Source organism: Sparassis crispa, assembly GCF_003851025.1.
Source record: "Sparassis crispa DNA, contig_000002F, whole genome shotgun sequence".
In the NCBI taxonomy this organism is placed as follows: Eukaryota; Fungi; Basidiomycota; class Agaricomycetes; order Polyporales; family Sparassidaceae; genus Sparassis; species Sparassis crispa.
This window is the reverse complement of record NW_020939749.1, coordinates 206025-264995: the sequence shown is the minus strand read 5'-3', so window position 1 is coordinate 264995 and position 58971 is coordinate 206025. Positions and strand designations below refer to the sequence as shown.

The window sequence follows — 58971 nt, the reverse complement described above, 5'->3', positions numbered from 1 at the left end:
AGTGATGGGGAGATTACGGTAATAGTGTCATCGATTATCAGGAAAACCCAACTTTCTCTTATAGACTTATTTAGACTTTGGGGTCTGAGAACCCTTATTTAAGGCCATAAGTGTTCAAATAAGTCGAATTCCAGACACTCAGAGAATATGCCTTAGGCCCTCTTTGTCCTTATGCCCTTAAATAAGGACCATAAGTCCATTTAAGTTATTTAAGTGTCCTTTTAAGGAAAAGTGGGGTTTTCCTGATGATGGCAGTCGACAATGGGGTCTGTTGTTCTAAATGTGCCGGGCTTTGAGTCCTCAAGGAGACCAAAATTGTCAGAAGATGATTTGTCAGAAGATGATGACTTGATGGAACAACGAGAACAGTAAAGACACGGTGGTGATCCATGTCATAGGAGAAAGATGTTCTCTTTCAGTGTTCAAAAAAAAGTGGAACCCGATGCAGGTCGAGAACACTGAGCGGCTGCAGCAAAAGGCAATGGAATGGAAAAAAGACTTTGTTGCATATAAGTAGAAGTAAGGAATGCTACATGGATCAGATGTACCTTCATTGCATATAAGTAGAAGTAAGGAACACAACGAAGGACAGTCGAACACAAGTGTTGTCAGGGAGCAAACAGATACAAATAGTGCAAACCATGTCATGTGATCACGACGCGTTGTAAGTACACGTGGCGTGCTTACACTGAGACCGTGGATGAAGGTGAGCGGGAAGCAACCATCAACTGTGATGGATATTTACTAGTACTTACGAGGCAAGGTAGCTTTCTACTATGCTACTCCATTGCATGCACATAAGCGGGTGTACATGAACATAAAAACAAACTGGACATATCATCTGGTTTCGTTCTGGTCCCTGTAAACCACATTAATAGAGAATCAATGGCGTACCTGAGCCCTGGTGGCTCAGATCACATCTGGAAAAAGAACAATGCCTATATAGTGCTATATAGTTCACGTAGGCCTGAGAGGCCTGTAGCAATGTCCCAAATTATGTAGAGGTCTGTAGATGAGCCGTTCCTACAGGAGTATCGGCTAGTATCGGCTAGTATTGGCTAGAACTGTAGTCGCGTAGTCTCTGAGGCTCTGTAGGATGCTGTACAGTTATGGACAATCAAACGCGGTAAATTTGATAGCGCCTGAACCGGATTTTTCTGAGACAAATGAACTTCAGATTCAGACTCAGGGAGGTCTAAAACCCCCAAAAATGCACTCAGATAGTTTTTCCCATGAGGTTTTTGGATGGCCAAATTTTTGGGCGATTTTTTTGACACTTATAGGCCACTTTGTGATCGTACTGAGCACTATTGGCCACAAAAGTCGACTTTTAAGTCTTTAAGGAAATATGACTTATGGACTTTTTGTCCTTGTTTATCTTATTTAAGGCTCATAAGTGCATTTAAGTCACATAAGGACACCTTTAGGTAAAAGTTGGGTTTTCCTGATGCTGTGAAGGATGGAAAGCGAAAGCTCACTGCCACTGTCGTACAGGATGTCACGAATAAACCAGCTTATGTCGCCACTGTTTTCTCTGCAGCCCAATCTTTGTCTCTTGGAGATGGCTCGGACTCTGATAAGAATGAGTACATGCCCACATTCTCTGAACCCAACCTATACTGGTCCTGTCTTATCGATGGACCTAACCTTGATTGTCCACTTCCTATCTGTGCCCTCATTGACGATGGCTCTCATGCAGTGTTAATTAGCAAAACCCTTGTCGACAAACTTGGGCTTCTCACCGCATGCCTCTCAAACTGTTCTCATCAGGTTGAGCTTTTTGCGCTGCTGGTGATGGAAGTAACACAGTCTCATCATCGTCTCATTGGATGAAATTGAAGTTGGACTCTCCCGATCACTTGTTCTGCTCTCTTGTTATGCCCGCTCTTGTCATGCCCGGACTAGAAATGCCTATACTCTTAGGGTTACCCTTTATGGCTACCAACAAGCTTGTCATTGATGCACATGAGAGTTCAGTGACTCATAAGGTGTCCGGTTATGATCTACTCCATTCTCCCAGCCCTACATGAAAGACCACTCCACTGGCAGGCTGTTCACGTGCCCAGTCTGCTTCTCGTGTGGTGGCAGCCACATGTAGCATAATTGATGAACTATGTGACCACCTGCAAGCTCAACGACAACATGTTGATTGTCGGTGTGACCCTGTTGCACCCACCGACCTGCTTCCATTCATTCATGCATGCATTGAGGAACTCACATCGCAACAGCGTCTGTTAGAATTTGATCTCAAGTATAAATAACAATTTGCAGACCTTTTCCCCATCAACACCCCACCCTTCGCTGACCTACCTACCGATGTCTACCAAAGGTTCTTGCTTAGGGCCCGTTCAGCATCGAAACATTTGCGTCACGCAAACGCTTTCACAACGCAAACACTCAGAAGCCATAAACTCCTGAAAGCTCCGGTGAACCCGAGGTTGTGATGGCCTGTGACTGATGAGTTGGGTTTTCCCCCCACTGCCGACGTTCCCGCCTTGCTGCCCTCAACAATGGCAATGGGCATGAGTATCTGAGAGTGCAGTTGCATTGGTAGAACTCAGCAATACCTGAAGAGAGCATGTGGTATTCTATCATGCCAAATTCATATCTAATCATCTAGTCAAGTCTTATTTGATGCATCCTAATCCACCTGCTCATCATTGGCAACGACGAGCAAAGGCAGACGCATGATGAGCAGCGATTCCTGGTGTTGGTCAACATGGCCGCCTGGAAGTGGGGCGTGACAGCAGCAAGATCAGCCCATTGTGTGCATCTATTTGGACGTATGCGTGAAATAAACACAAACCTTTGCGTGACGCAAATGTTTTGATGCCAAATGGGCCCTTAAGGACTCGGGGAAGGTCATTGTGATGCAGTCATATGCCTGCCCATGCAAGTACTGTGATGCATGGCACACCCTCCTGCAACAGCACCTTGATTCCGGTCATATGCACCCATCCTTGAGTGAATATGCCGCTCCAGCATTTATCATCCCTAAATCAGATCCTATTGCATTGCCCCGCTGGGTCAATGATTACTGTCATCTCAACCAGAACATGGTTCCTGACCACTGCCTCGCATCGATGATATCCTTGCTGATTGTGCAAAGGGAAGAATCTGAGGCAAGCTGGACATGACCAATGCATTCTATCAAACCTGTATACACCCTGATGACATCAAATACACTGCAGTACACATACCATTCAGCCTCTACGAGTGGCGTGTAATGCCCCAAGGCTGTCACAATGCACCTTCCACCCACCAGCGCTGCATGACAGCCATGCTATGTCCACTCATTGGCAAGACCTGCCATGTGTACCTAGATGACATTATAATCTGGATGCAATCTCTAGACCAACATGAACAGAATGTCATGACCATACTGGAGGCACTTCATGTCTCACACCTGTTCTGTTTGATCAGAAAGACTGCACTCTTCTGCCCAGAGATTAATTTCTGTGGACATCACATCTCTGCACATGGCATCGAAGCAGACCTATCCAAGGTCGCTCATATTATCAACTGGCCTGTCCCACATTGCACGAAGAATGTACATGCATTCCTTGGGCTCGTACACTATATCTCCATTTTCCTTCTGCAACTGACCACCCACACTTCGATCCTGACACCATTGACCCTGAAATTGGCTGATAAGATTTTTCCAGGGTGGGAACAGAAACATCAGGTCGCATTTCAGGTGATAAAAGAACTCATTTTGGGATGTGAATGCCTCACAATAATTGACCATGACAATATTGGGAATGACAACATCTACGTGACTACAGATGCCAATGAATGGGGTACTGGTACTGTCCTGTTTGTATGTCCCTCTTGGGAGTCATTCTGACCTGTCACGTTCAAGTCGCAACAAATTTATGTGCTACCCAACTCATGAGAAAGGAATGCTCGCTATCATTTGTGCTCTTAAGAAGTGGCAAAGTGATCTTCTTGGTGCACCGTTCATCATTTATACAGATCACAAAACACTGGAAAACTTCGAATCACAGTGAGATCTCAGCTGATGACAAGCGCGTTGGCAAGAGTTTCTCGCCAATTATGAATGCCACATATTCCAGGTGATGAAAACACTATTGCTGATGCACTGTCTTGCCTCCCTCCAGTATCAGATGAGGAGATTGCATGCATCAAATTGGGCATCCTCATGGCAGTCTTCCACATTGATACAGATCAATTCATCCTTGATGACATTCACCAGAGCTATACAACAGACGCCTTCTGTCAAAAGCTCCTTTATAACACTGAATCCAAACCTGGTGTTCATCTACAGGATGAGTTGCTTTATATTGGTGAGTAACTTGTCATCCCTCACCACAATGAGCTTCGCGAATCACTGTTCCGGCTGATGCATGACTCCCTCAGCCATTTCAGTGCTGAGAAGTCATACGCAATGCTTCGTGATGCACATTACTGGCCAAATATGAGGCATGACCTCGAGCAGGCATACGTCCCCACATGCGCAGAGTGTTAACACAACAAAGGATGCACACATAAGCCCTCGGGTCCCCTGCATCCACTCCCCATTCCCGATGGCCGCTGTAACTCTATCACAATTGACTTCACAGGCCCCCTCCCAGAGGAAGATGAATTCAATGCCATTGCGACTGTCTTCGACTGCCTTGGCTCCAACATGCATCTAATCCCCATGTGTACTAATGTCACTGCACCTGAATTCACAGCGCTTTTCTTCAATGCATGGTACTGCAAAAATGGACTTCCAGTCGACATCATTTCCGATTGTGACATCAAATTTATATCCGCAGTCTAGAAATCATTGTGTCGCTTGACTGGTGTGAAACACAAGATGTCCACATTATTCCACCCACAGACGGATGGACTATCAGAGCGCACTAACAAAATAATGATCTAATGCCTACATTTCCATGTGCAGTTGAATCCGATGAGTTGGGCCAGAGCCTTACCATATATTCAGTTTTGCATCATAAACATGGTTAATGCATCCATTGGTCTCACCCCATTCCAACTCTACATTGGATGTTCACCCCGTATCATTCCCCTGCTCTTCCAGTCCGATGTCTCTGCCATTGTGGCAAAAATGTCCAATTTAGATGCAAACACCACTGCTAAACTCCTACAACACATCGAGACTGACTCACTCGAAGTGCAGGACAATTTACTCGCAGCAAAGGTTGCCCAAGCCAACACCATGAATGCACATCGTGATCCTGACCCTCGTTTCGGTGTGGGGGATAGTATTCTATTATCCACATTACACTGGCGATGTGACTACATCCAACACAGAGACACCCATGTCACCAAGTTCATGCTCCACATTTTGATGGTCCTTACAAGGTCATTGCAGCATTCCCTGACACCTGGCACTACACATTGTCCCTACCAGAGACAATGAACATTGTCCTCACATTCCACTACTCACAATTAGAGTGTTATCATCTCAACAACCCGCTTCTTTTCCCCCTGCACCAACCAGATCATTCAGGACCCATCATTACTGAGGCCGATGTCACGCACCAAAAGTGTTTGGCTTGTGAACACATGACCACCGGTGTAGCGCTCGATGAAGAAATCACGTGACTAAGACAGAATCACAGAATGTTGGCCGAGCGTGTCACCTGATGCTCACATTATGCTATTGGACAGGAAAAACTCGGAAAGTGCTTTCTCCCTACTTCTCCCTGCTCGCTTTATGCTATTGGACATGGAGGTCCCAAGAATTTTATCTTCCCTGTTTCTCCCTGCTCACTTTATGCTATTGGACATGAAGGTTCTAAGAGATTTCTCCTTCCTACTTTCTCCTTTGTATAGTTTCTTTTGGGTAGTCTAGCACACGGTTGCTAGATACTCAAACTGTTCTCAGAAAGTTCTCGGAAAGCACGTAGGAAAGTTATTGGCCAGGCACATCATTTACGACACACGCACTCAGTAAGCCCTGCGCACAGTTGTAGGCACACGGATAGGAAGATGACAAAGACTCGGTAATCCCTGCACAGGTTGTAGGCACTCAGATAAGAAGATGAAGAAGACTCGGAAAGCCCTGCACCAGTTGTAGGCCTCATATAAGAAAACCCATTAAGCCCTGCACTAGTTGTAGGCATCATATCAGAAGACAGAATGCAAGCCCTTGCACATGATTGCTATGCATCCTCTCCTACACTCCCCCATCTGTATTGTGCAGACTACCATTCTGACTTCAGACAACGAATCACACGTATAGCTTAGGCATCCTTAACCCACTATCATAAATTTGATATCAATGAACAACTGTGATAGCCTGGCGTACTTTCCCTTTTGCCACGCCCGGAGAACCATAGTGAAGTACCACTCACTTGACCAGGAGTCAAAAGCTCCTCCGGCCAAGGCCCATGCACACCCCGAGTTGACACCAGACCCCATGCTCCCTCCAGATCTCTTACACTGTACGAGTGACCATACTGCGCATCAAAGACCATACTTGGTCAACTCTGGTTTGGGCTCTACTCGTCCTTTCTTCTGCTGAGATGAGCTTTTGTCTGGCCATCTGTATCCACTCGACCATTTCTAATGCTCGCTGCATAGAAACCACCGCTTGTCAATCTTGCGGGTGATTCTGTAGGGCAATGAGAATGTCTGTGAAGTCAATGGGGACGTGGATGGCTGAAATCAGACGCATGGCAAATTCTTGTTCATCCAATGTGTGACTGAGTTCGATTGAAAGTGAGGGCGATGGAGCTCAGATAAAGGGTGTTTGTGTTTGAGAAGGTACTCCATCGACAAGTGTAGGTGATGCAGGAGTATTCATAATTGTGGAAGCGACTTCGGTGAGTATGTTGTTGACAAGAGTGTCAATAGCAGAAGTGGGCATTGATGATACACTGTCTTTTCCTCCTTTTATACCTTTCAGTCATTAAGGGGATCACGGTTATCTGTGATGTGAAATAGAATATTGTGGATGTGGGTGACAATCAAATAGATGAAAATCCATTGGGCGATAAGGAGTATTCCCACGGAGATAGGAACTGTCTGATCAGTTCCAAGCATCATTCTGGTCACCTCAGCCGTTAGCGTGTGGGTTGTCTCGTGTGAAGAGCATGTGCTCAATGAGTCATCTGATAAGGATTCGGTGGATGATCCAAAGAAAAGTGAGGGTCGTACAGTGGAGGACGATTAGGAAGATAATGAGGAAGACCATCGTGGTAGTCATTCCAGTTTTCCTTTCCTCTACTGGATTCCTCTGGTCCTTTTATATGCATCAAGGATTTGCTTGGCATGCTGTAAATTGTGGACAGGTTCCCATGAGTTCTCTGCTGACAAATATCCCTTCCACTTGACTAAGTACCTCAGATGACCTTGATATGTCTTGTGATTCAGGATGGCTTCAACTTCGTACTCTTCTTGGTTATCAACAACATCAGGTGGTGGGTTCATGTAATTCGGACCATGTATGTCATTCTCACGATAGGGAGATAGAAGCATAGAAGGGCAGCATGGAATATGGAATGAACTCGCCAGGTCTTTGGAAGTTTCAGATGATAGTTGGCTGGCCCAATGACTTCAACTATTTCGAGTGGCCCCTCACCCTTAGGTGCTATCTTGCGTGAGGCGTAATTGACCTTCAAATTTCTTAAGTCTAGCCAGACCTTCTGTCCTAGTGTGAACTTTGGCGATCCTTGTCTGACTCAGTCCACCATCTGTTGTCAGGCTAACTCATGCATGGCTAATGCTTTTAGACTTATCTTCTGCAACATGTCAAGTCTGGATTCAATCAATGGAATGTTCGTGATTGGGAATATGGAAGGGAGTCCACGTGGTTCATATCCCATCATGATGTGAAATGGGCTCATCTTCTGTGCTGAGTGTTCCCTCATGTTATGACAAAACTCGAGGTCTGGCAGGTGATTAGCCCATGTTTCAGAGTTGTTTCTGCAATAGAGTCAAAATAGATTTGCAGCTCCTGGTTGACTCATTCTGTTTCTCTGTCCGTCTGAGGGTGATAAGCTGTGCTCATCAATGATCTAACCTGGAGTAGTTGATTTAACTCTAGGAAGACCCTGGATGCATATTGAGGTCCTCTATCTGAGATAATTCAGTCAGGTAATCTGAATCGCAAGTAGACTTTGTCATGAAAAATCTTGGCTGTCCCTTCAGCTGTGATCATTTTGAGGCAGGGCATAAGAATCACCCCCTTCATAAGGTCATGGTCTACTACGATCATAATCAAATCAAAACCATTGGCAATGGGGAGGTCAGTGATAAAATCTGTGGTGCAACAGGAAAATGGTAATGTGTTTGGATCTGCCGGAATTAGTTTCAAAGAAATACGAGTTGGATGAGTATTCGGTTTCATTTGTTGACAGGCAGCATAACCTTCAGCGTAATTATTGACAAATGCATACATGCCGGGCCATCAAAATTCATGGTGTAACAGTTCAAGAGTATTGAACTTTTCAGGGTGGCCCATGGCAGGGGAGTCGTGATGTAGTCGAACGAGGTCACAACAGAGAGGTTCAGATGGTGGGACATAAATCTTTCCCTTGTAAAGGATGACACCATCGCGAACTTCCCAGTCAGAAAGTGAGGATTTTATGGGGAATGGCCCTTTGTGCGCGATTGCTTCAAGGGCTTCATGAACAATGAGGTCTTTTGCTGCGTGATTCTTGATTTCATCAAATAACATCGGGAAGATGGATCGCATGAACAGTGCATCAGGTAAAAGGGTGCGATCTTCATTGTCACTTTCACTGTCATCAAGTTCGTTACGACAAGATAGCACATCAGATTAAATTATCTGCATGCCAGGGACGTGAATGAGGTGAAGATTGAATTGTGATAATTTGAGACTTCATCGTGCTTGTCGGCAGTTTAACTTCTGGGCTGTATGGAAGTACATGAGGTTCTTGTGATCACTGCAAACTTCAACGGAATGAGAAGAGCCTTCAAGGTAATGGCACCATTCAGTAAGGGCTTGAATGATTTCGAGGAGTTCGTGGTCATAGATTTCGTACTTCCATTCAGCTGGATTAAGCATCTGTGAAATGTAGGCACAAGGATGGAGTTCTCCATTGATATCGGCTTGTCGTAAAACTGCACCCGTAGCAAACTTGGAAGCGTCAGATTGGACAATAAAGGGTTCTGCTTTGTCGGGCAGCAACAACACTGGGGCAGTACTGAATCGTCATTTCAATGTATCAAAAGCTGTCTGACATTCCGTTGTCCATTCAAAAGGTGGAGATCCAGCAGCGGTATGCTGTAAGGTTCATCAATAGTTTGGCAATATCTGAGAAGTTGGCAATGAATTTCTGGTAGAAGTTTCCAAACCCGAGGAAAGAGCGAACATCTTTTACCGTGCTTGGTTCAGGCCATTCCGCAATTCCTTTAAGTTTGATAGGGTCCATGCCTATGTAGTTTTCTCAAATGATCATGCCTAGGAATTCAACTTCCTTAACGTCAAAGAAGCACTTTTCTGGTTTAAGGAATAGGTCATTGTCTTTGAGTCGTTGGAGTACGCATCAGGTTTGAGTATGATGTTCTTCCAAACTGTTCGAGAAGGTGAGGACATCATCCATGTAAATGACTAATTCGTCAATCATGTCCTTGAAGAGTGCATTCATCATCATTTGGAAGGTTGCAGGGGAGTTGCAGAGTCCAAAGAACATGACCATAGGTTCAAAAAGTCCACAGTTTGTTTTAAATGTGCCCTTCCATTGGTCACCATCTTTGACTCTGACATTGTTATATCCCAAGCGTAAATCCATTTGTGTAAATATTGATGCACCCTTGAGTTGATCCACGAGTTCAGAAATGAGTGAGAGGGGGTATGCATTCTTCACAGTCCCAGGTAATGGTAATCCTGACAGGAACATAATGCTCCATCTTTCTTTCTAACAAAGAAGAATGGTGAGGTCATGGGTGATTTCAATGGTCGAATATATCCCTTTCGCAAATTTTCTTCCATGAAGTCATCTATCGCTCCTTGTTCCTTGAGTGATAATGGATAGACCTTACAGTCACATGGAATAAAATCAGGATTCAAGTCTATGGCATGGTCCCAAAGCCTGATTTCTGAGAAGTGTTCAACTGCTTTCTTTTCAAAAACTGACTTCAAATTGTAAAGTTAGTTGGGAACCAACTCCTCAATGGTTTTGGGTTTGTTTACAATGGACACTTTCTTGTGTGCCTGTTGTGCCAATTTCTGTGATTTACCAAATAGTTTATAAAAGACCGTATTCTGTGCATTACAGAATAATGGGGATCAAGTACTGTGTGTCATTCTCCCAATGGTGGGGCCTCTTCGTATGGTGAAAACTGCAGTTTCAGTTTCTTTATTCGTCAAGGGTGACTCTTTCTAAATGAGTTCAAATATTCCAATAACTGGTTCTCCTGCGATATAGGAGATAACTAGATCGTCATCATCAAATTGATCCATAGAGGGTTCTAATGGTGGGTCATCTGGTTCGGTATCATTCCGCACTGCAGGTAACTCGCCACGCTCAGTGTCATCGGCCATGATTTCTCTGATAGATTCTGAATGTCCAAATAAGGTCGGAGAAGTTTCAGTGGTGATTAACTCCAGGAGGTTATCTTCCTTGAAAATTGAAACTTCCTCATCTGGTACGTCTTCGACACTGGGTTTCGGTGGCCATTTGGCATCCTTGCCAAACCAGAAGTCACCGGTTTCCAATTAATCATCGGATTGAGGCGTTTAAGCCACGGCATGCTGAGAAGTATATTCTCTTTGCCAATACCGGTTAAGAGGAAGCGAGTAAGTGTCTTCCTTCCTCCAATCTTCATCATCTTCCAGGTACAGTGGGTAATGGTCCCCATCTGATTTGGTGTCCTGTCCGCATTTACAACTTTAATCAGTTTCGATGATTTCCATTTAATAAAATTATTTTCTTCTGCAAAGCAAACATGCATGAACATTTTGGCAGCACCGGAATCAATCAAGGCTTCTGTTGCAACATCTTCCTTCTCTCTCAATGAAATATTCATAGTAATTGAATTTCTGCTAGTGTTACAAATAATGAGGAGAGATATGGTAAGATGCGACGGTCCATGCATTACCAGTGGCCATCGCTTCAAAAACCCAATTGGGTTCATTCTTCATCAGTCATGTCATTGAAGATGTTTCGCACATAGGTGATCTGTTCCTCTCTGGTTTCTTCCTTCAAAATCTCCTTCTTCTGTGCAAGGTCTTCTCGCATCTTCTTGATCCATGTGATTGTATTAGTGTCCAACCCAGGCTGTATCATTCTAGCATGGGTGAAACTTCCAGACTGGAAGTGGAATTGTCTGTTGTTGGCCATATGGCCCTTCTTTCTGCATAGGAAACATAATTCTTCTTTCATTCTCTTCTGTCGCTCATTTGAGGATAAGTGCGAGATGTTGATACGATCAACATTCATCGTATTCGGATCCTTCGTAGAAGTCGAGTAGTAAGGATGATGGGTAGATTAGCTTTTTCCTCTTGTCGTTGTAGTGGCTCCTCGCTTGAAGATCTGAGCAGATCTCTATTGGTTGTCAAACTGCGAGGTGTATTCATACCACTTGTCAAGTGTCTTGGGCATGCTTTCCATCCCATATATCCTTTGTCGGAGTGGGTCGTTAAGTCTCCACTTGAAATATTCAATATTTCCAGCATCTTCCAATTTCACCTTAGGTACAAGCGATTGGAATTTGACAATGTAGTTGTCTGCAGTGCACATTCTTGTTTGATGTTACACAACAAGGTACAAGTGGTCTCTTCAATATTTTCATTGCCAAATATTTTATTCACATCCTTTGATGAACTCCTTCCAACTTCCATAAGAAAGAGAGTCGTCGTCGATGAGTTTCATTTCTATGAAACTCTGAGCTCACAATTCTGCTGTTTCCCCTTGCATGTGCAACAGCACAAATGCAATCTTTTGATTGTCCTCTTGGTAAATATGGCTATTCCCAGCCATATAATTCTTGCATTGGTTTATGGATTCCTGGAGCTTCGAACAGTCTGATCCGTTGAAGATCTCAGGTTTTCTGAAGCCAAGTTCCTTCTGGCTAACATGGTGACGATCTTCACCTATGATAGCTGTGTCCATTCGTGGAATATAAGCAGGTACGATTGGTACAAGAGTCAGTTGGGGTATGGGGTTCTGGACAGGGGGGTTTCAAGGGCCGTCTGGTCTTTCTTCTTGATAAGAGATTGGTATTCCGCTGTCTGCAATATGTCGTAATACAAACTCTCCAACATTATGGGGTAGAGTTGCTTTGAAAGTGTTGCCTGAGTGATCAATACATTGATCTGGTCGAATGAATAGAGGTTGTCCATTTATAACGTGTACGTTCCTCCAGCTGTGGTTCCCACTTTTGTATAACAATGGCCCAGGTAGCTAGGCAAGGTGTTGTTCACTACTCACCAGTTCTTGTTAATTGTCAAAGTTATTGTTAACAACAGTCTGAGAGGATTGTAATACAATAACAACTTGTACAAAAGAACTTGCACTTAGCCAGGCTTAAACCCTGGTCTTCCGGACACATGATTACATAAGCACATGCCGCACACACAATCCACCAACTGCTCCATTGGACCATGCATTCTTTTCAGCCTCAATTCTATATAAGGCTACTGCCTTCTCTAATATACATATTAGAATCTTCTGTAATAACTACTATATTCTGTTCTTACTGTGGCTTCTAACAGTGATTGATGTCCCTGTTAATAAGTCTTTGAGTGCCTAATATTAAGCATTTCCTTTTTAGTTCAGTAAATATTCAAATAAGATTAAAACTGTAATATCAAAATTTATAGATGTAATAAAGCTATTAGAAGAGTGAAATAAATAGAAAAATGTAGGCAAATAACTATTAGAAGCCACAGTAACAACAGGATATAGTAGTTATTACAAAAGATTCTAATATGTATATTAGAGAAGGCAGTAGCCTTATATAGAATTGAGGCTAAGAGAAATGCATGGTTTAATAGAGTAGTTAGTTGGAAGACCAAGGTTCAAGCCTGGCTAAGTGCAAGTTTTTTTGTACAAGTTGTTATTGTATTACAATCCTCTCAGACTGTTGTTAACAATAACTTTGACAATTGACAAGAACTGGTGAGTAGTGAACAACACCTTGCCCAGCTACCTGCAGTATTGTTATATAATACTGGCCACCACTGGTGGTTCCTCTGCTCGTCCCACTCTGCTTGAGATGGGAGGAGTTCAAGGTACTGCTAGGGAAGAGCAGTCGGGTTGATATAGTTCAAATCCAGTGTGGATAGATTCTTCTGTGTGGCCTATGTCTACACGTAGACTGCACACCATCCTCAACTGAGTGGGTTCATTCATCGTCGGCTAACAAGCTTGTAGAGTGTCTTCTGTCTTTAAACTGATACACCTATTTGCTAATTGCTCGAGTGATTACCTCAGCCTCCTCAGCCTATTGGTCTCTCAGACAGACCCCTCTCCGAAGATGAGTGATCAGTCTATCCCTTCAGCTGCCTTAATTACAAAGTAATCTCAAACGGCGCTTCAGCAATTGAATCTGGATGTATCGTTCAGTCTACAAGGTTCGGTCCAGTTGGTAGTTCATTGTTAGACTTTGGGAAGTCACAGAGAGTAAAGAGATCTCGACCTAATGTTACACAGCAGTAAAACACAAGTGTCAAGTTGAGTCGTCACAAGACAAAGTCTTCGTCTAAGACACAAGTCCATTCAGGAGACACTTCTGGTGATGTCCTTGCACTGAAGGTCAATCAGAGTTCATTCTTATGACTCGCAGTAGCTGTCTGCTACTAATGGTCAATCTCAGTCAGAGGCAAGTGAAAAGTTGGTTTAATGGTAATCAGGTCAAGATGAGGATCCAGCTCGATAAGGTCGTCTATTTATACAAAAGGTATCCGCAGTACTATGCAGTAATACGGGATCATTCATTGGCTAGATAAGGTGAAATGATGTCTGGGCAAGGTAACAGCGAGGAAGTAATATGTATGGGAAAGCTGAATAAGATCGTGAGAGATAATCAGTACTAATGGGGATACTGAGTTGTCATGTATCAGGACAAGGTGGCAGTGAGGCGAACATACATGTCTCGCATGCGTGATAAGAGGAAGGTCCGGAGTTAGATCTGGTGTAACCCTAGACTAGGGGTTCTGAACATCTGGATATTAAAGAATCGGAGGTTGCGCTCCGATGAGTCATGTGGTGGATCATGTGGTCTGGTAAAGTAAAGGGAATGAAGAAAAGAAAAAGAAAAGATGTGCCATAACTGAAGAGCATGGCCTGGTAAAGTAAAGGGAATGAAGAAAAGAAAAAGAAAAGACATGCCATAACTGAAGAGCATTGTAACAGTAATGGTCTCATTTTTTTGCACTGGGAGGTTAGATGACGGTGTTATGGTGGATGTCACACCTTGAAACCCCACTGCTGATGCTCGCAGCAGACTTCGGCCAGTGACTAGCCAGTGTGAGTGTGCATTACATTTCAGGTTAAGAAGGGACTCCTTCAATACCGATCTGTTTGAGCTCGTTCAACGTCAACAATAATGCAGTACTATAAAATCATACATATAAGAGATAACTAAGGGTAGAGGGAGGGGAAAGGGCTAATTGAGCAAGGTGCCGACTTGGAGGGTGTAATGGGTCGGTTCTGACAACTGTTACTCGTTATGGACTGCTTACTACTTACCTAAGCAAGTTGCTTTATATCCTTTACACTCACCATCTAGCTGTATCTACACTCAGTCTTAGCTTACTTTGGCTATATATTGAGTCCACTGCAGCCCTGGTGAGCATAAGGATCTAGGCTCCTTACAGAGGGGGTGCTGACGATCTTGTAAGCCATAGTATGATTCACCCATTAGTATACTCTATAATTGGTACACCAAAAATACTGTATATGAAGAATAAAAAAGGGCCAGAATCGAGAAAATGAAAAGATAGTCGAGCTCATTACCCCAACAATGATGAGCGCGACCTGATGTGCGGTGTGTGCACAGCATGTGGACGATGCCAAATAGTAGTTGGTGCCAATATTATATTTGCTGAGACACGTGGCCATATGCCTGGAGGTCTGACATGGAAATTACGGCAGTCTCCTTATAGTGGTAGGGTCGGCAGGAAATTAAATAAATTAAATGAAATTAATTCAAGCAAGTGAGAAAGTATTCACTCTGCAGCTTTGTGTGATGCCCAGCATGTCCTCAACTCCTGCACACAGGCAATAGTAAACATTGTTAATCTTAAGATTATATAGTCTGTTTTACTTACTTCAAGTATAAGTACTTGTAGCTCAATTAGGTGAGTGCTTATAGTCTGCATGTGTAAGTGCTTATAGTTTTTTCATACAAGCTTTTATGCTGCTGATTAAAAACATTTTCTTTTGAGTTCTGTTCACTGTCACAATTAAACACAAAGTCAATATACTGTAGCATTTCGACCAACTCGGCCAGAGCATCGCCTTTATACTATAAGCTCTTATAAATTTATGCTGCTTATCAGACTACATAATCTCAAGATTACCTTTGACATCTATTGACACAGGTGCCTTGGTGTATGGACATCGGGTTTCATGTCACTTACACAAAATCCAAGATGATTTTCTAGAGTTATATTCAAACCATGTAGTACAGTAAGACATGCAAACACAACTGCGGAGATTGCTCTTCTAGTGATGCAACTAAAGAAACCCAGGCTCTGTAAGTTTTACATATCAATGGCATGCAGAACTCCTTCAAATTTTCTCCTCGCCCTTCGGGCAAGAGTGCATGTCCATCTTATAGCACAATTAAACTTCAGCCCAGTATGGTTGCATTCACTGTAGCTATCTGAATGCAGTGAGGTTCTCCTGCAACCTAAAAAAATTTCCATGATATCACAAGTACTGCAAGTCATGATTTTTACCAGCAGAACATGCATTGAATATGAGAAAAGTCCCAGTGTGCAGATTTGACTGCATATTAATGTTATCATAGTTGTGCACCTCACCTGAAACTGTACATAAGCAGCCTTTTTATTCTATTTAGACAGCATATAATGCACTCAGTTACAGACACTAATTTTCATTAAAATGTGCCACAGAGTGTATCAGAGTGCGAGAAGCAACAGGGCGACCAACTTAGGTCAGAATGGCAAAGCCGAGTGAGCGCAGCAGTATGGCTGGAGGGCAGACAGACCAGAGAGCATCCTTGCAGTGACATGGAGGTCAGTGGATGCACCAGGACAAAGAGTCTCTATATATATTCATACCTTGCAGTGACACAGAGGTCACTGCAATGGCTGTAAGTAACAGTACATGTAAATAGGCAGAGGTAGATGTATGTGGATGCACCAGGACAAAGAGTCTCTGGGGCATCCAACGAGCAATGGTAAGGTATATACAGCACGATCAGCGCTGCCAGCTATAGCTAGCGATCGCGCCGAGGCGTTGAGTAGATACAGGTGAAAAAGGATAAACTGAACCAGGTATAACACATGTTTGGAGGAACATGCCAGGTTGTCTCCTCGGACTTCTGAGCTCCTCGGACTACAGATTGCGCACCACTAGTTGGCAGAGTGATACATAAACTACTGTACTGGTAGCATAATGGTTATGTATTAATGGCTCCCCTGACAGCTACTGATGTATCACTTATATATGAATGCCTGAGACTACAGTAGGGCCGCCTTTCCGGCACATCCGCCACCCCCACGCCATGTATCTTGCCACCTCGCCGAGTGCGCCTTCCCAACGGAGTAATTTCCAATTACATCAGCTCCCACCTGCCCGCCCACCTTCCCCGCCCTGCCCCATCTGGCGCTACCAAAGCTATGGGTCAGATCTCATCATCTGTATCAGATCTCCTCCAGATGATCAGATCCAGATCGACATGTCAGCGCTGCCTCACCGCCTGATATTCCGTGACATCATCCATGCCAATACTCTCGGAATTGCAATAAATACATTAATCTCGCTATCAACATAGGTAGATGGAGCAGGTACACACAAGAATACTATCAAACACTCTAGCCAACTGGAGAAACTGGTGCCACAATGCACGGACATCAAAATATATCAAGACCCTCACCACGCATGGACGTCTGCTCTACAAGTAGAGCCAAGTATCATACACAAGAAGAAAGACGTTAGTGAAAAGATGGCCACAAAACATGATACTTGCACTCTGAAATATACCGCCGCTTAGCAAGCGCGAAGCCTCAGCGCCCCCCACTACTCATCACTGTCAGCAGGGATCTCTCCGCTGTTCAACCACACCAGCACAAAACGGAATGCATATTTGGCAAATGCGGCCATTTCATGCTGAATGGCGGCCTGGTGATAGGTGCACATGATGAGCCCCTCCTGTTCCTCCACGGTTGCCATGGTTCACCTTGCCGCCTGCTCCTCCCACCAGTGGGCATGCCATTCATGAAACTCGGGGATGCGGCATATCTCTTCCTTGACCTGTTTGCATTCTTTAGTCCATTGATGCGCCCTGGCACGAGCCTTGCACCACTCAATCCGGACAGCTGTTATGAAAGGTTAGCAGTACAAATTGAGATGGAAAAAGGTAATGTGCGGACCTTCCTGTACTCGGGTGTCATTTAGATCATTGCTCCCTGCATCATCCTCGAGTCCTTGCACCCTTCAGATCCAAGAGAGCGACCGCCATCCCTCTGTATCGCCTTCCTCTCCCTCTATCATCTCACGAATATCCTTGTCTTCCAGCACCCTTAGGTCAGGTGGGACCATGCAGTGACCGACGAGCAGCAGACTGAGATGTACCACAGAAGTGCAAGCATGTCGGTACCGCACCACATCTGCATCTATCTTCTCCTGGACACCGGCAATTGTCGTCTTTGCCCTTGTATTGTGGTGCTGACCCTGCACGAACCGATCCTTCAGCTTGTACATCTGGGACCACAGGCGCAGGTGGCAACACATGTCATTGAGCACATTGAAAGCTTGAGCAACACGGAGGTGAAACTCGTAGATGCTCAGCTGGTCATCGCACGATATCTGGCCCACCAACACGATGCCAACCACCTCAGATGGCAGATAGAGCTTCATGTCTTGCACGGCCACCTCTTGTTCAGCACCACGCTCAGCGATATCCTCCGTCCACAAGCCTACAACCCCGGGCATGTACAGTTGTTGAGTTTCCATCCAATTGTCAATCTTCTGCTGCAATGCATTACGCCACTCAATTATCTTCACACGCTGGAGGTCTGTGGCATGTTGGGTCATCGCGGCAATATCTGTCCTGAGATGATGTCTGCATAAAAGATTAGTTTGACAATCATCATTAGGTGTCTGTGTACTTACTGTTGCTCTTGCAATTCTAAGCCAGCCATTATCATCATACTTGGGGACACTTCGTGGTGAATGTTCATCCTGAGCCCCCGCTTGAGAAGTTCAGCATCCTCCTCAGCCAGCTGCAAGTGTACGGCTGCCTGAGAAATTGCTTGGAACCATGGGGATTAGCACTATGCACACAGATCATGCAAAAGGACATACTCGGTTGCGTCACCGTAAGACGATTGGGAGCGTTCTTTGGGTCTGCTTCCCACGCTTCCACAATTTTTGTCCATTCTTGAACAAGGCCACCTGGGAGCACTGCAGTGAACTGTTAGAAGGAGGGGACGTGCTCATCATGTTCAGGTATGGCAGTTTTTATTTTGGCGAGAAGAGTTGGGGCTATCGGGCATGTAAGCTAGTGTATCTCACAACCACGAACTACATACCTTGATTGCACACCTTGCGCCAGTTGTAATCACCAAAAATATCATCAAGAAGGTCACACCGAGACCCAGGTCCCATCTCCTTGGTGCTCATGGCAAAAGCGTTGGTGAATGCCCATGCACGCTCTACGGCTTCGCCATCCGTGCATCCGACATGGGGGGTGTAGTAGAAAGAGTAGTCAGTCTGGCAGGATTGGCGGTGTGCCGAGGCATGGAACTTCAGGATGATGAAAGTGTTTCGACCACTGGCATGTAATGTCATATGAGACCACGATCTCCTGCAGCTCATTGTTGGCAAGGCTCTCAAAAAATACATAATCCATGTTGATATATCTAACCCACTATGTCAGTCACATGCTCACCATGCACGACAGATAACGTACCGTTCTCCCTTCTGCAAATCTCCGATGAAACACGGATGCTTCATGTCATGGTGAGCGCAGTCGACAGTTGTGATACCACTTGCGGCAAGTCCTGTGGAGCCCTTGAAGTTGGCAAGCTTCAACACATCATGCTCATTGCAGGTCGAAGGCTCTTCCAGTCTTGAAACTTCCCCAAATAGTCCTGGAATGCACCCTGTTCAACGAAGTACACAAACCCATGATTGAGACTCGGATCCTTCTCCACACTTGAGACCTTCTTCCGCTTCATTCGGAAGTTCCCATCAATCGCCACAAAGAGGCGGTCGAGCCACCTATGAAGTCAAACAAACTCAGATGTTGACACTCCTGACACGCACTAACAAACTTTTACCTCTCGGATGGCGGAGCATCTATCCAGTCCACGGGGAGATTTTTTTCTGAATGAGGGCATGCCGGCACTCCACAACACAGGCCCCGAGGGGCATCGTCAGAGTACATTTGTAGCACTACATGGTACTACTACCAAGAAATTGTGTGATGGAAGGCAAGCTAAAAATGTAAATTCCCATGAGTGTCCCACCATGCTGCAAGCACCCAGCATGCCGCTCATGGAAGGATCTGGACGTCTCCGGTGGCATCTGTGATGTTGAAGGCATTTTTTGCCTCTGCCTCGCTCAGGTACTGTTGGAACACAGCGCAGGAGACCCCAGTGATGAGAGGAGAAATGACAGTCCTAGCGGGGAGGGTATAAGGCTAGATAGTGATAGATTTGAATAAATTACTTACCATCCTTAGAACACGCCAACAGCGTGTCCCTTGACCACGATGTACCAGCATGGGGCAGCAGGAAGAGGGATCACCGGGGCTGCCACAGGAGGAGCAGGGGGAGGTGGGGGAGGTGGTTGCACAGCAGCACCGACAGCAACCACGTGGTATGCTGGGGGACGTCCAAATGCGACAGCAGCCATTGTAGCATGAGGAACGGGAGCATCAATGATGACGGGAGGCAAGAGGACAGCAGTTGGCAGCTGCAGGACGGGAGCGGTGGTGATGGCGGGAGTGGTGGTGATGATGGGAAGAGGTGGAGCAGTGGCCGGCTGCTCGATGAGGGTGACGGGATTGACAGTGGCCATGGGCTCAGCAATGGATGTGACGATGGGATGAGTGGGTGCCACAGCTGGCTGCTCGATGATGGTAACAGGAGTGATCATGGGAGGTGGGGCAGCAGCCAGCTGCTCAATGACGGGTGCGATGACTGTGAGTGTCAGTGTCAGCAGATCGACAGTGGGCACATCCTCAGGGAGCTCCACGGTGGGCTCTCCAGGAGTCGCCGCCACCGATGCAGTGGCTGCAGCTGTATACTTATTGTCAGTCCCACAGTAGTGTAATGAGGAAGTGACATACCCTGGAGTGCAGATACCGCAGTAACCAGCTGCGCCTGCATGTTGATGATCTGCTTGATGGCATCAAGAAGGTCCCCCAGTGCGAAGGCAGCAGGAACCTCTTTTGTGCCGGCCGACTTCGAGCTGAGCTGGGTCATGGGGATAGGCAGAGATTAAGATCAATGATCATATCTGTGGGGAGTGGTGGCCATTATATAGACCTCTCTCGCATGCTGATTGGATGATAAGCCTACTAGGAAAATGGAAACTCACCTTCTGAGATCCTCGATGCATGCTGAGATGGCAGGGGAATGCTCCAATTGGCCAGATAAGTGTCCGCCCACGTTCCTCTATACCCTAGCTTCCAGACTCATGCTGCTTTTCTCTCACTCATCTGTGTTATCTATCATGACTCTTGGCGATGACTTTGTTTTAATAATGGTGCCAAAGGGTTGGGCCTCAGCTGACGAGCTCGTGTTCTTGGAGGTGAGACTCGGGTCATTTTACGAGCACCAGAAGAAGGGAACGCTGCAAATGTTCTGGGACCTTGTCTGCCCTGCGTTCTTGCAAAGCTTCAGCGAGGAGCTGAAGATCTATGGTGCAGTGCCAGATCTGTCTGTCCCACTCTACAGCGAACACGCTGTGCTGCGCGCAGGAGTGCTGAGGGCCGCTATTGAGAAGCGGAAGCAGGTGAGTCGAGGTGACAGTGAAATGCTTCTCGTACTAATGCAGGTTGCTTTCGTAGCAAATACGGACTTGGTACAACAACTGATCCAACAAAATGTGTCAGGTGGGACACGCCAACCCCTTAATCACACCATTTTTGTCTGGCACAATACGCATGAGGTGGTTGAAGGCAGTCGAGGTGTATTCTCGTATGTACTACAAGACGAGGGTGAAGGACAGCATGCGTGACCAGATCAAGTCCCACAATTTGACACGGTCAGAGGTACTCGAAGTGATCAAAAAGGTGACTGGTGAGAAATTTGAGGGAGAGACTGCAGAGGTGAGGGCAGAGATCTTTGCTGAGGTCGAACACTTGAAGGTGGCTGTGGAGGAGAAGAAAGGGACTGATTCAGAGATGCAGGAGTCATCGCACACCAACTCCCAAATGTGAGTCTCCTCGCTCAGCGGTGACAGCACGCAAATTTACTTACAAGGAATGCAGGGTTATTGATGACTTGCCCACCATCCTCAAGCAGTTCTTCGATGAGCTCTGCCTTCACAGCGGCTTCAAGTTCTCTGTCGTCTGCTGCAGGCCTGTGCCTGAGGCAGGAGGAGACCTTCAAGTTCTTTTGTGAGTACTTCTACCATGTGGCGGTTCCAATAATGAGATCTGATCCCTTATAGCTTTCACAGCAGAGTAGATCAAAATGTGCACAATTTCGGCCAGTGCTATTCCGAGTACGACAAGATGTGCGAGAAGGGGTTCAGGCGGTTTATCAAAAATGTCTATCGTACATCTTCCTTGTTCTAAATATACTAATTATACTGATGCGGCCTCTTTTTCGAAGCACCGAACATCCATCTCGCGCGTGCGTTGAATTCACCTAAACCTGCGAATGAAGAGGATTCAGATGAGCCTGATATCACTGCAATGACTGTGGCAGATTTGGAGGCGCTGGACAACACCTTGAATAATGAAGATGGGGAGCTTGGCATCGTAGGGGCTCTCGCGTCGGGCAGGACCACTTCTGACAACATCGTGCGCAGACATGCGACACCTGTCAGCACTCAGGTGCCAGCGCGTGCTTCATCTGTCAATGACACTTCTGTCATGGTCATTCACAGCGTGGCTTCCTCCCTCGTCGTGTCATCGGCCGCCAACAACCCACAGGTTCTTCCGTGGGACCCTGACTTCGACTGGACTGGAATCCACTTACCCTCGACAAGCTCTTCAGCTGGGGAACTCATCCCGGATTTGGAGCCTCCTGCAGGTGATTGGAACTTCGCTGGCCTCGACCTGTCAGCATATGGTCTCGGTCTCAACCAGGCAAGCATCTTGGCACCACCTGATGTGCCGCCTGTCCTGCCTACTGTCGGTCTGCTCCTGCCTTCCATTGGTGGAGTCATGCCCACACTCATGGATTTCCCATTGGCCCCAGCTGCCGGCGGGGCTGCATTGGCAGCTGAACCAGTGCTCTTTGTTCCCTTCCTACCGCCCATCATCCCGACTGATGCCACACATGCAGCTGATACAGCACTTGTCACTCCCTTCCCGCAGTCTGATGCGCAAGTTGAATCTGCAGTCGAGCCAGCGCCTGACCTTCTGGTTGCTCGGTCCTCGCCCAGCCCGAGTCTCATCGAACAGTCTATCAAAGAGACTGTAGCAACAACTGTTGCGCCCGCCACCACCGATTTTGTTGTGCCTGCACTGAGCTCATCTCCGCCGAGGTCGTCTCTCTTCTCATCTCCTATCTCTCAATCCTCGCCCGGCAGTCTCATCGAACAGCCTATCGAAGAAACTGCAGCGATGATTGTTGCACCTGCCACCACCAATTTCATTGCACCTCCACCGAGCGCTTCTCCACCGAGGTCATCCTCTCTCATCTTGTCTCCTATCTCGCCAACATCCTCTGCACCCTCTGAACCTGTGCAGTCACCGGTGGACAAGTCAGCCAGCTCTGTGCCTGTCAAGGGGAAATCAGTAGTGAAACCGAGAGGCCGCCCCAGGAGAAAGGCCAAACAGAAGGACCAAGGCATTTCGGAAACTCCGGTCATGCATATTCAAGAAGGGCCTGCGGAGGTGCCCCCCAATGTCTCGATGAGTGACCGACCTTCGCGCGTGCGCAAAATGCCAGCACCGCCTGATTCGATATGACTGTACAGCGAGAGACGTCGAGAAGACCAGGAGAATGAGGTGCTCCAAATGCAGAAGAAGCGAGGTGCGGCAGGAGATGGCGAAGTGGGCAGAAAGAAGCGGAAGGTGGGGCCGTAATAGACATGGTGCGAGTGTTCTTGGTATGTATGGTTTCATCTCTTTCTCGCATTTATCGTCCAGTGTCGTAGTAGATATATCTTGAAGTGTGTTCTCAGCAGTGCCGGCATAGCAGTCAGTAGTAGATAAAATAATGTAAAAATGGTCATGACAATGTAATATTGTTCATGATCAGACAAGAGCACAATGATGGACGATCCTCAGAGACTAAGGACAGAATGAACTTAGTTCAAAGTTCAGGATTAGGTGTACTTACACAAAACTGGCAAGGAACTAAAACATAAAATATATTTTCAACATTGTGGCTAATAAAGAAACTATGTACTGTATTACAATGAGGTCAAGTGCTCGAAAACTGTGCTCCTACCTTCCATGCGTTCTCTTGCAGCGCAAATGTGAACTTCTCAGAGTACTTCAAACTCCGCAGGGTGAGGATGGGTGGAGCCCATCAGGAGGATCAGCCCGAGCCACCATCCCCGAGATCAGGTGAGATTTCAGATCTTAGATCAGGGGGTAGAGAGCGGCAAGAGGCGAGGAAGCAAGGGAGGGCGGGATATCATCCCAATCGGGCCCACAAAGTGCCTCGCCATGGGCAGGAGCGCACGGACCCGGCCAAGGAAGCCCACAGACCCGGCCAAGGAAGCCCACAGACCCGGCCAAGGAAGCCCACAGACCCGGCCAAGGAGCGCACCGGAACCCGAACAGGCAGGTCAGGCCACACTGGTGCCCGGGGAGCCGCCAAAACCGTTATATATCAGTGATACATCACTGTGCTGCAGTGAGTCTCTCCTACCATAACAGCCATTAATACATCACCCTTGTGCTACCACTACAGGTATATTATATATCAATATGCCGTCTAGGCCTGAATTGTGACAGAGTGTGTAGTTTGAGTAACTATGGTGCAGTGCCCAACCTTAGGTATGTGCTTACATCATAAATACCATTTGGGGCAGGTTGCCTGCTACATTGAGCAGGCACATGACGTGAGGCCGCCTGCGCCAGTAGGTTAGGTTTTTCAAGCTCTGCTAGGACCTAACCACCCTACTAGTACCACTATAAGGAGACTCCCGAAATTACCACGCCAACTGCCAAAACTTGACCTGACCCCGTTGGGCAACCTTAGGGCCTGTTCGGTAGATGAGTGATATCGATAACTCACTCGAATGTGCGATATTTGGCATATTCCGAAGGCTCTCTGAACATTCCCGGCTGTCACACGCACTTTTTGGTTATTGTTCTCACACATGATGAGGCTGACGCTGACAACGCTGACAGCGGCAAGGATTTCCAGGCCCATGTACAAGGTTTTCTGCACTCTCAAGATAGTGAGAATTATGCCATGCTAGATAGTTCTGTAAAATTTTCTATGCTTAGTGGCCAGAAATGGGGGTCCTGATCACTGTGTCGGTATTTGGTGTTACCCAATATGGCTCGCCGCCACGGCACTGAACAACGGGCGCAGCGTCGGGACATGGCGAGCGGCGCGCGCTGGATGGAGGATGGACCAATTGTACCGCTGGGTCACACCGGGTCACATAGCCGCTGTTGCCGGAGCGATCCCGAGAATCGCGGACTCGAGCGAATTATCGATATCACTCGTCTACCGAACAGGCCCTTACTATGGTTGATATTAAGTAATGTTCTTTTCATTAGGGAACCCCTCATGATGCTGGTTATGAGCTATTACTTGCTCTCTTCCATGTGTTGCCACATTTGCCAACGACTTCCTTGCCGTTTACGAGGTTTCTGGAATGCACCATGCAGAATTGAGGGAAAGATATCTCGGCCTCCCCGGCCATATCAGCGAATCCCAAGTCGGGTACGGGTACTTTACTCTGGTTCTGGTTGCAAGTTGAAGCCGTTTCGATGATGACCGCCGGTCAGGGTCTCATAGTCTTCTCACCTAGGTTCATGTCGTTAGGCCTGTCGCCCAAAAATCCGGTGTATGTGGCCCTTGGGTGGCCTAGGAAGAGGCAGCTTCTGACAGGTGGGGCCTCAATTGTCGCATCTTTCCGCGACGGAGACACTGTGGATACCAGCTGGTCACCGCGGCACCACCAGTGCCGCAGTGGTGTCACCAACCTGACTTTCGGGTGGTCTATTTCGTAATCTGCGGTATGGACTGGTTCTCCGATGGGGTCTATCGTTATGGGCCGAGCAGTCAAAGTGAACGATGTTTTCACTTCGTCCGGCCTGCCCATCACGAGGTACAATGGCTTAGATCTATTTCTAATTCTAGATGATGTAATTCTGGCCCTGAGACGTTTGACTCCCACATGCAGGGCTCAGCGATAGCTTCGCAGCGTTGGAGAAAAATCTGACATTTGTAGCGACACACTAACAGGGACGACAAAACATAGTCAAAATGCCGCTGCGCGTGCGGTGTGGAATGTCTAGGAACACCTTTCGCGGACGTGGACTTTTCCAACTGTCCGGAAGTTCTGTTGGGACTCGAGAAGCAGTTAGTTTGCGGCTCATTTGGCTCACCTGATGGGCTGCAGCAACAGGGGTCGCTCGGCGTAACTACTGATCCCCTGAAACAACCCCTCCCCTCCGGGACGCCCCGCCTCCCAAACTTCCTCATGCTTGAGATGCAGACCAGTCGTGATTACTCAGAACCTACCTATGAGAGCCCTCAGAGCCAGACAAATCAGATATGGACCCTGGTTTCTCCGGGATGCTGTAAGGCTTTGAGCCGCGACTGCTGCCGCGGTTCTGGGTCGGGTCATTAGCTCCGCACTTGGTGACAGCCTCAGAAGTGATGCTTGAAGGCGGCAAGTTACGTCGTGTGCACATCATTTCGCTGCCTTAGTGATTCATCTTGCCGTTCATGGTTTTCCGGTAGTTCGCGTAGCTGCTTAACTTGCTCTAACTAGGACCTGAAACCATTCTAAGAGCGACATACCTACCGCCTGCAGGGGTAATCACCCATTACTGCAGAGTCCTTCTGACATACCTACTACATCAAATAAAGGATCGCCCTTGTCCTTTTTGGGGACGCATGAAGACGATCGCCTCCCCAGCTCGCGGGCACAACGAGCAACAGACACGCTCTCGCAATGCGCAAGGTAAAGGCTGGCTGCTACAGTATTCGCACCGCTAAACGTCTCTAAAGCTCAAGCCAGGCACCGCGTCAAACGCAAGGCTTACTTAGAGAATGTAAGGGCTTCAGCTGTGTGTCCAGGGACATCGCGCTGACGGATCCGATCCGTAGTTGGAGAGTACCGTGATTAAACTGCAAAGCATGCTCTCCCTCTCTTCCGACGAAGTCGTCGCATTGCCTACGGCTCTTCTTAGGCTTCGCGAATTGCAGATAGAAAACGGTGATCTGCGCAATGAACTCAGAGAGATTCGCCAGCAGTTGGATGAACGTGTTTCGAGGCAACTCTCAGACACCTGTCATCCTGACTTGCTCCCGCGAAATGCACAGATCGATGTCGACCCAAAATTTGGCAAAATAATGACAGAGGATTTATATACAGTAGGTCAAACTAGTAGCTTACATCCGAGAAGAATCAATGCTTCTCACAGAAATATTTGGAGTCGCATCGGCACGGTTTCGCACCACCATCTTTATCCGCCTCGTCCGATCATTCCTCCCAGTATGTGAGACAGGAGCAGTCATATGCACGGTCTGAGGCATCCACCTCAGTTTTTTCCAATCAAGCAATCAAGCGGATGCATGGCACTGGATCCTCTGCCCTTATGCCGGAGCCGTTAATCCCAGTGGGTATTTTTTTTAAATTACAGCGTGCAATTATCTGTATATTGATGTTAATTTTTGGTTGAGCAGCCCTCTACTAGCGTGGAGTATCGCTCTCCTGATCACTTTGTACCGCCCCCAAGTCATTCCAGCTACAGCTTGGAGATACATGATGAATGTGTTCAAGTCGACGAGGAGTGTCCAACTTCGGTGGTGTGTACCACGCAATGCATCTGTTGTATTCCCTCTATTTATTCCTGACCCTCTCTCTTGCATCTTTACTATTAGAAAAACGTGCCTCATGCGAGCTGCTGCAGCTGGAATGCCCTATATCCCAACACCGTGTATTTAGACCGTACCTTCCACTGAATGTTCTTAGCTGGGTCTAGGCATTGTGTCTTTCACTCTGTCATAAAAGACGGCCGATGTGCACGTTATACTCAGCGCTTTAATTGAGGAGGCTCAACGCGATTGTGGATTAATAATTTCTGAGACACGTCGCGGTAACTGGTTCGAACTGTGACTCTTCCGTATATGGTTACCTATGCAGGATGAGATTGCGAAATGAAAATTGCTTTGAGAACACCTCTGATGCGCTGGAATAAACTTTGTTGCGATTTTGCAGCGGAACATGGCTAAGCTCTCGGTGCTGTTCAGGCGCGGAACTTGGACAAGTTGCTGAGCAAAACATGAGATTACCTCCAATTTTTCACAATGAAGTATTGGGAAAACTAGTCAAGACCTCGAATTGACCTAACTCACTTGCTCAACGCTCCCAAGTAGTGCTTCCTTGGCGCGTTCACAACTTGTAAGAATCACAAGTCACAGGATTCGGCTAGTTCCGAAGGACGCCGTGATGTTGAGGCATAAGATTTTCCAACCACGCTTACAGCCTTGTTGACCGCATATGCAGACGATTCGATGAGTACGTCGCTTGATCATCCGTTTTGGTTTTAGTGATGTGTATGTGTTCCCTGCAGCACTGTAGACATCATCTGTGTTTTGCCTGTGATGGCTTGGAAAGCATCCCACTGACTTTTGGACGTCCCGGGACCGGTTTGCGTATCGTGCCGAGGTCGCACCAGTCACCCTACAACTCTGGTCTTTATCGCTAATCGCGATTGTCGGGCAGTCAGATGGTGGTATATGGTGGCTTGAATCGTGCCTCGACGCGTGAGTGTGCAAATTTCTGTGAAGTGGACGCACGCAGATACAAATTCGATGAGCCCGGTTCAGTCTTGCAAGCGATTGGCAGCTGCGGAGGTGCGCCTCAAGCTCATATAATGTCAAGTTTTAATATTCCTTAAACAGACCTTGCCAGATCATCGCAAGCTGAGAGTATGACCGCGCCTTAGCTGCACGTTTACAAATTTGACGTCCCTTGCAACGAGATTATGGCATCCAAGGTCCTTTTGAGTATGCTACGGGCAGGACGTCGCCAGAGTTCGGCTTGGTGACGGTATGGAGTTCATTTATACTTAAGGTTGATTGAGGTTGATGCCGAAGTATTTGCAGTTCCGCTCTTCGCTCAGTGAATCTACATAACTCGAGAAGAAAGTGAGGATTCTACAGCCCCTTGAATACCATCTAAGTCATATCCATCTGTCTGTGCGGACGGCAGGCCTCATGAGTTTACTGGTAATGCTCTCCCGCTCCTCCTTCGCTGTGGAGTGGTGCCGACGCTCATCTTATCGCCGTCTACAACTTGTTATAGTCACCATTGTCAAGGAGAAGTCATTGGGGAAGACCACCGCCAGCGGCGCAAGGCCGTGACATACGATACCATGGACAAGGACGTCAACGTGAATATGCTTCCGCTCTTTGATTATATCGACGTACGGACTCGCTGCTACACCTTCAACCTCCCGTCGGGTTTGTTCTCTGCTACACAATTCGCTTAGAAGGACTCTGCGCTTGCTGGGCGCTCGCTTGGACAGTGCTCTGCCTTGCATTCGATCACCAACATTCTGCTCATCTTGCTGACGTCGTCTTGGGGTGGAATCGTTATGTCGCGCACTTTAGACTTGACGTGCAGAATTGGTCAAGATTCGTGATGTGAATCCGATCCGTATCGATGTTTATGCATGCGGGGGTGGTCGACAATGTCGTGCACCACACAACGTGTCTCCTCAAGATCGTCAACTACAACAGCGCCGGTAAATTGGTCCCCCTGCAAGCCATGGCCAACGTATTGAATTACCTGTAGATAGGGAATGTGGATACTTTGAAGGTATGTCGGTCCTGTATTCATTGATACGAAAATTGACTATTCTGTGCAGTTGACGGATATGTTCATCGTTGACCAAGTGAAGGAAATACTACATTGTGGAATCTTGCGTTATGTCCACTAAGGCCCAGCAGAAGGCCGAGGGCTATATGAAGTCAGAGCTCGGGTTCACAGTAGTCCTGCTCTCGCCCGCGGATCGAGGTTCCCTTCCATTCCTGGTAATTGTGCGTTGGGTCGTGATGTTCCGCACCTGTACGTTGTTGTTTGAATCGTGTGTATGATCTCGCTAATCATCGTTGCAGAAGATCAACCCGGTGCAGTTGAACCACGACACTCTACTAAATGTACACACGAAACCTGATCGCGAAGCCATTTCAGGAAACTACAGGGCACGAAGTGATTTTGTCAGTCACATTCGTGCTCTACTCTATCATGCGCAGAATGCCAACTAATTGAAATCAGTTCGAGGGTGAGATTGAGGCTGAGGCTGCTGCCAAGGTCTCCGCCCTGGAAGCTGTCAGAGCCCATGCACCGGCAGCTGTGTCCATCGCAGTCGCAGCTTCTCTGCTGTGGCTGCTGCTAGTAACGAAGAGGTCCCTCGAAGGCCGTCGAGATTCTCTCCACGGTTAACGTGCAGACTCAGCAAGAAGGTGGAGGAAATTTCGCATTTGAAATTGATCAAAGACCTCCTCGACGGCCAGTTGACTCTTCAATGCAAGGTTCTCCACGGCCTGCAAATGGACTTCAACTCTATTTCCGAGAGGATTTGCTCCTGGATGAGCTCTACTGGGCTCTTTGGCGTCGGCTTCTTGGGGTCGTTGGGGTCGTCGGACAAGTGCAACCCGAACGTCGTCTCTCGCGTCGTGGGTAGTAGCAAGTACCCTGGCGGTTTCACCCTCTCTACAGTCAAAGCCTACTTTGTGGAAGACGCGAAGCTCTGGGCCCGTCTTGGAGCCTCCAAAACGTCTTAGTTCTTAGGTAGAAACTAAGGCGTGACTTGTTACAGTCATTACACTCAATGTCCACCATGTTGCTGCTACTAGCATGAGCGATAGAAAAGTCGGCGGAGCAGGCGGTCCAAACGATGAAAAGCGAGTAGTTCTTCCGGTTGCAGACTGATGAAGGGCGGTTAGCGGCGTAACCAATCGGGCTCTATCCGCTATACCTCAAGCACGGTTCGCGAGGGAGCGAAATCGAGTTCGACGCGGGGAAAGCAAGCATTGTCACCCTGCAGTCAAGACTCTTTAAAGAATGCGGTGACAGGCACATTGATGGCGTCCCATCACCATTGACCGTGAGGTTGCTGCACGTTGTGTCGAGATTATGAATTGTGCTGATTTGGAGCTCGTGATACATATGCGTTACACCAATCAATACGGCCACAACCTCGGCGATACTGTCAAGCTTGCACGGCAGCTCAGCCGGCAGTTTATGGACAATTACCGAGAGGTTTTCGGGCAACGTCCTGTTGATAAAGATGGCAAGTATGTCGTCAAGTATATATGTGTCATGGCGCTGAACAGCCCATTTTAGTGACATTTTCAAATGCCCCACGTACTATGGAAGTGCTAAAGGACATCATTTTGCTCTGAGGTCGTCCGCAAAATATGTTCGCAAGTTTGAGGCGATGCGGTCTCGACGTGAAGGCCCAACCGGAGATCGGCGAAGTGCGTGAAGGCACGAAGGTATCGTATGAGCACTTCGCAACCGACCCGAATCTCGTCGTTCGTGATCTGAACTGCTGAGCCCCTAGATGTCTAGCGTCGCGTCCACGCTCATCTGTATACTTAAATACTTGCTCATCTACTCATGTTCCTCCTCGTGGTGCTCTGTCAGTCGCTACGGAGGTATCTTTTATATTACCACGACCAAGTGAGCAGAACGAATTACGGTGAAGTGAGCGTCTGTCATATTAATGGCATTCACCTGCAGTCGAATTCCGTGTGCACTCCTTGCGCGTTCTGGTCATCCCGGTAGTCAACTCCTTCGCAGTTCGAAAGAGGTACGAGGGAGATGTGCATCAGTTTGCTGGATGAAAGAACAAAACATTGCCGAGGAAGGTCAACAGTAAATGACAGCGGCATGTCGGACTTAACCTGAGCTCTGCGAAGCGCGACGGTGAGATTACTCTGGTGTGAAAACGCACGGCTCGTGCCACGATAGTCCATCTCCCTATGGCAAGCAGGTTATCAGGAGCGCAGAAACATGTTAGAGGAGGCGATAACCTCACTAAGAAATGTGCATCACTGCTCAGCCTCACTACAGCAAGACAGGTATCATCGAAGGACCAGAATACAATGGGCTTCGCGATCGGCGCGACGAGGGAAACTTGTCAGTGGAAATGCACCGTCCACATTATTTTCTATTTTTCTATTGAAAGTATGTCATCCAGTGCCAAAAATCGCGCAGGAAGGGGTGAGCCTCGTGATAAGATAAACCAGTTACTCCATCTCTGGCTGACAGCGAGACACAAAGAATGAAGAGATCGTGGAGCAGGGATATTAGTAGGGTAGGCATTCTTTGCGCGTGTTACGCTTCCACCAGGGAGCTACCAACCGCAGTATGCGGCATCAGACAGGCTATTAGAAAAGGTTGACTGCGATGCGCGATTCAGCCATCTCAGTCATAGATCTCGTCGTGTTTGAAGTCTATTATTTTCCTTTCCTTGCAACATACAAATATTATCAAGACAACGGTTTACACGACAGACACTGCAACATAAGAAGAAAGCTATCACTGAGCCAACTACGATGATGTAGATTTTAGACATATGCCAGACCTGCCCAGGTGCTAATCATGCCAATCATCGCCGCCGACCCCAGGTGCACAAGTCCATACCCCCTTTTGGTGCTTTCATCTGGCTTAGTCTGAAGGAGATTCGTCAAATCTTGCACTTCTTCGGCACTACCTCCGATCACAAGCCAACCATCATCCGAATGGGGTCGATAAACGACCGCGATGCGTACGGGAATTTGCTTCATGGCTAAAAAATCCTTGACCTCAACAATATCCGGCGAAGAAAGAGTAAATACGTGGGGTGTGAGGGGATGCGTGTCTTCTGTATCAGTTTCTGCTTGCAACGTCAATGCTCCCTCGAGTGGTTTGGCAAGCGATCCTCCCGAAGGGACTATGGTCATCTTCGCGATATCGTCAGTGACTGCATTTAATAGGAGCTGGGCGCATTGTCCTTTAGGGTGACCGCGCATCGGCTTCTTACATGTTCTGCAGCGCCGGGTTACGCGAGGAGAGTCCGTAAGAGTAGACACATTGCTAGGTAGTACTGCATTGGGCATGTTGTCCGCGTGATGAGATGACTCTGGTAATGACCGAGCAGTAGGCATATAAAGATAGGAAACAGATATGACAGGTCGCTACTCACCGGAGCTCTTGCTGGAACTCTTCTTTGATATGCCGAGCATCCTCAATCTGCCCGAGTTGCCCTTTGCGAGGAGGAACGCGACAGCTTCACCAAAGGTGTCCACGCGCCGAAATTTGCAATAACCGCGGTTTGAATTGCCGCAGAGTGGAAGTATATCATTGCTGTGGATCCCAGGTTAGTATTTAGGTATAAGACGAAGTAATGACATAGGAACGTACTCGTAATCAAAGGTTATGTACCCACACATACTGTGGACGTGCCAGACGGGATAAACGGGCGAGCCCGGCAGTACCGAATTAAGAATCGTGCTCTTGGCGGCACGACATAGTAGAAGATCCGATACCAGGCTCGAACTGTGCAGGGAGAAGAACGACGCCTGCTTGTCATGTATTATTTCGGCCGTGGCCTTCTCGCTGCATTTCACCACGATTGGAAAGCATACATCGTCCCTGTGTGATGATCAACAGAGGTAAATGCATGCAATGTAAACAACGCACTCGGAGGACGATATCGTAGGCAGCCCAGGTCCAACTCTAGTGAAGTAAGGCATGCCAACAAGGGACAAAAGAGCGTGAAGGTTTTTCAGGCTCAACCGAGTCGCTTTTTGACATCGAATCACCAGGCCGAATTACATGCCTCAGCGTTCAGGAGAGATACATGTGCCATGCTGAGCAAGCTGAATCTAGGAGCCGAACATAGATAGAATGTCAGGGACTGTCTTCTATCCTTCCCATGCTCTCACATGAGAACGTCAACCGCTATCGCATTTGGACCTCTCATCAATCAATATTGATCCGAGGGGAGTGAGTCGTATCTTCCCAATTAGTACCTTCGAATTGCGACTCCGGGGACGCTGGCCATAAAGATAGCGGATAGCGTACATAAGCAGATCACATCTACTTGTGGGTGAGCGGCGCTGCATTCGCACGTCATGTCCGATTCCCTTAATCACAGAACTGTCTTCTTCACCTACATGCATCCATTGTTGCTGTTGTCCACAAACAACGGCTCTTATCGGAGTTCGCTACCACTTCGAAGATGCTCGAAACAGTGAGAGATATGATGTCCTCGTGCATCGTAGTCAAGTATTAAAAAATAGTAATGTGAGATCTGATGACAAGGAATTGCAGAGCTATTCAGTATCTGTGTGGTCATATCCTCGAGTGGGAGACCCAGCATAGATGAAGGCCAGCGGTGGCAACGTAGGGGTGTATGTATGCCCGGAGCATGGACCGGTCCCTGGCAGCCACGCAGACACTCCAGCGCTGAGCGCACTGACTGTAACATTTGCACCACCACAATTAAAGGGGTAGAATCGACCTGATTGTTGGTTCGGCCAGGTATTCCCAGATACCCAGGTAGGATCCGTCTGCACGGCATTTTGCCCTGCTTCATATATTGCAGCAGCGTAGGAAAATGGAATGGCGCGGCTTGCGAATGGCGAGGACTGTGTCTGCTCTAGCGGCGAACTATCCATGCTGAGGAGGGAGTACACCGTTTCTGTGGGAGAGGCAGATGCAGACTGCCGAATGTCCGCTGGAAGTGCCAGTGACAAGGATGGATAGGATGGTTCACATTTCCTGCTTAGAGCTTGATTCAATATGCTGGGAGATTCGGCAGGGGTGTGTGGGAAATGAGCAGGACCAATTGGGGAGAAACATGGCGCGGGTTCGCCTGTTGCCCCACTTGAAGGCGAAGATGGGACAGCTAAGCCACCGCGCTGATTATCAATTCCATCTCCATCATTGCTAACAGCATCTCCGTCACTGCTAACAACCAGTGAGAAGTGTCTAGTGAGTATGCTTGTATGTATGTGACGAACCGCTGCAGATACATATGGCCCACCATGCTCCCGTGTTGCGACTCACACTTCAGCGGGTACCGAAAACCAGAGGATTCAAGGAGTTCCCTTGGTATTTCAATAGACCGAAGGTCTGGCCGGCTGGACGGGTGTTGAAGCCTGCCTGAACGGACGTCCTCTTCAGTGTAGTACGATATGAGGTGGTAGTCCAACCCGTCAGTCTTGACAGTAATTGTCTTGTCATCATGAAAGTAAAAATCACGGATGATAACAGAGATATGAATGTATCTTCACCTTCTTAATTAGGCCATCTTGTTTAGGCACACATATGACACCTCTTCGCGTATAGCACTCCTCCTGGGATGTATAGCACTCCTCCTGGGATGCAGATCGCTCTGAATGTTCGTGGTTGATGCCAGTATCCACTCGATTCGCAAGCTCTCGATAGGTCTGGGATTTTTGAGTACTTGTCAGCAAGAACCCATAGATCAGCACACCGGCACTCAGTACCATGCATAGAGGAGTCGCAAATTTGTACACCATGTTACAATCATACACTCACAAGAAAATTTCCCGCAACGCGGGACGGCGACCAGCTCAACCCCTCAACCCATCGCTTAATTCCACTTTCCTTCTCACAGAAGATGAAGATAGCACCGCTCTTAACCACGGATTGTCGTTCGGGTACGGTCAGGCGGCGCGTGACTCGTGGTAAGATTCCCCGCCGAGCCGCCTCGAATCAGGGTGGTAGGATGACAAAATCATGTATGATAGAGGACGCAGTCAGTCGACTGCAAGGGGAGAAATGAGCAGTAACGTACCATTATTAGACAGAGGGCATCCTCTGTGGTGGGTACGTACCCATGAAATGGCCCAACCTCATAGGTAACCGTGGAAACAGTAGGGCTCGACGCCATAAGTCAGAGGGCAGCGTTGGAGTCAGCCACAGAACTGGGTAATTCAAGGTGTAAGAGAAAACTAGATCCTAATGTATTTCCACCTGACCGACGAGATGGACGGTTCTTGTGGGAAGTTCGTAGTCGAAAACGCCCATATGCCGTGAGTGCGTTCATATCACCAGAATGTCAGCAAATTGCCGGGGAAGGGCCCCAGTGCGGCAATACGGAAGCTATCGCAGACGTTGAAACTTCGTATGTCAGGGCTTACGGAAACATTTCGATGATAATTCAAGACAAACGCAATAAAAACAAATCTATTGTAACGGGCTTTGGATTCTTCCGCCGCTGCTTTCTGCGTGATTTCTTGCTTCTGCGAACGATCTGCGAAAGTAGATAGTGTGCAGGTAGCAGGTGCGAAGTTTCAATATATTCACGTTTTGAACGTTCAGCACTTTGAACATTGGATGCTGAGCGCTGAACATTGAAAATGGAAACCTCGGAGTCGAACCTAGGAAGACCTTGCAAAAGCCCGGTCAAATTTGACGCGATTGCTGGCGATTGTGGCCGAACGCCAGCGATTTTAGGCGGAAGTCAAGTGGTGACGCGCACATGCCCGCATGCTGGCAAACTAGTACTGCAAAGACATCGGAAGAAACTCACATTCTCGTCGGAGGTATCTGTGTGGTACGGTACTCTTCTCACTTCCCACTCCTGGAGTTCTTCCTTCTACATACCATTGAGTATCCTCTGCAGCATTATGAACGACGCGTACGAGCATACTGGCAACGAAGCAGAAATTCAGAGGCGAACACGGAGACGACCAAGAACTACGACAGCGCTTTCTTCCTATGATGAAGTTGAGAACGCAGTGACCCTACGTCGCTGCCAGCTATCCTGACAATATCCTACCAGAACGATAGCGTGCAGTGTCTTTCATCGCGTCAGCCCCCAGAATCGCCGCGGCCGCGAGGGCGCGGAGCGGCAGGGTTAATGGTGGATGCCGGCGACGCGGAGGAAGACGGAGCGTAGGCTCGTGGTTGGGCGCAGGCTCGTAATGGCGGCGGTGAGGGGGGCAGTACTGGACAGGCGCGCTAAAGTCGAGCGGGGGCCGCCGCCAGCTCCTCGCTTTCGTCGTAAATGAATTTGCTGAGGGGAGAGATCGGGGCGGTGTCGTCATAGCTATAGTCGGCAGGAAGGTCGCAGCGAGAGCGCCAGTAGAGGAATATTTGGAGGGGCTCAGAGTGTGCATAGCCCCGCGACAGAATATTTACACAGAGATGTCACATTTTCGCGTCTGTCACCGCTGGCCGCGTGTAGTTGATGTTTCGTTAACGTTGATGCTCCCCGGTGCCAGGTCCGCGCGAATCGTACGCTCTTTCACCGCGATTCAGACATCTGGTTGTCCGCATGTCCATCGCACGGTGACGAGCGCCCCAGGAGAGTTTGCCCCATTGCAAACACTCGTGAGTTAGACATGTTATGCGGACACTTTCCTGTGAGAATGTCTTCTCTACTCAAGCATCGCCTCCGTAGGCTTCCGTGGGCCATACGACGCCCTCACCCCTCACCAAACATTAATTTGAGGACATGGTCGAGTTCGAGGCTGACTCTGATCTTTTTTTTTCTTTCACCTTCATGAATTTGTCTACTCCACGGTCCTGCTCATCCCCTAGTCTTTCCGACATCGCACTTTCTGGCCCTGCGGGATGGTCGCAACGCTGAGTGGATTACCAGAGCTCCTGGGCAACAGCGGCGCCAGGTCGATCCTCCGGTGCGACGTATGTCCCAATGGCAGACCGCACTTTGTAGTACACGTAAGCACCGAATATTCCTACGAAATCACGATGTTTGTTTCTGTTTCACTGAGAGATGAGTCAGTTTACTAGTGTCCGGAAGCGCTGATAAGGTGCTGTGTTGTGTTGAAAGTGACAAACAACAGTCGACTCACAAGCCGTTTCTCTTTTCTGGATGCTAGTTGTGGAATGATTGCTTCGTGCTCATCTAGAAATCATCCATGGGTGTATCCGGCATACTTAGTATTGTATCGAGCGTTACATGCATTTGTAAGTCGCCTCCACTTCAAGGCAGTTTACACGCACACCATGACCTTACTCCAGGAGCTGGATGGATATAAGACGCGGCATTTTCTGCTGAGGAGGTGGCTCAATGGAAGTGCGCGCAGACGGTTACCAGGTCCTGTAGTATATAATCAGAAATTAACAAACAGAACACGCTCTCGTGCTCTCCTTCTTTGTCCTGTTTCTGCGAATGCCCAGGATGACAAGAAAGCTGACTATGGAACGGTCATTGGTATCGACTTGGGTACGGCCTACTCTTGCGTAGGGTGAGCGCCTTCACGCGATGTTGTGTCCCCAAGTCTCACAAGATGCTTCAGTGTTCAGCAGGCAGGACGAATAGAAATTATTACCAATGACCAAGGTCACAGACTCATAACACCATCGTGGGTCAGTTGGGAAGAATTCCCATCATTCGAACCCGGAGAATAAGTACGGTGTTCGATGCACAGCGTCTCATCGACCTTAAGTTCAACGACCAGGAGTCAAGCGTGACCAGAAGCACTCGTACGTGTGTACCGCTGTTACAGCCGGTCGAGTATCTTACACGGTCCCAGGCCACTCAAGCTCACAAACAGAGGCGACAAGCCATCAGATACCGTGGTGACGCTCGTGAATTTGTAAGTCCGTCAACTGTGTAAGTCGTGCCGTCTCATTTCTTCCCAGACTCCCGAAGAATTTTCGGCTATGGTACTCGGAAAGACGAAGGAGACTGCGGAGACGTACCTCGGCAAGACCGTTACTCATGCCGTCATCGCTGTTCCAGCCTGTGAGTTAATAATTTTGACCCCCGTCTGACCTCGTATGGAGACTTCAACGACCCTCAGGGTCAGGCAACATAGGATGCAGGCACTATTGCAGGTCTTCCGGTACTTCGTGTTATCAACGAGCCGACGGCTGCTGCCATCGCGTACGTTCTTGAAGAAGGGCGGCGAGTCGCAGAACATCTTCTACGATCTTGGTGGTGGTACCTTCGATGTGTATCTTTTGTCTATAGACGAGGATGTCTTCAAGGTGTTGGCAACCGCCGGTGATACTCACCTCGGTGGTGAGGACTTTGACAACCGCCTCATGGAATACATGACCAAGCTATGCAAAAAGATTCGCTGAACCGATGTCTTCAAGAACCTGAGGATTCTCGGTGAACTCAAGCACGAAGTTGAGAAGGCCAAGCGCACTCTTTCCAGTCAGCAGTCGACCCGGCTTGAGATCGAGTCCTTCGAGAGCGACAACGACTTCTCGGAGATGCTCACCAGGGCCAAGTTTCAAGAGCTCAACATGGATTTGTTGCGCAAGACCATGAGGCCCATCGAGCAGGTACTCAAGGACGCCAACCTGAAAAAGGAAGACACTGACGAGGTGCGTTATTCCGTTACGTGGAGAGTAAGGTTATTCACTGCTCACACAAATTATTCTCGTCGACCCAAGTTCCCAAGTCCAGCAGTTGCTTAAGGAATTCTTCGGCCACCAAACAGAGTGCCGAGGACCGAGAGCACAAGGAACCCTCACAGGGTATCAGTCCCAACGAAGCTGTTGCCTATGTTGTCGCTCTCCAGGATGGTATCCTCTCCCGTGACGAGTCATTGGGCCACGTCGTCCTCGTTAATGTCTGTCCTTGACTCTTTATATCGAGAGCGAGGAACAGAGGACGGCGACGAGGTCGGGGAAGAGACGCGTGCAATGCTGAGTGCTATCTAACGTGCGTACCAAAAGCCGTATTGCACAAACATCACGGCTGGTTGGGTTGCACATACCTTAGGGATGGAGTGCGCTGCCTACCCACTGCTGAACTGAAAATAAATATACCAAAGTCCAGAGATTTGCAAGATATTGATCTACGTCTGTATGCCCGACCAGAAGCCTGCCAGAATATGCATACCCATGTCCAAAAGGCTGTGAGTTGTAGACATATACCACTTCGCCTGCCTTTTACAGGGCGCTGCATCGCGATACAATCTGACCCGCCTGCTCACATACCCTAGTGCTGCAGACTTTGGACACTTTTGCTCATTGGCACCACATGTTAGAGTGCAACTTCAGGCTCTGACATCCTCAGATATTCACACAATCCTCCGAAGGATTTTCTGTCGTAGTTCTCAATTGTACTACTACCAGTAGAGGAGCTCGAACGTTTGACAGTTTTGGTATGGCTGAGGTTTACGCTTATCGAAGGACTGCAGCGATGCTTGTCCCTGGAATCTACTCCGTTTGTCCGGCACGAAAATCCGAATCTACAAGTTTACAACGGCTAACCCCTATTTCCTTTGCCCACCAACTCTTCTTATTCGGAGCCATTAGAGAATACACATCGCACACATCTGCATTCAGATGAACACCATTATCCCGAACTGAACACGCATCCTGGAATGATAAATCAAACCTGCATCGATGTGCTGGGAGTAGACAGATTGACTGTAGAAGCGGCCTCCTCCACTGGAATGCCAGTGTTGTGATCACTGGTTGTGTCCTTAGGTGACTGGATCCGCAGCGTGGTTAGGATGTCTTCATCGACTGCAGCATTGCGACAAGCAATTTCTCGACAGCGGATGATAAGGAGGTCAAATGAGATGCCGGCCATCTCCAACTCCTGCGGGGAACCAATAAATTCAGGTGATACCCTCAAAAAGCCTAAGGTACTCACTATATCTCCCATTGCGTACACAATGTTGCATCCCGTAAGGTCCGCAATGTATGCTATCACAACAACAGTCGTGTACACGAGTGCGGACTCAACGAAAATGCGCATAATGGCCTTTAGGCCTATCATGCCAGAAGTCTCTCTCTGGAGCAATTGAGCGGACTGCTGGTGGACAAACCATATGTAGCATACAATGAGAACTACAACCTGAAATTAGGAGCAAGCACGAAACCCATGTTTAAACACTCACCGGTGGTTCCCATGTTGAGGGTGATGTTTAAAGCACCAAATGCAGAAATAAACACTTGTAATTCGGGGGCGGCGACGAGTGAAGCACCCGGGAGCAGTGTCGCCATATAATAGACTTGGCCAACTGCACAAACGAAAACACCAATCCACAAAACAATAGGCAGCACTGGAAGGGGCTGTCTTGCTTTACAGATCACCCAACATCGATACACCTTCAAGGGGAAGATTACGATGCGACAGATAAAAGGGGCAGATATCGGACTAACCAGCATCCCATCCGCTACAAGAGTAGCCATCATAAGACAGGTGGTCTACAGTATTGTGAATAACGTGCATATTCGAGTCGAAATTAAAGGCGCACCCTCATACAATTAACCGGGTTTGAGATGTCTGTAAATACAGCTTCTGCCCCTCCGGAGCCAGAGTGAAAGACAAAGGCATCCAAGTTATAGTAAATATTGAGCACAACGTCTACTACGCCGAGCGCGTAGAGAATAAGGGCGACCAACAGGATCGTCCAATTTTTCCTTTTGGGAGATCCGCTCCGCTCCCAGCGCGAAGGACGGAGACAGTGTCTCAAGGTCAGTGTGTGAACACCGAGAGCGACACTTTCGAAAGATAATGAGAGTAGATGGCCACCGACGAGAGAGATCATGGCTAAGGAATGAATGGTCCGGGTCAATGCAATGCTCTCACAGCCCGTATTTGTATCTCATGGTAACCCAACTCCGATACCACGAGCATGTGACCACGATGCTAGAGTGAAAACCGACACAATTTGTGTCCCAATTTCTCGGCCGTGCTTACCATAGACTCATGCTCCCATGTGAGTAAATGTCACTCCGACAGAAGTGTTGGGTTGTATTTGCAACACTGTCTGATCCGAGGGCGGCATGTCGATATCTGTCACTTCCGAAGTTGTATGCTGTCGACCTGTTCAAGAGAAATAAAACCACGGAACGCACAAAGCCAATATACGGCTGCAGTCTTATCAAACGTATGGGCGGTGCTACAGTCTCACGAATCAGACGTCCGAAGCACATCCAGAGAAAGGTATCAGTGAATTGGGCTCACTTGATTCGGCATTATAAAACATGAAAATCAATGATGTGAAGTTGTATAAACTAGCGGTTACTCGCTTCTTGATTTCCGCTGAACGGCAATTGCGTGCCACATCAAGTATCCTACATGCTATACATTCAATATCTGGAGATTGGATTCAGTGGGTGAATATCGTCAATCAAGCCGCAATGTTGAGAAGGTGGAAATGAGCTTTCAGCACATACAGAATGAGCCCGTTAGGTCTTTGACACCGTCGCGCCAAGCCGCTCACTGTTTGCTTCGAATTGAGCGGTGGCTAGAATGCTTGTGACATAAGCTGCTAGGTCGGCAGAAATTCACGCTAGCTTGCTGGAGGGTCTTGTGGGAGAGTTGGTGACAAACTGCCAAATCTGCTGGAATCTGCCCTGAATGTAGAAGAAAATCACGGATCAGCGTCTAGGCAAGGAAGATAGTGGTGGGCGACTCTCCGTAACGCGGCTTAGAGGCGACTTCTCTGCATTTTGCATCCCAGACAGTCACCGCGTAGATAGGCAGCAATTACAACCGTGTTCCTCCTAACCGACCAATCTGGGACTCCGAGGGCTACGGACGTGAACTTTGCTTTAGCGCTCGTCCCGCTCACTGGGATCGTCACACTTTGTCACGGTCGGCAGGTCACGCTTGCACGTTCCGAACTTACAAAAATCTAGAAACGTTGGCACGGGAAGTCACCCTCAATCCTTATTATATAGAAGAGAAAGTAAGCTTTTGGTACAACCGGTAACAGTCTGACTCTGAATATTTTGTTACTTGGTTTACAGGGACGGAACTCCCGGGTGGACACTCGACTCGCTCGTTTTCTCGTTTGTCCCGACCGCCCGGTCACGAATCTCTATCGTAATGTTCATGCAGAATGAAAATATGATTGTGAACAGAACTGAGATCGCTTTGTCTACTATATTTGGCATGGTTGAGTAAGCTCGGAGTCCATCCACACAGCGCCAGTGCCAACGGAACATGTCGCAATAGCTAGCGGGCTCTGCCGTGCTTGCGCAGCCCTACGGACTTACAAGTGGAGGATAGCATTGTCGCACACAAAGGGAAGGAGCAGACCGGTGCTCAGATAGCGGGCATCCCTAAAAGGCCTAGAGTCAGCAACCCGGTTTTGAACAAGGAAGCCAAGATCACGCGTGAGTCTCGATAGAACAACTCCAACTTCTCCGGACAGAACTTCGTATCGATAAGCCCGTCGCTAAAATTCAGGTATAGGCGACCCATCGATATCAACTTAGCCGCGATTATTTAATAGAGTTTTTCCCCGGGGAAAAAGGTGGGGAAAACCCCAAGAGAATTCTCAGGGAAAGCTCGTAATAAGTTCAACCTGTTTTCTATTGCAATATATACTCCGGCATGCCCCTCGCGGCCTCTGTCCCTCGTCCGGCAGTCGGCAAGACTCCGTGCCACTGTCCGTTGTGTGTTCCCGCCTCCTACATTCTCCTAGGTTCGGAGCAAGCCCTTCTCCGTGCTGGCTTGCGTCAGGCTCCGGCGTGCTGCAGGACTCGCTTCCGACACCCAGCGGTGCTGTACATGGAGCGTGGCCCCACAACTTGGTCTCCTGTCAGTCGCCAGTCATGACAACTGCAACATTGGTACTGTGTACATACCCATCGTTGCCTATCTTTGGTGTTCATCTTGCCGTTCATCTCCGGCCGTCTAGAACTTGCTTTAGTGATCATTGTCTCACGTCGTTACGGTCTCGCAAGTCTTGCTGTTCCGACACAATGGGGCATTTCGTAGTCCGCTTCGTGATTTAGGAACGCTCTAAATCCTACGGGAAGGCATCCGATCCCACCGATTGGCGTCGACGTAGAGATGGGTGAAAATAAATATAAATAAGATCTAAAAAGGCAATAACAGATCCTCGCTCCGTCTTTTACTGGTTTTAGGCGCCCTTTGCCAAATTGATTGGAGTGCTGGGGTTGGTTCCGGTCCAATATATTTGAACGGACGGGGAAGATATTTTCTATATTCTCTCTCCTGCTCATTCTAGGACGGGTTTTTAAAAAGTGATCTGTAGATGCGTGAATGGGAGGATCAACCGCATGAGGTCATTTCGCCGAAACACCGAATCATAGAGTTCAGAGCCGTGAAACACATCCAACCGTAAGTAGTTCCCAGATTATCTAGAGATCGCTCACGCAGACTTGCTCAGAGTTTGTTATCACAGGCCGCTGCGTCACGGTGCAGGTGCAGGTGGAGTTTGAACTGTCCCAGGCCATACTCCACCCAACGGTAAACGGCTTTGCCGCAGTCTCGTCTGAGTAGGGTGTAGCCCCCTCCCACGAAGCAGTCCTCCACTCGGAGTCGCGGTGCACAAACACCTTCAGACGTCGTGTGGACAGTGACGGTCCATCGCCCATGGCTTGGTGTCGTCTTGACTTTTCGGTGTGTGCGCCTTTGCCATTTTCATGCGACTACTTAATCACTGCCTTCGTATGAATATGAAGTTGTCGCAAGGTCACCTCTCTGACGCCGCTCGCGGTCGCATCACATATTTACAGCCTGAAGTGCTAACTACTGGTTTCCCGTCCTTGCAGAATTGCAGGCCCTCTTTGTCCACATGGGTAAACTTCGTGGTGTAGCAACGGCTTCAAGTTCGAATTCGATTAACTCCTTCGATTAACTAAAAAATTTCTCCACTTATGAGAATCCACTTGAATGTATGTAGCCCCGCGATATATCGTCACTCGTAAGCCAGTCGCATGGTTCATACAATAACGGATAAAGCCTCCGAAGAATAGCCGTGAAGCAAACGCAGGCCCAGCAGCCCTGTAATCCTATGAATAGATGCCTCTGCGTAATGGCGGCGGCCGCAGTGCGAGATGGCTGAGCTCCCTGGGGAACGTCAAAAAGATCTTCACCAATGCCCACTAACACAATCACGACGTGCCACAACTATAGTTTTGAGTGAAGCAGCCCCTACCAAGAGCTCGAAGCTTAGCTTACATACGGAGTACTATAGTAAAGATAGAGTCGCATAGACATAGTGCATGTAAGGGTTAGGAGTTGCTCAGGGCCCGGAAGAAGCTCCAATTGCGATGCAGGCACCTATGACCTATACGTTCTACATCTCGGTCAAAGTGTGTAGGGTTGAAGATGGTCCTCTCTTCATCTTTTCCTTTCTGACGGCACATGAACCACCTACTCCACCTTCCAAGGTATATGGGTTTAGATCTAGGACATGGTCAGCGGGAAATTGGAATACGAAGAGTTTGTAATCGTATCAACCCTGTCTAGTACTCGCCCTCTTCCCCCGGTGCGTTCGCAGAGCCCCTTCAAATTGTCTTACAGGGACAGTGATACTATCGCCCCTTTGGGTTGATGAGCTTCCAGTCCTGCTCGCAAGGATCTGTGGCGAAGCAGGAAGCAATGCAGATTTTCCAGACGATGCGATCTATCGACCGGCTCAGACCAAGACAAGCTGGAGGGTTCTGGATGCAACTCACTGGGTCATTATAGAGCGACTCTAGGTATCTGGTAACGATGTCTAGCCCAGGGCAACTCGCAACATTGCACGTCTTGAAAAGGAATATTTCACCGGCACGAGCTCGTCGTAATTCTATCTTGGTTGAGGGACCACGCCAGACTCCGGTGAATGGATCCCAATAATTATGAGAAATTGATGCGATCTCCATTAGATCTTCAGGAAGATCGTGCGAATATAAATGATTCGAACCCTGGATGTTGACAGAGAAAGACAGAGGAGTACAGTCATCCTGGCATCATGTGTCTTGAAGCCGAAGTTTTTCACGAATTAATGCACGCACTGCGATCCACCATAGGACTCTTGTCTTTGCATCAGTTCGATTACCAGCAGTAGTAAGTTCCCGTTGGGTGCTTCGAATAATGGCCTTGAGGTCCGATATGATGTCATTCGTCACCACAGACCCATCGACCGGGTCATTCGGAGTAGACTCTCCGTTGTCTGAAGAATCGTCATTAGCGCTGGACGCGGAGGACACCGAAAGTCACCAAGGGACTGACTTTTCGTTTCGATTGCCTTCGACAACCTCGATGCACGGGATTGTTCCCTCCTACAGATCTTCCACTCCTCAGATATGCGGGTGAGATCCTTCATGGGCAAGCGATCGGTATACCATACGAATTCTTGCGGTGTTCCTCTACACCCATGTTTACGGCACTGCGAAACTTTGTTTTCATGTCCTCAAGAAGCATGAATCGACGAGGATACTGACTTGTGTATACCAGCGGCCGGCATTCAAGCGATTCCTAGACCCGTAGCAGAGCATGACTATTCTTCCACTGGGGTGAAGTCCGCGACAGTCATCCGCATTTAGTAACGGAGGAGATCCAGCAAGGGAGCGACAAAGAGCTTTGAGGGGAGGCGAAGCTCTAGGGGACATGAAGAATAGGCCAACACCTGGACAATGTGGTCGAGGGTGAATTGGCTTAAGAGTATATATACGTCTAGCATATGCGTATTCAAAGTCGAATTGACACCTGAATCCGGCCGGAATAAGTCTTTCAAGCGGGAAAGGAACAATGGGTAGACTGACTATGATATTGACGTAGCAGAATCCATAATTTGGGAGCGGGAAATACGTTTCGTGAAGAACACACGATTGCACTTATCGTATGAAATTGTGTGACGCACGCAGGCGGCAGCATGCTAGTGCAAACGGAAAGGCCTAATAATCTGGCCGCCTCGCCGGGTCACGTACTAAACGCGCAAGTCTGATTCAAGTGGGGCCATTAGATGCGTCCATTTCGCTTTCCAGATTGACTTACACAGACATGTCGGCCTGAAGGCGAGACTGAATTCTCCTATACTTGTTCCACGCTCAGAGGTATTGTCATACCTCTTCCCAAGACGTTATACCCTATCTCAGTCCATTCAAATCAATTACTTTTTGTTGCCTTGTCAGGAGAGCTGTCGCTCGTCTTCCGAATGGAACAAGGAAAAGTTCAAACGTGGGAGGATCAGCACACCTCGGGGGTATTCCCCGCGAATCTTGCAAGGATAACGAATTCCTCAAAGCAGCAGGAAGGACGTACAGTGAGAGATGAGAGTTCAGTCGCAAGTATTCCGTCAACAAGCGATTCTTTGTCGCCACCGTCCAGCCTGACATCGCTAGACTCGTCTGCAACCGCCTGGAAGGCTCAGAACCGATGTCCGCCGGCGAGTGCCTATTCTCCAGAAGGTATTAATTCCAGACCTGGGAAATGGCTCTGATGTCGTTTCAAACGGAGGTTCAGACCGGGTTTAAGGTGTAGAAGAAGGATACATTCCAAATCGGGCAAGATCTTGTAGAACCCGCTTCTTCGCTGGACTTCGGACGTTGGCTCACTCAGCTGATTCTGGTTCACTGGCAGGCCGCATCGGCGCGGGAACATCACTACACTAGGTCGGACTTGATGTGATCACCGCTGAAGGACGTCCACAGGGATATTCTGGAATTTATGCGCTCCTCGACAGCCATGATGGAGTCTAACTGACGTCCACATGCGAAGGTTCTCTATCTGATCGGAAGCAATGGTCGAGATCTCTTTTTCTCTGGTTCAACAGGCTCTGACGGGCTGGAATGGTCGGTGGGTGTACAGTGTCCCTTTTGGTTGCTCTCTCCCTTGACATCGGTCGGCCTTCGTAGGTGAGAAAGCCTTTGCGATGTGTAAACGTCGACGCTCGCTAATTCCATCGCTTACTGTCATGGGTGGTGCTCTTTTCCTCCGCGCTTGCTTAGGGGTTCGTCCAGTAAGTTCCTACGATGCGTCACCCATGGTACGTGAACGATGACACTATCTGGTTCCATCGTTTACCGTTATAGGTAGTGGTATTTCCCTCTTCACTTACGCGGAGTTCGCATGACTCAGTGGCCCTCCGAGCACACATGACCGACCATAACTCGTGAGTCGCTTTTCGCTGCCTGTGACTATAATAATGTCGATGCTCTGACAAGGTGAAAGGCAGTGCGGTTGCGTGGCAAAGTAAGGAACATCCGTGCGATGGTGATGGACAGCGCGATGGAAGCTATCTGCTTCATTCTCCACTCCGCAGGTTGGTCCTGAAGCGCGGGACCGTGAGCCCAGGAATATTCGGTACAGTACATATCCAACAAGGGGGTGTGCTTTCTTGCGCTCTCCCTTCGCATCTGATTACCGTCGCGCCAACTGTCTATGGCAGCTTTTTCCATGGAACGTGCTGCGCAGGTTGGCGTCACTGTCGGCCGTCGCGCTTTCGGTCTCGTTTTATTTCTAGATTTTCTAGCGACCGATGATGGCTCCACGAGCAAAAACGCCGTGAACTGGCCAAGTCAATGGCCATGAATGGTAAGAAGTGCCTTATCGCTTTGCCGCACGGCTCTGCGTGATTCCTTCCCTTCTGGCGACCATTGTATTTCGGATAAATGGTCATACAGCTTGTTGTCACGCTTGAGCTGAAGGACAAGTCTTGAAAGGTACGCTTATTCGAAATTGCGGTAGTTCTCCTGCTGATTTGGGAGGTCAGGAAGGACCTGGAGCAGGGTTTTCCCTGTATTCCTTCGGTCTGTGACAGTCATCTCAGCGCGCTTCTCACTACGCCGGTTTCCTGGACTTGATCATGTGGTACCATGCCCATGCTAGTACCGTTGGGTATTCTTATTGTCACTCCTGATGACTTGGGCTGTTTCCTCTTGCTCTCGTATGTAAACCCCCCTGGCTTCAACATGCATTGCATCGTGGTCTCTTCGCTTGAACCTATCTGAAAACCATCCTGATGGTTCGCTCGTCAAAGGGAGGCATTGCTGACTCCGTCGTCAAGGAAACATTTCTACAGAAATATCTTCCAAAATACTGGGATGTTGTTGACCATGCCGGCAGAGGTGCGCCGAAGGTCTTCGTGCTGCAGGTCGTACTGGCCAAGTGGGTGACGAAGTTTGGCATGCCTACCGACACGGCGTTTACTTCGGTAAATGACTCCCTTTTGATCTAGTCCTGGACTTACTCTAGAATTTTCTGCAGCGATTGTACAAGTGGTTTAGCAATAAGAACCGGAGGAAAGCTCGTCAGCACACAGGACGACTGGAAGTGGTCAAGTTCAAGGTCTCCACGCGGAAGCCGAGGTCTACCCCGGCGAAGAGCGCATTTGCTTCAACATTCGAATTAGACGATCTTGCGATGCAGCGCCGGTTAGACTTAGGTCTTCCGTCGCAATCGTTCCTCAAGGTAAGGACAGAGATACTGGATGAACGGTGGAAAGCATTGCCTCCGGAAGAACACCCTAAATACAGCGAGAAGGCGAAACAAATCGACGAAGAGAAGGCGAAGCGACAAAGTCCTGCGTCGGCTGATGATTATGCAATGTGAGTACGAGGATAATTGATGAATCTCTGGCCGTGAGATTAATATTTGGTTCATGTATATGCAGGCTGGCAAAGAAAATGAGTGCGGTCGTAAATACTTCTATCAAGGAGTGGCAGAAACACCTTCCTGGTTGGAGTGTCCACCTGAAGATGGGCGGCACGTTCGGGGTCAATGGAGGATTAAAGTCCTGGGAGTCAGTTATGTGGCTATCCATATCTATTGGCACGTAACACATCCTATTTTCTATCTCAGATTTGACGTACCGTGTTTCGGAGGAATAAAATATCGCCAGTTCACAGATGGAGATGGCACAGGTCGATGGAAGAAGTTCGATGACCACTTCATGTCATACCTCAAGCACCAACACCGTACGACCGATTGATACTTGACCTGCTTAACACTGATTTTAATCTAGGAATTTCTGAGGGTTGGACGAGCGACGATGCGGGAAATACGATGCTTCCCCCATACCAGAAGACGTGGACCTACGACGATTTCCTTCAGCGACTGCTTCTCTACTTCGAGCGGCACTGGGGTAAGTCTGTTCATGTCGTCGACGAATCAGCTCCCCGTTGGTTGATGACACCCTTATAGAGCACCAGACCAACACGACGACCATCCCCTGGGACAGTATCGTCGAGGATCCTTCTGCTTTCCTTGCGATAGACCTCCCAGCTGATTTCATTTTCAAACGCCCGAGCGATTATTCCTTCCCCGAACTGATCGAACTATACTCTCATCTTTCGGTCGCTGAACAAGAGTTACTCGAGGCCCCGGTAATATTTTCAAATGAAGCAGTGCGTTATACTCGGCGGAAAGGCAACGCAGTCAGTCGTACCAGCGGTGAGCGAATTATTCAATAGATCTGTTCCGTATGTTGCGCTGACTAAGCTCAGATAACCTAAATACGCCGACCACTTCGCCCACATATTCTCATCGCCGACAATCGGATTCGCGTTCTTCCGATACGAGGAAGGTGCGGTCATTCAGGGCGCATACGGAGGGCAAGTAGTTCCTTCTTTCACATCTGTTGCCGAAGGACGCTAAATCCTGGATCGTTGACCACTAGTGAACACCGGCCGTTCGCTGGGACCTTGGACCCAGGGAAAGCGCCTCCGTAGAGTTGAAACTAGTGGTAAGCACAGAGATCATATTGTCTTTGACAGCGCTGACGTCATTCTGTTTCCGAAGATGAGTCTGAATCTGATACCGAAGCATTGGAGGTCAAGGCGAGGAACGAAGAACCAGGACGATCAGAGGGTAAGCGACATTGTATCTTGCATCGGGTGTATATTGAAAGTCGATTTTCAGCGGTGCCATCGCACACCCAAGTTCGGCATGGAGACGAGTGTTTCACACGTGTTACATCTCCGTCGCTAATCCTTGAAGGTGTGTTGACATGTGTTGCTTGAACAACGCTTTGTCTCACAGTTCGTAATGCTCCGTTCCCGCCCTTTGCGTATTTTCTTCATCCAGATGCGTCTGATAATCAGAGTGAAGTCAGTATCGATTGGACTCCGGAACGAATTGAACAATATGCACTGCAATCACAGCTCATGGAAACGGAGGATGGCCACGTTGCGGACGATAGTCATGCAATAAAGAACGGTTTGATTCTTTGTCTCTAGTACAATCGCACCCGATAATAGATTGTTTTATCATAGCTTTCACTTCCCTCACGCGTGTGAGCGATTCTGCTGAGATTGAAGATTCGCAAACCTTGGATGGATTAGGGGAACTGCACGGGATTCACAATGCTAGGGGTAAGTTTTTCTAGCTCTGTGCCCATATTGATTGATGGGCCAGTCCATCCATAGTGCTTGCAGATCAACACTCTTGCAATTGCTCAGCCTTCTGCCCTCCTTGGGCACGACATCTTTCCATTGTGACATCTCAGGAATATGACCTGATCATGTCAACTTGTCCGAGTTGGCTGAAGAATGTCCTCCTGTACTTCAAACACGCAGCGGTTCCTAGGCACTGTGGGGCATGGCGTAATCTGTTGAGAATGGCGATGAAACTCGACCATTGTTTGCCTGTGCGTGGTCATCCCTCCGTTTAACTTCACGGTTCACATGATCTCGATAAGCAGCATGGTCGGCTATCATCTGATGTCCTGGAACTACCGGTGAGCGATTGGCTCTCAGAAGCCCAAGATCACCTAGCGCGACATAACAAAACACCAGCAACTCTCGGTCAGGAATGTTCCACGTGGTGGCTTTCACTACAGCCACCAAGACGCCGTGGCTCACAGTTAGATGACTTACCGCATCCTGCTGGCTTACCGGCCACTGCATGGACGGATTTAATGAAAGGTGGGCCGGACGGTGTGGTGGCAATACCACGTGCACTTGCGTTGTGTTACCCAACCCAAAATCGATCACATGGGTTGTCCAAGGCACAGTGGCACAGATGTGTCTTTGATGTCAGCTGGGTGTTCAGCCAGATGTTGAGAAGGTAGCCTCCCTTGCTTGGATGCGTCTAGTCATTACTAAATATTTGCGGGGTGACAACCTCTGCGAATTGTCTTTTTCAAGTCCTTCCCAGTGACTAGAAAAATGCCGCCTGGCGGAGCCAGTGACCTTACTTGCGACTGCTGCGGTGATGAGCAATAATTGTAGGATCACCACATTATAGACTACACAAAATTTCGACGCAATGTATCAAAGTGAAGTGAAAAAAACCAAATGGAAGTTGCATCACAAAAATTCCACTTCGCGAATAAGCGGAGTGATGGGGAGTCTGTACAAGTCTGCGGGAATGGAACACTTTCCGAGTGAGTCGAATGCACTGGCTCGTCACTACAACGCATGCGTCTGGTACTGTTGGTGCTGCTCACGAGGGAAATGAACCTGCTTGAAGTCATTCTTGAGACCGAAATTGAGGCCATTCCTATGGCGGCCAACATGTCTAGGTCTAGTGAAGTCTGTAGCGACGTAATGGTGAGCACCCACGGTGCTCGCCATAAAATCGTCCTGAGACACATTCGAGCAAGCCATTAAATTGGAGGGCCTGCAAGGTCGTTCCTGGACGGCATGCTGGGCAAGCTGTGCTTGTTGCTGTTGGACGTGTTCCCGCACGATGGGTCCTTCCATGCGCTTAAAGTGGTTGTGTGCACGGAATGGGTTTGACATATTGATACTCATCGCGGTTTGCATGTGTGCCTCGGCATCAAACAGGTGTGAATCCGCATATGGGAGGTTCTGCATATCGTGAAGAGCTGAAGAGAATCAGGAATTGAGCATCTAACATTGTGGATATAATATCTACGTGCTAGTCACCTCGGGTGGCATATGCAGCATGGTTCCCGAGAGCATCATTTGGATCTGGCACTGTCACAAGCTCTGGCAGATTGTTGTCCGCCCGTGCAAAAAGCTGCTGGCGCTGACGCATACCACTCTCATGCAGTAGCGGAGGTATTACACTCTTCCCCCGCGCGACCAGATGCCTATCAGACATGAGGCAAGGGCTGGCATTCATGTCCAGGTCTAGGCCCGATTGAAGAAATTGAGGCAAGAAAGGGTTAAAATGGGAGTGCTTTAAGTTGACGTTCGCAGCTTGCGATAGGGTGAATGGGGCCAAGGACGGTTCTCTACCAATGAAGTATTGTGCGCGCTAGAAATAGATCGGCGTCAAAAAGAGTTATCCTTTTGGAAGTGGAAGGAACCCGTCTGCATGTCATGCACATGTGCAAGATCCGCTCGAATACTGGAAGACACAGAACACGCTCCGTTACAATCCAGTTCACATACAGGTTTGGAACCCGAGAGGAAGGAATGCGAGCGCCTTCGGTTACTACCTCGCAGACCGATCGAAACAGCTTCCATACACCCGGTCGCCCAACATAGAAGCACGAAACGCTCACCTTCAACTTCCGCTGCTCGTTCGTATCCGCGAATCGAACCTGGATCCTATGCGGCGTCGCGTGCTCGTCGTATACCATCCTACCATCCAATCGCTCAATAATCTCTTCAGCCGCCGCACGCGTCTCCAATCTGCACGTAGAATCGGCAATGTCACACGTAGACCTTCCACATTACCTCAAACATCGTGAACTCACCTGGCAAATGCAATGATGCCCGGAGGATTACTCAACCGGGTCCGGAAGATTCGACTGCTTATAATTCGGTACGGACGCACGAGCACCGCCAGATCGGTCTCATCAGTGCTGAGAGGCAGGTCCTGCATGTACAAATTTGTTGACGATAAGTCCTGCGTCGACTGCGCCTTGTACGAGTCCGGTGCATGGGTACCTGGGGTATTCATGTTGGGAATATAGTGGATTCGCTGGAGGTCGGAAGGGCTGGGATGAGTCAAAGCAGTCGATGCAGTTAAACGAGGAAGAGATGGAAGTGAAGGCCAGATTGAGGAAGACAATATAATTGACAAAGATGCCCACAGCTAGCGATATGAATCCCAAACAGGATGAGTGAAATGACGAACCTTACAAAATGACGGATACAAACGACGATACTTGCCCAGGGTTTCAATGCACTTCTCCGCGGCATCGATGCTGTCTAGCCTGTATAAAACCGAATGAACTCGTCACAGCCGCACCTCCATGAGCTCGTACGAACTTGAGACGTACAGAACGAATCCATACCCTCTGTCAGCGGCAAGCGTTAGCGGTGTTCATAGACAGAGAATGAAGAAGACGCAGAAAATACGATGCACAGCTAGAGTGTATATCAACATCTGATGTAGTGAAGACACGACATTCGTCGTGGACAAAACATGACCTAGAGCACGAGACAGCTAAACCATAAGAAAGGTTTGGCCATTCAGCATCTCAGGTGCCGCACCCCACATGGGCATCAGACGACAACGGCATTCGATCCAATGAGAAATCCGTGACTGACTAAACAGTGATGCGAGCAACTCATCAGAAGCAGTACATGAACAGCCAAAATGTGTCGTTGAGTGCAAAGCACTCCGTATGCTACTGAACCCCGATGCCTTGACAGTGAGGCCGCTCCAAACGCCAGAGCTCGTTAGAGAAGAGCACTTCGATACAATAAATGCACAATATACAAGTATTTGCCGCACATAGCCATCGCACTAGTTCACACAAGGAAACACGGCTGTAAAATCAACGCTCGACATCGCGTAGGATGTCAGTGTCGGAAGACTGAGCGTGGTGGCGACAAGTGGTGACAGAACGTCAAGCTCCCGGGAGACTACAGGCGTGAGGATTTCCATGGAGCTGGTGGGCAAAAGCGAGCGCCACGTAATAACCCCAAAATAACTACGAGAAGATAATGATCCCAAGAAACGAAACTCGATGGCGACGTGCCGCACACAAGTTAGGGATTCGAAATGGACAAATTACTCACGAAAGCTTGTCGATCCCATAGCGTGTAAACGTACGCACGCTGAGGACGGTTCCAAACTCACGCGTTATCGCGTACAGCTGATCTTCAGGGAAATTCGGTGGCAGCCCGTTGATATACACGTTGGGGATCCGTGTATGCTGCTGCATCTGGTTCTGCCCCTGCATGCGAGCATGCGGGAGGTATTCGGCCGTCGCTGGGTAAGGAGAGGAGAGGATGCGCATTTTCAGTGGCTCTGCGGCCGCAAGTAAGAGACGACAAGCCGGCGACGTGTTGGTCGAGTAGCCATCGAGTATACCATGCGCGTCGGAAGCTGTGCAATGGCAGTCAACCGCAGAGGCGGCAGGCGATGGTGCTACTGAGACACCAACGGCGACAGTAGAGATACGCGGGTCGTCGCGCTTAATGGTGCAGGGCCCTGGCACAAGCTGGTACATACCAGTCGGCGAGTCGAACTTGTCGAACCTGCTATAGGATTGAGGCTCAGACGAGGGGAGAATGTTCCCGGTGCAGGAAAGGAGGGGATATGCCGCGGACGAAGACAGAGAGGACACGCTCGCGGAGGAGCAGGACGATAATTGGGGGGGCGTGAGCGAGTTCTGGGGCGTGGGGTGCGTAAGCTGGCCCGTGGATGGGGGAATCGGCGTACGGCAAGGGGGGTTAGAGGCGAATGGTTGGGCTGCAGAGGTCAAATTCGAGGGCGTTCGGAAGCGCTGGTGCAGCAGATGAGGCTGATATGTGAGACTATTCCAAGGTTGCATGGCTGATAGCAACCGGCTTTCAGAGTATGACTGCGATGCTAAAGCGAATTGGGCGTTCGTTGGGTCTTGGAAAACCTTTCGCTTGAATAGAGGAAATGGACAGTAGGGACAGGAGAGTGTGGCCTGATACAACAGCGGATGATCGCAGTGCGCGTTCGGGGTTGCATCCAAGTCCCGCGAGCATTGTGATAACTGGCAGCGCCCGCAATTGAGTGGGAAAGGCCGCTTTGTTTGCGACCAGATCACGTCATTGTTAGTTAGGTGTATTCCGACGGGTTGACGAAACGGGAGTCATGCCTTGGCCCTGCTATCCACGCTGCTATCCACGAATGATAGCCAGGAGCTGCAGCGTCTGTCACTATGTTCACGGAATTCGTAAAATGACTAGTCGAGCATTTTCCTGTATCTCTCCCCACTCCTCGGTACGAAACCCCACGGTGCAGAGATAATTGCTTCCCAGGAGTGCTTCAATACTGGAAAAGAATTTGTAGGTGCGAGACTTCGGCCAGGTCTCTCACGGGTTGGACAGCATTTCTCCCGACGCCATTCTCGTCCAGCTCACTAGCGCTGTATCCATCACCGCGCTCGCGAACTTCCTCCCCGTAAACGAGGAATTCTTCACGAGCGCAACTTTCCGATAGGACAGTAGCCAAGTGCAATAGCCATCTAGATGCCCCAACATTTCCTAGTCCAGGAAAATATCACACCTGACTCTCAGAATCAGGGGGGTAAAGGCGTTGTTCTGCAGGCCAGACTGTCAGACTTGAGAAACCCCCGGGTTTCATATAAGGCGACAGTCCCTGAAAATTCCCGCTAATTGGTGATCTCTCGACAGGCTCCTGGCGCTGCATTTGTTGCTGTACATGATGATGAAGCAGTTATCTGAAGAGAATATAAACATGGCACCAGCAAATAAATGGCGACTGTACCCATCGACAATTGCCTTGCTCGATAGCATGGATGCAGTTGCTTTCCGTTCGTTATAAAGGAAACGGTATGCCCTCCAGACAATTTGGGGATCAACGTTCTATACAGATTGAGCCAAAACAACTCTTCGTGGTCTGAATGGATCCGCAGGGCGCATCGTGAGACAGTGCTTTCTATGCATGCAAACTGCACAAAGCAACACGGTGCAGTTAATGAGGAACCTAGCGTACACCTTGGTCTATCACACCACCTTTGATTAGTAGCCTAGTCTGATCAATGCTGTCGCCCTTTGGGGCGTAGATGTCCGGATCAAGATGGCTTTAAACATGTTGCGGTCGCATGGCCCGGTCATCTTCGTCCCAATTCTATGTTTATGTGTCGCAAGAGAAGGCCTGAAGCGGAGGATGTGAGGCGTGGGGCTACCGTGATGCACCGGAAGAGGTCCTTAAAGGAAAGGCACAAACAATCAGTTCTAATTGAGAGAACGACGCTGCACCTCCTTGACAGATCAGAACGTACAACACATTAAAGATATCACCAACATACCGAATGACGCGCACCGCAGTGCATGCTGCACTTGTCGACAATAGCTAAAATACACACAGCAGAAGAAGCAGTACTGAATCCGGCGGGCATTATCTTCCTCAAGAGTCATTCTGATATCGCAAGGCATACGCTGCGAGGAATACACTGCTATTCAGAAGACGGTAAGAATAGCCCCAGACAGAGAAGGAAACAGATGTCGGACCAACCGCCGAATATGTAGGGGATTACAACAACTAGACCACTAACAATGTCACAGCCCAAGGGTTCCGTGAGCATAGTGACTTTAGAACTGACACGAAAGGGGAGACTCGGGAGTAATCGTCACATCTTTGAACTTTGAAACGTGGAGGTAACAGGTACTGACAGTGTCCCAGCACTCACCAATCCTAAAACCGGCTCGTAGATTAGTATGCCCGAAGTGCCGCCTGTGTAACGATTCAAAAACAGCAGAAGACTACCGATATCACGACGCTTTGCGAGTCGTATACGCCTGCCTTGGTATTTGTTCAGGCATCTCACTATGTGGAGTGAGAGAGACGAACAACTGTCCACGACCACTACAATTATTTCAGATGCTTTGAAGCACGAAGGATTCTAGACACATTGCTAAGGATGAGTCTCGTAGCGTGTACATCAGAAGGTTCGAGAGTGAGGTACCGACATTGCCAAGTACCCCTCCAGTTTTAACACGCCCGTTTCGAGATACCGACCGAATACTGCAGGAGCGTGCGGCCTCGCGCGTCGACCGTGTGCGCACCATCACTCATGAGACCAACTCAAATTTGCTACCCCGACAAATGATGAATTTCGTGCTCACTACAAAGTGACTGTTTGTAGATGAAACACAGTTTCTATTTGCCGTAGTAACAAATTCGATTGGTCAATTGAGTCCCTATTCAGTCCTGATCGCACAAGTAAACTTTATCAATAAATTTGTACTGGTGACAAATGGTGACATTGTAAGGCAGGCAAACCTTACATTCACTCAGGGATACAAATCCGGGAGGGTCTCAAGTGTCAGGGATCGACGCCACCACCGATTCGTGGGAATGACTGGTGATACGGTGGTCGCTTGGGTGTCAAACCCGCCGTTGAGATTCACAACTCCAGCGAGCTCAGAAGGTACGGTCGAGACGACGAAGGTAGCGGACGGGTAATCCACCGATTTCGCCTTCTTGGTGAAAATGGCTGTCGCGCACCTCGTACAAGCCGCGTTACGCACAACGCACAACCAGTCGACATCGGCATCACGATCAGCGCAGCTTGTGCTGGCGGCTGTTCCACACGACGTACGTCTAGCAGGCATTCGCATCACAGCGACCATACCGGCAACGAGGGAGGGACGGAGATCGATATGACTATCGAGCTCGACATGAAAGCGGTGGCATTATGTAATACAGTGTATTTCCAACCGGGCGTCTGTTAGAGTCTATGATTAGAAAAAACGAGAAAACGAGTAAATTTAACTGACTACAGCTCGGGTACGTAATTAAGAGATATCTCGTCAGCTACTGCGCAAGGAAAATTGGGGAGAGGAAGAGGGATGGATGAGGTACGTAGTTCGCACTAAGGCGGGTGGATGAACGGAAATTAAAGTCTATCGTACAAAGCCTACATGCGCTTCGAAACGCCTGGACTAGATGGCGGGCAATATTGCATCTGCGGAAATTGTGGGAAAATTCTGCCTTATACCGGTCCGAGACAGTACCACTCCTTGAGACAGTTGGCTTTTTCTCGCACATTTTTTCACTTTTGGCCTCGGAGTTTTTTCACATGTGTAGAAGTACTGTATAGGCTACTATGACATGACTAGAGAAGAGAATCTTATTGCAGGTATTTTTCCAGAACCAGAAAGGTGTGAATTTGCCTAGATTCCGAAATTTCTCTCAAAAGATCTTGAGCCCCTGTTGGCTCAGGACAAGGTAAAAACTTGACTGGATACATTAAATAACATATCTCTTCATGTCCCACTCCATTGCAGATAAATCCTGTGCAGGAGGAGTGTGTAGATGCACTTGGATGCATCCTTGAGACAGCTTGAGACAGCAATCTGCGAGGACCCGGGCTACTCCACCGAGAAGCAAGAGCCCACAAACAAGAGGATCCCAGCACAAATGATAACACATCCCTGGCAGTACTGGAGCACGCACAGCAGCGAAAAGCGAGCAATAGGACCATGAGAAAGGGCACATGCACTCTGGCACTCCGGAAAACTCTCAATCGCAGGCAGACTGGAGCCTAAAGCGGTCATTTGAAGTGTTTGAGGTGTCCATTGGGCAACAGTGTTTGCCAACACAGTTGCAGAAACATCAGGGGGTGTGGATTTGGTGGCAATGAATATCCATTCGAAGTCAGGATCCGCAGCGCGGCCGGGTGATGATGGTGCAAATAACTCAGTAACAATATCCACTATAAACAAAGAACTGACTTACCGAAACTTACGTTTGACATCGTGTGCGTGACTGCTGCACCGAACGATGTGCTCCAGCTCAAATTCATCACCCACAAGTTTTGTTCCCATACATGAGTCAAAGTCAGGGAGAATAATGCGACGTGCTACGTCTCGAATTTTGTTCTCTGTGGACAATGGTGAATTTCAGGAGTGTTGGCTATTAGATCGCTTGACGGTCTGTCAATGTGTTGAATCAGGGATCGGAACGACTCGTCATGGCTGAGATTAGACG

The 58971-nt window shown here is 48.4% G+C and overlaps 9 protein-coding genes across 9 annotated transcripts; 4 read left to right on the top strand and 5 right to left on the bottom strand.

Moving 5' to 3' along the window:
• Positions 1-17570: 17570 nt before the first annotated feature.
• Positions 17571-18758, bottom strand: SCP_0300710 (hypothetical protein; the record flags this gene model as incomplete). The annotated part of the gene is made up of 4 exons (XM_027755468.1): positions 17571-18198; positions 18249-18387; positions 18441-18530; positions 18668-18758. 4 exons carry the CDS (start codon positions 18756-18758, stop codon positions 17571-17573), a joined length of 948 nt encoding a protein of 315 aa, XP_027611269.1.
• Positions 18759-19817: 1059 nt separating this feature from the next.
• SCP_0300700 (hypothetical protein) lies at positions 19818-20566 on the bottom strand (the record flags this gene model as incomplete). Its single annotated transcript, XM_027755467.1, has 2 exons — positions 19818-20380; positions 20431-20566. The coding sequence occupies 2 exons, from the start codon at positions 20564-20566 to the stop codon at positions 19818-19820; spliced, it is 699 nt and encodes a 232-aa protein (XP_027611268.1).
• A 250-nt stretch (positions 20567-20816) lies between these two features.
• On the top strand, positions 20817-23229 carry SCP_0300690 (hypothetical protein; the record flags this gene model as incomplete). Its single annotated transcript, XM_027755466.1, has 5 exons — positions 20817-21098; positions 21199-21521; positions 21577-21705; positions 21759-21865; positions 21923-23229. 5 exons carry the CDS (start codon positions 20817-20819, stop codon positions 23227-23229), a joined length of 2148 nt encoding a protein of 715 aa, XP_027611267.1.
• Positions 23230-29392: 6163 nt separating this feature from the next.
• SCP_0300680 (hypothetical protein) lies at positions 29393-30250 on the top strand (the record flags this gene model as incomplete). Its single annotated transcript, XM_027755465.1, has 4 exons — positions 29393-29515; positions 29582-29683; positions 29742-29872; positions 29923-30250. 4 exons carry the CDS (start codon positions 29393-29395, stop codon positions 30248-30250), a joined length of 684 nt encoding a protein of 227 aa, XP_027611266.1.
• Positions 30251-32041: 1791 nt separating this feature from the next.
• SCP_0300670 (hypothetical protein) lies at positions 32042-33208 on the bottom strand (the record flags this gene model as incomplete). The annotated part of the gene is made up of 4 exons (XM_027755464.1): positions 32042-32595; positions 32659-32819; positions 32877-33107; positions 33156-33208. 4 exons carry the CDS (start codon positions 33206-33208, stop codon positions 32042-32044), a joined length of 999 nt encoding a protein of 332 aa, XP_027611265.1.
• A 5029-nt stretch (positions 33209-38237) lies between these two features.
• Positions 38238-39052, top strand: SCP_0300660 (hypothetical protein; the record flags this gene model as incomplete). The annotated part of the gene is made up of 4 exons (XM_027755463.1): positions 38238-38481; positions 38535-38574; positions 38621-38792; positions 38909-39052. The coding sequence occupies 4 exons, from the start codon at positions 38238-38240 to the stop codon at positions 39050-39052; spliced, it is 600 nt and encodes a 199-aa protein (XP_027611264.1).
• A 755-nt stretch (positions 39053-39807) lies between these two features.
• On the bottom strand, positions 39808-40975 carry SCP_0300650 (hypothetical protein; the record flags this gene model as incomplete). The annotated part of the gene is made up of 6 exons (XM_027755462.1): positions 39808-40020; positions 40075-40271; positions 40322-40444; positions 40511-40532; positions 40587-40631; positions 40682-40975. 6 exons carry the CDS (start codon positions 40973-40975, stop codon positions 39808-39810), a joined length of 894 nt encoding a protein of 297 aa, XP_027611263.1.
• A 7161-nt stretch (positions 40976-48136) lies between these two features.
• On the top strand, positions 48137-49735 carry SCP_0300640 (hypothetical protein; the record flags this gene model as incomplete). The annotated part of the gene is made up of 7 exons (XM_027755461.1): positions 48137-48328; positions 48382-48722; positions 48788-48916; positions 48976-49091; positions 49139-49258; positions 49318-49566; positions 49620-49735. 7 exons carry the CDS (start codon positions 48137-48139, stop codon positions 49733-49735), a joined length of 1263 nt encoding a protein of 420 aa, XP_027611262.1.
• Positions 49736-51524: 1789 nt separating this feature from the next.
• Positions 51525-54814, bottom strand: SCP_0300630 (hypothetical protein; the record flags this gene model as incomplete). The annotated part of the gene is made up of 5 exons (XM_027755460.1): positions 51525-51943; positions 52005-52338; positions 52589-52718; positions 52784-53026; positions 54057-54814. The coding sequence occupies 5 exons, from the start codon at positions 54812-54814 to the stop codon at positions 51525-51527; spliced, it is 1884 nt and encodes a 627-aa protein (XP_027611261.1).
• Between the last annotated feature and the right edge of the window lie 4157 nt (positions 54815-58971).